This window comes from Coregonus clupeaformis, chromosome 12 (genome assembly GCF_020615455.1).
Source record: "Coregonus clupeaformis isolate EN_2021a chromosome 12, ASM2061545v1, whole genome shotgun sequence".
NCBI lineage: Eukaryota > Metazoa > Chordata > Actinopteri > Salmoniformes > Salmonidae > Coregonus > Coregonus clupeaformis.
In genome coordinates, this window is record NC_059203.1 from 21,629,873 (window position 1) to 21,700,973 (window position 71,101).

The following is a 71,101-nucleotide window of genomic DNA, read 5'->3' on the forward strand; positions in this document are numbered from 1 at the left end:
CTCTCTCTCTCTCTCTCTCTCTCTCTCTCTCTCTCTCTCTCTCTCTCTCTCTCTCTCTCTGTCTTGGTCTCTCTCTTGGTCTCTCTCTGTCTCTTGCTCTCTCTCTGTCTCTCTCTCTCTCTCTCTCTCTCTCTCTCTCTCTCTCTCTCTCTCTCTCTCTCTCTCTCTGTCTCCATCTCTCTCTGTCTCTATATCTCTCTCTCTGTCTTGGTCTCTCTCTGTCTATTGCTCTCTCTCTCTTTGTCTCTCTCTCTCTGTCTCTCTCTCTCTCTGTCTCTCTCTCTCTGTCTTGGTCTCTCTCTGTCTCTTGCTCTCTCTCTGTCTCTCTCTCTCTGTCTTGGTCTCTCTCTGTCTCTCTCTCTCTCTCTCTCTCTCTCTCTCTCTCTCTCTCTCTCTCTCTCTCTCTCTCTCTCTCTCTCTCTCTCTCTCTCTCTCTCGCTCTCTCTGTCTCTATATCTCTGTCTCTCTCTCTATGTCTCTCTCTGTCTCTATCTCTCTCTCTGTCTCCATCTCTCTCTGTCTCTATCTCTCTCTCTCTCTCTCTCTCTCTCTCTCTCTCTCTCTCTCTCTCTCTCTCTCTCTCTCGCTCTCTCTGTCTCTATATCTCTGTCTCTCTCTCTATGTCTCTATCTGTCTCTGTATCTCTCTCTCTGTCTCCATCTCTCTCTGTCTCTATATCTCTCTCTCTGTCTCCGTCTCTCTCTGTCCCTATATCTCTCTCTCTCTGTCTTGGTCTCTATCTCTCTCTCTGTCTCTCTCTCTCTCTCTCTCTCTCTCTCTCTCTCTCTCTCTCTCTGTCTTGGTCTCTCTCTGTCTCTTGCTCTCTCTCTCTCTGTCTCTCTCTCTATCACACACACAGCTACGGACAGTAAGGAGTCCTTTGCGGGCCGAGAGCTGCCCCCTATCCGGGATGCAAGGGCCCCCTCTAGACAGTCGACAGGTCGGAGTGACAAATTGTGAGTGTGTGTGTGTGTGTATGTATGTGGTGTGGAGTTGTGTGTGTGTGTGTGTGTGTGTGAGTGTGTGTGTGTAAGTGATGACCATGTTATATGCGATAATTTTGGCTATAGTGCTGAATTCCTGTCTTTTCAGGAACCCTGTGGCAGAACTGAAGACCGACAGCTCTGAATATGAGGTTAGTTTCAACTTTAGAAGATCAGAATAACGCTGGAGGATAACTGCGTTCTGGCAAATTTCAGCCATCGATAAGCTGACACCAGAATTGAATAAATGAGACGGTTTGAATAAAAAGTGAATACAGCCTGAATATGACTAAAAATGTCATGAGCTGGTTTTCTGGACACAGATTAAGCCCCGGCCTAAAAAGCAAGCTCAATGGAGAGTTAAAATCAGATTTCAAATACTATTTAAAATATCTAAATTACTTTCACATACATTCAAAGTAAGTATTCAGATATCTTTTATTTGATAAAAGCAGTTGAATATTTTACTGTATTTGGAAATACACTTGGAAAGTATTTGGAAACACTAATACACTGACTCAAATACACTCTCATGCATTTAACCCAGGTGTTTGAAAATAGAATTTGAAATAAGTATTTGAAAATACTCTCAAATATAATTTGATAGACTATTTGGTTTTTAACAAATAACCATTCAAATACTCAAATAAAAGTACTTGTTTTGGGCTGTGTATTTGAAAATACTAAAATACACAGAAAAAAGTATGTTAAATCCCAGAAACTCGACATGTATTTGAACCCAGGTCTGCTTAAAATACCTTTACTCCACATAAAAGGTTCTTAAATGGTTCTTCCTCAGCTGTTAATGTTCCTTGGAGAACTCTTGCCCGATAAAGAACCTTTGAGTTAAATGTCAGTTTCTTGGTGTGGCATCTACGGTTCTTCAGAATTCTTGAAATGTATGGAAGCCTGCAGAACTGTCCCTTTCATAGCACACAGCAAATTGGCCACTGTTAACTACTGTTGCTTTTTCAGTGTAACATTTCTAGTGTTGATTCAGGAGTTTAATTAATACTGTAAAGAGTTAAATTGACTCTCCGTGGTGTTAAAGAACCCCAGTGTTGGTGTTAATAACCAGAGTTGGACCAAAACCACGCCCATCATTATCATATTTTCGAGCATGCTCTATTGCAGGTTGATTTTTAGAATTGTTTGTTTCAATATCAGTTTTTGCATGTACATTGATTTATTATTTAATCTTATGCTACTCAAATATAAATAACAGATTTTTCTAAACTAGTCCAATCTGTTACTTGGATTTATTGCACCCATTACTGAAATAATGTTTCTAGTTTAAATCCTTTAGGTAGTCTAACAGTCCTCTCATATTTACTTAGTATCTCACTTGGTGAAGGCCACAAGAATGAAAATGAATTAATGCAACAACCGTGTCTCTGTCACTAGCAAACACAGTCATAGATGGGACTCGTAACTCAAAAATTCACTTGAAAGGCACCATGGGAAATATGCAAATAAGTCTCAAGACCCTACAGCAGGACTATTCAATTCTGCTCCTGGAGGGCTAAAACATTTCTGTTTTTTGTTTCTACCTAGAGTTTTGTATGGTTCTTCAAATAACCATCTAATTTAAGGTTCTTCAGAGAACCTAAAATGGTTTACATTTACATTTACATTTTAGTCATTTAGCAGACGCTCTTATCCAGAGCGACTTACAGGAGCAATTAGGGTTAAGTGCCTTGCTCAAGGGCACATTTACGTCATTTAGCAGACGCTCTTATCCAGAGCGACTCACCAATTGGTGAGGTATTCCTTAAAGAGGTGGGGTTTCAAATGTCTCCGGAAGGTGGTGAGTGACTCCGCTGTCCTGGCGTCGTGAGGGAGCTTGTTCCACCATTGGGGTGCCAGAGCAGCGAACAGTTTTGACTGGGCTGAGCGGGAACTATGCTTCCGCAGAGGAAGGGGAGCCAGCAGGCCAGAGGTGGATGAACGCAATGCCCTCGTTTGGGTGTAGGGACTGATCAGAGCCCGAAGGTACAGAGGTGCCGTTCCCCTCACTGCTCCATAGGCAAGCACCATGGTCTTGTAGCGGATGCGAGCTTCAACTGGAAGCCAGTGGAGTGTGCGGAGGAGGGGGGTGACGTGAGAGAACTTGGGAAGGTTGAACACCAGACGGGCTGCGGCATTCTGGATGAGTTGTAGGTGTTTAATGGCACAGGCAGGGAGGCCAGCCAACAGCGAGTTGCAGTAGTCCAGACGGGAGATGACAAGTGCCTGGATTAGGACCTGTGCAGCTTCCTGTGTAAGGCAGGGTCGTACTCTCCGAATGTTGTAGAGCATGAACCTGCAGGAGCGGGTCACCGCCTTGATGTTGGCGGAGAACGACAGGGTGTTGTCCAGGGTCACGCCTAGGCTCTTCGCACTCTGGGAGGAGGACACAGCGGAGTTGTCAACCGTGATGGCGAGATCATGGAACGGGCAGTCCTTCCCCGGGAGGAAGAGCAGCTCCGTCTTGCCAGGGTTCAGCTTGAGGTGGTGATCCGTCATCCATACTGATATGTCTGCCAGACATGCAGAGATGCGATTCGCCACCTGGTTATCAGAAGGGGGAAAGGAGAAGATTAGTTGTGTATCGTCAGCGTAGCAATGATAGGAGAGGCCATGTGAGGATATGACAGAGCCAAGTGACTTGGTGTATAGGGAGAAAAGGAGAGGGCCTAGAACTGAGCCCTGGGGGACACCAGTGGTGAGAGCACGTGGTGCGGAGACAGCTTCTCTCCACGCCACTTGGTAGGAGCGACCGGTCAGGTAGGACGCAATCCAGGAGTGAGCCGCGCCGGAGATGCCCAGCTCGGAGAGGGTGGAGAGGAGGATCTGATGGTTCACAGTATCAAAGGCAGCAGACAGGTCTAGAAGGACAAGAGCAGAGGAGAGAGAGTTAGCTTTAGCAGTGCGGAGAGCCTCCGTGACACAGAGAAGAGCAGTCTCAGTTGAATGACCAGTCTTGAAACCTGACTGGTTTGGATCAAGAAGGTCATTCTGAGAGAGATAGCAAGAGAGTTGGCTAAAGACGGCACGCTCAATAGTTTTGGAAAGAAAAGAAAGAAGGGATACTGGTCTGTAGTTGTTGACATCAGTGGGATCGAGTGTTGGTTTTTGAGAAGGGGAGCAACTCTCGCTCTCTTGAAGACGGAAGGGACATGGCCAGCGGTCAAGGATGAGTTGATCAGCGAGGTGAGGTAGGGGAGAAGGTCACCGGAGATGGTCTGGAGAAGAGAGGAGGGGATGGGGTCAAGCGGGCAGGTTGTTGGGCGGCCTGCAGTCACAAGTCGCAGGATTTTATCTGGAGAGAGAGGGGAGAAAGAAGTCAAAGCATAGGGTAGGGCAGTGTGAGTAGGACCAGCAGTGTCATTAGACTTAACAAAAGAGGATCGAATGTCGTCAACCTTCTTTTCAAAGTGGTTGACGAAGTCATCCACATAGAGAGGGGGAGGATTCAGCAGGGAGGAAAATGTGGCAAAAGAGCTTCCTAGGGTTAGAGGCAGATGCTTGGAATTTAGAGTGGTAGAAAGTGGCCTTAGCAGCAGAAACAGATGAAGAAAATGTAGAGAGGAGGGAGTGAAAAGATGCCAGGTCGGCAGGGAGTTTAGTTTTCTTCCATTTCCGCTCCGCTGCCCGGAGCTCTGTTCTGTGAGCTCGCAATGAGTCATCAAGCCACGGAGCTGGAGGGGGAGGACCGAGCCGGCCGGGAGGATAGGGGGACACAGAGAGTCAAAGGATGCAGAAAGGGAGGAGAGGAGGGGTTGAGGAGGCAGAATCAGGAGATTGGAGGGAGAAGGATTGAGCAGAGGGAAAAGATGATAGGATGGAAGAGGAGAGAGTAGTGGGGAGAGAGAGCGAAGGTTGCGGCGGCGCATTACCATCTGTGTAGGGGCAGAGTGAGTAGTGTGGGAGGAGAGCGAGAGAGAAAAGGAAACAAAGTAGTGGTCAGAGACATGGAGGGGAGTTGCAGTGAGATTAGTAGAAGAGCAGCATCTAGTAAAGATGAGGTCAAGCGTATTGCCTGCCTTGTGAGTAGGGGGACAGTGAGAGGGTGAGGTCAAAAGAGGAGAGGAGTGGAAAGAAGGAGGCAGAGAGAAATGAGTCAAATGTGGACATAGGGAGGTTGAAATCCCCCAAAACTGTGAGGGGTGAGCCATCCTCAGGAAAGGAACTTATCAAGGCGTCAAGCTCATTGATGAACTCTCCAAGGGAACCTGGAGGGCGATAGATGACAAGGATATTAAGCTTAAATGGGCTAGTGACTGTGACAGCATGGAATTCAAATGAGGAGATAGACAGATGGGTTAGGGGAAAAATTGAGAATGTCCACTTGGGAGAGATGAGGATTCCTGTGCCACCACCTCTGACCAGATGCTCTCGGGGTATGCGAGAACACATGGTCAGACGAGGAGAGAGCAGTAGGAGTAGCAATGTTTTCAGTGGTAATCCATGTTTCCGTCAGCGCCAGGAAGTCGAGGGACTGGAGATTAGCATAGGCTGGGATGAAGTCAGCTTTGTTGGCAGCAGAACGGCAGTTCCAGAGGCTGCCTGAGACCTGGAACTCCAGGGTGGGGTGCGTGCAGGGACCACCAGGTTAGAGAGGCAGCAGCCACGCGGTGTGGGGCGTTTGTGTAGCCTGTGCAGAGAGGGAGAGAACAGGGATAGGCAGAGGCATAGTTGACAGGCTGTAGCAAATGGCTACAATAATGCAGAGGAGATCGGAATGAAATGAACTAAACATCTGGGAGAGTAGAGAGCAGGGCCTCCCTCACCAAAAACTTCTACCTCAGAAACTATAATTGTTTCACTGGTTCTCCCAACTGTTTTCTTTCACTACCAGTGATTCTGATTAGGTAACCATTGGTGTCTTCAAATTGGGCCATGAGGCCACATGCACGCAACACACACACACACACACACACACACACACACAGTGCAACAAGGTTTTATTGCATCCCTCTGTCTTGCCAAGTCAGTCAGCTCAGTGATGTCATTGTGTCAGTGTGCCTATACAGGATTACTGCCACAGCTGTTGTACCTTACTGAGATCCAAAAATACACACACACACACTCACACACACAAACACACACCCTCTCAACTAGACATAGGCTACAGTAAAAACAAAGGACTGATAACCGAATGCACGCATCTCACACCGACAGAGAGTGAAGATAGACAGTAATACTCACATTCCTGCTCAAGGACGTAGACTCACTCACCATCAATGATTACATCAACAACACAACAGCACCATCCCAGCAGTGTGAGAACTAAAAATGGCATCTGAGGAACCTTATTTGGTTCCAACTTTAACCTTTTATTTTTAAGAGCATGACTAGGATTAATCTGGGAAAACCACCCCAAATCTGATAATGCTGAACGCAAACCCCACTACTCCATCTAGGCCACCTAGCTTCCTGTTAAAGGATATCTTTCCCTTCAATGTTCTATAAACTTTACCCTTAGTTTTCCACTTACCCTGAAAGAAGTCTGTCATCTGTGTGTGGTGTTTGTCGCCCCTTGCAGGAGGACCCGGAGCTGTACTTCAGGGACCCCTGGCAGCTGCTGGAGCTGCTGACAGAGCTGGAGGAGCAGAACCTCTCTCTGATCCAGAACTCCAGGGAGACCGAAGAGGCCCAGGAGGAGTTCCGACAGGTCATGGACTACAACCGCAAGAAGATGTAAGAAAGGCTTGCAGGGGTTAGAGGTCAGAGGTAGATAGAGAGGGAAGAGAGGGCCAAGATGAAAGTGAATGTAGAGACTACCATAAAGTTATTGTAGATAGGCTAGAACTCAATGGTATAGCAGAGTTGATCTCTACATAATCTGGATGCTCGTACAGTCGGACTTCACTTATAAAAAGGAGGACGAGAAATTATGTTGACTGACATTGACAAGAGCAAGGTTTTATGTCAACACTCTACCCTCTATAGTTCCTTCTCTCTCTTTCCTCACCTGCATTCGTTTCTATGTGTGTGCACGCCATCCCCCACTCCATCCCTCCCCCTCTCTGAAGGGAGGTGGAGACCAACCAGCTGACCCAGCAGATAGACATCATGACCCACACCATCCAGAGGGAGAAGGAACGGGCTGCCGAGCTGGAGCTAAGGGCCCGCCTCTTCAACTTTGGGAAGTACAAGTCGGACGACCAGGTAGGAAAAAAAGAAAGTTGCTGATCTAAGGTCATTTTAGATTACGTCCATCCACAATGGTTGATATTAGGATTTTGGGAAAGTAAGCAGATAATAGATCTGTGACTACGGACAACTTTTACCCAAAGTGGGAAATGGGACAGGTCACTGGAGGAGTTATGCAGAGAATCAGAGGACATGCTAATACCAGTTGTGAGCCAGTCATTGGCCTTAGATCACATAGATATTTCGCTCTCTTGTTCTCCTCCAATCTCCCTCTCCTCCTCTCTCTCTCCTTCTCTCTCCCCCTATCTCTCCTCCTCTACTCTGTAGGAGGGTATGTTTGACTCCCTGGGCGCTAAGGTAGAGGAGGTGTACCGGGGCTGCATGGGTGACAGCGAGGCCAACCTGAGCACGCTGCAGATGCTGAAGGCCATCGAGAGCCGCCTGGACGAGCTGCTGGAGAACGTGGAGATCGTCCCCAAGGAGCGGCTGGTGCTGGCCGAGAGGGCCAAGGAAAAGGAGAGGAGGTTCAGGTACGCGAGAGCTGGAACACAGCCTCGTAGGACCGTCATATAGGCTAGTCACTTTGGCCCTATTCCATTTAAATCTCTATGTCCACGGCTTTAAGCTTTAGGCTCTGCCTAGTGGCCTTTGGTTAGTTAATTAACGTAGTTAGTTGATGCATAGAGGAAGAAACTCAGGTCTGTGCTGCCGTCATAGGCAGCAATTGGACATGGGCCCTGTTACATTTCATGTTCCATGTGGTAGCTGGGTACCAGAGCAGATTCTTTTATTTTTTGTTTGAAACATATCGAGCCGTTTAGATTAAACTAATCTACCCTTCTCCTATTTTCCTCCCCATAATCCTTTCCTCCTTCCCTTCCCCAGGATGCGTGATGAGAAGATGCGTCAGGACAAGCAGAACCAGGAGAGGCTGAAGAGGGCCCTGGAGAGAGCCCAGGCTGACGTCAAGAAAACAGTCAGTCACACAACCTGCCTCAACACTACACCATTACAATCCTATAGGCCAAAGTTAAGTTTTCTGCCCGAAAATCTATGTGTAACATTAAGTTTCCATTAGATGCCTATAGGCTAAATGAGATTATATTGCATAACTAAGCCATTGGTTTAGTTACCAGGGGGGCTGTTCTAGTACAATACAATTGTATACATGTCAAGAGTTAATTTCGTATAATTGTACTAAAGAAACCATAACATTGTGTTCTCTTTATTTGCCGATGCTAACATAAGGCCTTTTTCTCTAGACTGTCAAGAAACTGATGGCTAGATCACAGCGCCTTGCCCGCAAGCTGAAGACCAGCCAGGTGTATGACATCTCAGACAAGGAGAAAGAGGAGCAGCTCTACTTCTACACCTAAGGGCCGAGTCACAACACGGCCTCATACGCCACAACTGACCGGAACTCATTTAATCTCTGTTTTGGCCTATTGTGGGCTGTGACTGAGTCACTGTAAATACTGACTTTATACATTTTGGGGTATGACGGGTATAAGTATGGCTTTTACAACGACACTATTGGGCGCTGGTGATGTCACATGATGGGATAGGACCTACTTCTTTTGCACTGGCTGGAGGTTTATTTTGAGTCGGTGGTGGAGCACATTTTACATTTTTGTCATTTAGCAGACGCTCTTATCCAGAGCGATTTACAGTTAGTGAGTGCATACATGTTTGTTTTTTCATAGCACGTGGACTTTGTTTTGGTGAAGAGCTTTATGAGGCAGGTGGAGAGTGCTCTCCCCACATATTTAATAGAATTAGATTTTACCATACCAGACTACATTTTATTCATTTATTGTGCTTCTTATTTACCTTATATGTGAATAGCAGTTGTATGGCCTGACTGCTTGGATGGACTGACTACTCTAGCCTCTTTGGGGAATTCAATGGGAACCTAAAATCTTTATAATCCAGGAGAGCCAGATAGAAATCTGCATTAGTCCATAACACAAAAATATGCTTATTGTACAAAATAAAATGTTGAATTGTGCTTCAATCCTTTATTTAAATTCCTGTCAATTGGATTGAGCCATTTTGTAAAACAAGGCTAATCAATAACTAGATTGAAGTCGTCACATATAGATAAGCATTACAGATATTATAAACAAGTGGACCGGCAACGTTTTAAACATGGAACGCACACGTGTCTCATTCCTACATAGCTCATAAGACACAGCTGTAGAAAAATACATCTGACCCCACCCACCACCAAAAAGTAAAAACTACATAAAAGTCTAACAAACAGAAAGCGTATGCTAAATGGATGCGAGTACAGTACGTCATGTCTGTAAGGCATTGTAGACAGAAGCTCTGACAACAGCACACTGTGTATGAGTATTCAGAACGTGGCACCGTAGCTGAGACCGACAAGACGTCACAGTTTGACTAGAAGCACGAGGGACCTAATGGATGTGCAAAACGACAGTCTCTCTTTAAAAGACATGATTGTGGTACAAACAGGATTTCAGAAATACAGGAAAAAGTGAGTGGAAAAAATTCCACAAATTTAAACTTTCATTTCATTTATCATTCAATTCTTCCCAAGGTGCATTTGGTTCTGGGTTCCACTTCATCCACATCCCAGATGTACATAACTTTCTCATCTCTCTCCTCCTCACTCCAGGTCCTGCAGGTTGATGGTGCTTCCTGTGAACTGGGAGTTGTCCGAGCCGTTGTCGTCCTCCGTCATAGCAGGAGGTTCCTGAGGAAAGGCAGACAGAAATTACTAATTTATTTCTCATTTCTACAATTACAGTACAGGCAAACACACCTCAATCGCTGACATTCAAATACAGACCTAAGTAAAAGTTTTGCCTAAATCCCTTCCATCTTTAGTTGTAAAACATCTCCATTTCAGGATTGCAGTGGTTTTCACTCAAACTGGCAGCTCACTACCTATCTGACTACATATTTTTTTTTTTTTACATTTTAGTCATTTTAGCAGACGCTTTTATCCAGAGCGACTTACAGGTAGTGAGTGCATACATTTTCATACTGGCCCACCGTGGGAATCGAACCCACAACCCTGTATTTCCTCTGTAGCTCAGCTGGTAGAGCACGGCGCTTGTAACGCCAAGGTAGTGGGTTCGATCCCCGGGACCACCCATACACAAAAAAAATGTATGCACGCATGACTGTAAGTCGCTTTGGATAAAAGCGTCTGCTAAATGGCATATTATTATTATATTATTATATTATAAACGCCATGCTCTACCAACTGAGCTACACAGGACTGTTTGGACAGTTTGTTTTGTCCAGTTAAAAAGAGACTCTTCACCACTTTAAACCTCATATTCATCATTTCCAGCACCATACCAGTGTCTAGATTTTCTACATTCTGTACAAGAAACGGTCCTAAGAAATGACTTTATGATCTCATGGGGAGTACTCACCTGTAGGATGTTGACTGGCAGGTCCACGGTCAGCTGGGAGTGGGAGCTGGAAGGCTGGGAGCTCAGCTGGAAGGCTAGGTCCCCTTCGCTGGCCGGGTCATCCTGACACAGACAAATACTTTATATGAATCCATTCATCACATTCAAAAGGATAGAAAGGTCAGATGCGTGGATACAAAAGCACCTTCTCCATATAGCCAGGTGGCCCCTGCCAGCGGACACACTCTTATTTAGGCCTGTAATACATGCCTTCACCTTGGCATTCTGCTCTGTGCATTATAGAAAGAAATGTTGAAAGAGTTTTTTTTAACAGCATTCTAAGTGTTTCTGTTAGAGAACCTTCTCACCTGCAGGAGCTGAATCTGAACATACTGGGCCCCTGTGACAGGGTCACGGATAGTCAGCCCCCCATTGGCTGCTGCAGAACCTTCACCAAAACGGGCACTTGTGGGAACCGTTGGCGCCGAAGTGCTGCTGGCCTTCCCGCCTTTACTCTTCCTCTGGCCCAATCCTGAGCTTGCTGTGAAGACAATGACAACAAAACAGCTTTTGAATGCACCACCAGCTGGTTCAATCAGTTTCCACATGCACTGCTCCAAAACAAATGCTAGCAGACAGATGACGGAGTTGAGTGTTATAATGTACCTGAGCAGACCCATGACGGAGTTGAGTGTTATAATGTACCTGAGCAGACAGATGACGGAGTTGAGTGTTATAATGTACCTGAGCAGACCCATGACGGAGTTGAGTGTTATAATGTACCTGAGCAGACAGATGACGGAGTTGAGTGTTATAATGTACCTGAGCAGACCCATGACGGAGTTGAGTGTTATAATGTACCTGAGCAGACCCATGACGGAGTTGAGTGTTATAATGTACCTGAGCAGACGGAGGGTCCTCTCCGTTTCCTCTTCTTGGCCAGCTGGATGGCTCTGTAGTCGGTCCGCGCTGAACCACTACTCTCCTACAAGACAGAAAGGGAAAAATGGGACGCATAAAATAACTGCCGTGACTCCAAACGAGGACACATAACAATAACATCTCATCTCAACGGATGTCAGACCTTAAATGGATTGATGTCAAATGGGTTTGTGGTAGGGAGATCTGACTCGAGATCTGTGGTTATAAAGAGCAACTTCAAATAAGAGTATACTAGTGAGTCTGCACATTCCAAAAACAGATCGATAGAGATTAAATATGATACTGTTCTATTTAATCCACTCATCAGTGCTTTGAAGGGGAACTTGTAATCAGAGCGTCAGTTAGCGAGCCACTCACCAGAGCGTTAGTTAGCGAGCCACTCACCAGAGCGTTAGTTAGCGAGTCACTCACCAGAGCGTTAGTTAGCGAGCCACTCACCAGAGCGTTAGTTAGCGAGCCACTCACCAGAGCGTTAGTTAGCGAGCCACTCACCAGAGCGTTAGTTAGCGAGCCACTCACCAGAGCGTTAGTTAGTGAGCCACTCACCAGAGCGTTAGTTAGCGAGCCACTCACCAGAGCGTTAGTTAGCGAGCCACTCACCAGAGCGTTAGTTAGTGAGCCACTCACCAGAGCGTTAGTTAGCGAGCCACTCACCACAGCGTCAGTTAGCGAGTCACTCACCACAGCGTCAGTTAGCGAGCCACTCACCAGAGCGTCAGTTAGCGAGCCACTCACCAGAGCGTCAGTTAGCGAGTCACTCACCAGAGCATTAGTTAGCGAGCCACTCACCAGAGCATTAGTTAGCGAGCCACTCACCAGAGCATTAGTTAGCGAGCCACTCACCAGAGCATTAGTTAGCGAGCCACTCACCAGATCATTAGTTAGCGAGCCACTCACCAGAGCGTTAGTTAGCGAGCCACTCACCAGATCATTAGTTAGCGAGCCACTCACCAGATCATTAGTTAGCGAGCCACTCACCAGAGCATTAGTTAGCGAGCCACTCACCAGAGCATTAGTTAGCGAGCCACTCACCAGATCATTAGTTAGCGAGCCACTCACCAGAGCGTTAGTTAGCGAGCCACTCACCAGAGCATTAGTTAGCGAGCCACTCACCAGATCATTAGTTAGCGAGCCACTCACCAGAGCGTTAGTTAGCGAGCCACTCACCAGAGCGTTAGTTAGCGAGCCACTCACCAGAGTGTTAGTTAGCGAGCCACTCACCAGAGTGTTAGTTAGCGAGCCACTCACCAGGAAGGAGTAGGGTAAGACGGCTGAGCTGTGGCTGAGCTCGGACTCCTTCTGCAGGCTGAACGAGCTGCCACCGTCATGGCCCGGGAACACACACTGGGTCAGCACCTTGCCCCCCTCCTGCTGCCCCAGCACCTCCACACAGCCCAGCAGAGGCCTGCCGACACCCCTGCTCCCTCCAGCCTCAGCCACCTTAGAGTGGGACGAGAGGAGCTCGGGCCCGGGGGGGACAGCCAGGTTTGAGGGGGAGGGCTCGGTGGACAGGGCGCTGGAGGAGCTGAGGGTGTGGTGGTCCGCGGAGGAGCTAGCAGCCTGCATGGTGAGGACTGTGAGTGAGCCTAGGGCCTCGGGGGTGACCTTCTGCACGTTGTCCAGGTTGAGGGTACCCCGAGGAGGGAGGGCTCCCCCGACCATGTCTTCCCCGGCCGCCAGGATGAGCGGGTCCAAGGAAGCTTTGGCCACGGTGGCGCCATGCCCGGACGTGCACAGGGCTGAGCCAACCGAGGCCGGGTTGATGGTGAGGATTCCTGAGCTGACCAGTGACAGGTCCATGGCGAAGGCGCCTGCAGGCCCTGTGGCGCCTACAGGCACCCCGACCCCGTGGATGGTGGGCGAGGGACCCCCGGGCACAGCAGAGAACAGAGAGCTGAGGTCCAGGTGGGCCAGCTGGTCGCCCCCGGTGACCCCTGGGACGGTTCCCGTGGTGGTGGCGGCGCTGACAAGCTCGCTGCTGGGGGTCAGGGTGGGAGTGGCCTCCAGCTGGCTCAGCACGTCTGATTGGAGGAGACAGACACAAAGTCATTACACAGGCAGTGGGGGTGTTTGAGCATGTCTTTCTTGAGGAACAGCGTGCGTGTGTGTTCCTTACCGGGGTTGAGGTGGTGGTGTTTGAGCATGTGGCTCTTCAGGCTACTGCAGGAAGAGAAGTGCTTGCTGCAGTTGGCCACGGGGCAACGCGTCCTCAGGCTGCCAGCGTCCTGCTTGTGTTTCTTCGAGTGGATATACAGACTGCTCCGCGCTGAGAACTTGGCACTGCAGCCTACAACACAGTAAATAGGGCAAATGCATGTTTCAATTAACCCTACATCTAGAAAATGACCAGACATATTAAAAAAGTGACAGTGGCACAAATGAGTGACACCTACCATCTACGTGGCACTCAAAGGGCTTGGTGCCCAGGTGGGTGATGCTGTGGCCCTTGAGGTGCTCTGCCCGGGTGAAGGACTTGCCACAGCCCTCCTCTGGGCAGGTGAAGCGCCTGTCATCGTCGTGCTTCCTGAAAACACAGTCGGGGGGGGGGCCAATGTGGTTCAAGGTTCAATTTATTTTTAATACATATACAAATAGAATACAATTCTTACTCCCATGCCTCCGGGGTTTCAGATATGGGCTTGATGGCATTCCAGAAAGGGACACATGAAACTTGTTGTGTTTTGTAATTGCGAGATACTTTGAATAAAAGAGTCTGATAAATGACCATTTTACTACACTGAACAAAAATATGAACACAACATGTAAAGTGTTGGTCCCATGTTTCATGAGCTGAAATAAAAAGATCTCCGAAATTTTCCATACGCACAAAAAGGTTATTTCTCAAACATTTTGTTAACAAATTTGTTAACATCCCTGTTAGTGAGCATTTCTCCTTTACCAAGATAATCCATCCACCTGACAGGTGTGGCATATCAAGAAACTGATTAAACAGCATGATCATTACACAGGTGCACCTTGTGCTGGGGACAATAAAAGGCCACTTTAAAATGTACAGTTTTGTCACAACACCATGCCACAGAAGTCTCAAGTTTTGATGGCAAGCTGACTGCAGTAATGTCCACCAGAGCTGTTGTCAGAGAATTTTATATTAATTTCTCTACCATAAGCCGCCTCCACCGTAGTTTTAGAGAATTTGGCAGTAAGTCCAACCGGCCTCACAACCGCAGACCACTTGTAACCATGTCAGCCCAGGACATCCACATCCGGCTTCTTTATCTGTGGGATCGTCTGGGGGGCTGAGGGGTATTTCGGTCTGTGATAAAGCCCTTTTGTGGGGAAAAACTAATTCTGATTGGCTGGGCCTGGCTGCCCAGTGGGTGGGTCTATGCCCTCCCAGGCCCACCCATGGCTGTACCCATGGCTGCACCCCTGCCCAGTCATGTGAAATCCATACATTAGGGCCTAATGAATTTATTTCAATTGATTGATTTCCTTATCTGAACTGTAACTCAGTAAAATCTATGAAATTGTTGCATGTTGCGTTTATATTTTTGTTCCCTCTCTCTCTCTATAAACTCAGCAAAAAAATAAATGTCCTCTCACTGTCAACTGCATTTATTTTCAGCAAACTTAACGTGTGTAAATATTTGTATGAACATAAGATTCAACAACAGACAAACTGAACAAGTTCCACAGACATGTGACTAACAGAAATTGAATAATGTGTCCCTGAACAAAAGTAACAGTCAGTATCTGGTGTGGCCACCAGCTGCATTAAGTACTGCAGTGCATCTCCTCCTCATGGACTGCACCATATTTGCCAGTTCTTGCTGTGAGATGTTACCCCACTCTTCCACCAAGGAACCTGCAAGTTCCCAGACATTTCTGGGGGGAATGGGCCTAGCCCTCACCCTCCGATCCAACAGATCCCAGACGTGCTCAATGGGATTGAGATCCAGGCTCTTCGCTGGCCATGGCAGAACACTGACATTCCTATCTTGCAGGAAATCATGCACAGAACGAGCAGTATGGCTGGTAGCATTGTCATGCTGGAGGGTCATGTCAGGATGAGCCTGCAGGAAGGGTACCACATGAGAAAGGAGGATGTCTTCCTTGTAACGCACAGCGTTGAGATTGCCTGCAATGACAACAAGCTCAGTCTGATGATGCTGTGACACACCGCCCCAGACCATGACGGACCCTCCACCTCCAAATCGATCCCGCTCCAGAGTACAGGCCTCGGTGTAACGCTTATTCCTTCAACGATAAACGTGAATCCGACCATGACCCCTGGTGAGACAAAACCGTGACTTGTCAGTGAAGAGCACTTTTTGCCAGTCCTGTCTAGTCCAGCGACGGTGGGTTTGTGCCCATAGGCGATGTTGTTGCCGGTGATGTCTGGTGAGGACCTGCCTTACAACAGGCCTACAAGCCCTCAGTCCAGCCTCTCTCAGCCTATTGCAGACAGTCTGAGCACTGATGGAGGGATTGTGCGGTTCTGGTGTAACTCGGCAGTTGTTGCCATCCTGTACCTGTCCCACAGGTGTGATGTTTGGATGTACCGGTCCTGTACAGGTGTTGTTACACGTGGTCTGCCACTGCGAGGACGATCAGCTGTCCGTCCTGTCTCCCTGTAGCGCCGTCTTAGGCGTCTCACAGTACGGACATTACAATTTATTGCCCTGGCCACATCTGCGGTCCTCATGCCTCCTTGCAGCATGCCTAAGGCACATTCACGCAGATGAGCAGGGACCCTGGGGATCTTTCTTTTGGTGTTTTTCAGAGTCAGTAGAAAGGCCTCTTTAGTGTCTTAAGTTTTCATAACTGTGACCTTAATTGCCTACCGTCTGTAAGCTGTTAGTGTCTTAACGACCATTCCACAGGTGCATGTCCATTAATTGTTTATGGTTCATTGAACAAGCATGGGAAACTGTGTATAAACCCTTTACAATGAAGTTCTGTGAAGTTATTTGGATTTTTAATATATATATATATATATATATATATATATATATATATATATATATACACATTTTGTCATTTAGCAGACGCTCTTATCCAGAGAAAAGTTTGGGGTCACTTTTTGTTTTCCATGAAAACATACATGAAATGAGTTTGAATAGGAAATATAGCAAAATGAATAGGAAATGTAGTCATTGACAAAGTCACAAATAATGATTTTTAATTGAAATAATAATTGTGTCCTTCAAACTTTGCTTTCATCAAAGAATCCTGCAATTACAGCCTTGCAGACCTTTGGCATTCTAGTTGTCAATTTGTTGATGTAATCGGAAAAGATTTCACCCCATGCTTCCTGAAGCACCTGCCACAAATTGGATTGGCTTGATGGACACTTCTTACGTACCATACGGTGAAGCAGCTCCCACAACAGCTCAAATAGTTTGAGATCTGGTGACTGTGTTGAGATCCGGTGACTGTGCTGGCCACTCCATTATAGACAGAATACCAGCAGACTGCTTCTTCCCTAATTATTTCTTGCAGTTTGGAGCTGTGCTTTGGGTCATTGTCCTGTTGTAGAAGAAATTGGCTCCAATCAAGTGCCGTCCACAGGGTATGGCATGGCGTTGCAAAATGGAGTGATAGCCTTCCTTCTTCAAGATCCCTTTTACCCTGTACAAATCTCCCACTTTACCACCACCAAAGCACCCCCAGACCATCACATTGCCGCCACCATGCTTGACAGATGGCATCAAGCACTCCTCCAGCATCTTTTCATTTGGTCTGCGTCTCACAAATGTTCTTCTTTGTGATCCGAACACCTCAAATTTTGATTCGTCTGTCCATAACTTTTTTTATTTCCAATCTTCCTCTGTCCAGTGTGCGTTCTTTTGCCAATCTTCATCTTTTCTTTATATTGGCCAGTCTGAGATATGGCTTTTTCTTTGCAACTCTGCCTAGAAGGTCAGCATCCCAGAGTCGCCTCTTTACTGTTGACGTTGAGACTGGTGTTTTGCGGGTACTATTTAATGAAGCTGCCAGTTGAGGACCTGTGAGGCGTCTATCTCTCAAACTAGACACTAATGTATTTGTCCTCTTGCTCAGTTGTGCACCGGGGCCTCCCACTCCTCTTTCTATTCTGGATAGAGCCAGTTTGCGCTGTTCTGTGAAGGGAGTAGTACACAGCGTTGTACGAGATCTTCCGTTTCTTGGCAATTTCTCACATGGAATAGCCTTCATTTCTCAGAACAAGACTAGACTGACGAGTTTCAGAAGAAAGTGCTTTGTTTCTGGCCATTTTGAGCCTGTAATCGAACACACAATTGCTGATGCTCCAGATACTCAACTAGTCTCAAAAGGCCAGTTTTATTGCTTCTTTAAAATCAGCACAACAGTTTTCAGCTGTGCTAACATAATTGCAAAAGGGTTTTCTAATGATCAATAAGCCTTTTAAAATGATAAACTTGGATTAGCAAACACAACGCGCCATTGGAACAGAGGACTGATGGTTGCTGATAATGGGCCTATGTACACCTATGTAGATATTTCATAAAAAATCAGCTGTTTCCCTAAGCTATAATAGCCATTTACAACATGAACAAGGTATACAATGTATTTCTGATCAATTTGATGTTATTTTAATGGACAAAAAATTTGCTTTTCTTTCGAAAAAAAAGACATTTCTAAGTGACCCCAAACTTTTGAACGGTAGCATATACAGTTGAAGTCGGAAGTTTACATACACTTAGGTTGGAGTCATTAAAACTCGTTCTTCAACCACTCCACAAATTTCTTGTTAACAAACTATAGTTTTGGCAAGTCGGTTAGGACATCTACTTTGTGCATGACAAGTAATTTTTCCAACAATTGTTTACAGACAGATTATTTCACTTATAATTCACTGTATCACAATTCCAGTGGGTCAGAAGTTTACATACACTAGGTTGACTGTACCTTTAAACAGCTTGGAAAATTCCAGAAAATGATGTCTGGCATTAGAAGCTTCTGATAGGCTAATTGACATTATCTGAGTCAATTGGAGGTGTACCTGTGGATGTATTTCAAGGTCTACCTTCAAACTCAGTGCCTCTTTACTTGACATCATGGGAAAATCTAAAGAAATCAGCCAAGACCTTAGAAAATAAATTGTAGACCTCCACAAGTCTGGTTCATCCTTAGGAGCAATTTCCAAACGCCTGAAGGTACCACGTTCATCTGTACAAACAATAGTATGCAAGTATAAACACCATGGGACCACGCAGCCTTCATACCGCTCAGGAAGGAGACGCGTTCTGTCTCCTAGAGATGAACGTACTTTGGTGCGAAAAGTGCAAAATCAATCACAGAACAACAGCAAAGGACCTTGTGAAGATGCTGGAGGGAACAGGTACAAAAGTATCTATATCCACAGCAAAACGAGTCCTATATCGACATAACCTGAAAGGCCGCTCAGCAAGGAAGAAGCCGCTGCTACAAAACCGCCATAAAAAAGCCAGACTACGGGGACAAAGATCGTACTTTTAGGAGAAATGTCCTCTGGTCTGATGAAACAAAAATAGAACTGTTTGGCCATAATGACCATTGTTATGTTTGGAGGAAAAAGGGAGTGCTTGCAAGACGAAGAACACCATCCCAACCGTGAAGCACGGGGGTAGCAGTATCATGCTGTGGGGGTGCTTTGCTGCAGGAGGGACTAGTGCACTTCACAAAATAGATGGCGGCAGGTAGCTTAGTGGGTAAGAGCGTTGTGCCAGTACCCGAAAGGTCGCTGGTTCTAATCCCCGAGCCGACTAGGTGACAAATCTGTCGATGTGCCCTTAAGGCACTTAACCCTAATTGCCCCTGTAAGTCGCTCTGGATAACAGCGTCTGCTAAATGACTAAAATGTAAATGTAATGCATCACGAGGAAGGAAATTTATGTGGATTTATTGAAGCAACATCTCAAGACATCAGTCAGGAAGTTAAAGCTTTGTCGCAAATGGGTCTTCCAAATGGACAATGACCCCAAGCATACTTCCAAAGTTGTGGCAAAATGGCCTAAGGACAACAAAGTCAAGGTATTGGAGTGGCCATCACAAAGCCCTGACTTCAATCCTATAGAAAATGTGTGGGCAGAAATGAAAAAGCGTGTGCGAGCAAGGAGGCCTACAAACCTGACTCAGTTACACTGAGGAGGAATGGGCCAAAATTCACCCAACTTATTGTGGGAAGCTTGTGGAAGGCTACCCGAAATGCTTGACCTAAGTTAAACAATTTAAAAGGCAATGCTACCAAATACTAATTGAGTGTATGTAAACTTCTGACCGACTGGGAATGTGATGAAATAAATAAAAGCTGAAATAAATCACTCTACTATTATTCTGACATTTCATATTCTTAAAATAAAGTGTTGATACTAACTGACCTAAAACAGGGAATTTTAACTAGGATTAAATGTCAGGAATTGTGAAAAACTGAGTTTAAATTTATTTGGCTAAGGTGTATGTAAACTTACTACTTCAACTGTGTGTGTGTGTGTGTGTATATATATATATATACACACACACTGCTCAAAAAAATAAAGGGAACACTTAAACAACACAATGTAACTCCAAGTCAATCACACTTCTGTGAAATCAAACTGTCCACTTAGGAAGCAACACTGATTGACAATAAATGTCACATGCTGTTGTGCAAATGGAATAGACAACAGGTGGAAATTATAGGCAATTAGCAAGACACCCCCAATGAAGGACTGGTTTTGCAGGTGGTGACCACAGACCACTTCTCAGTTCCTATGCTTCCTGGCTGATGGTTTGGTCACTTTTGAATGCTGGCGGTGCTTTCACTCTAGTGGTAGCATGAGACGGAGTCTACAACCCACACAAGTGGCTCAGGTAGTGCAGCTCATCCAGGATGGCACATCAATGCGAGCTGTGGCAAGAAGGTTTGCTGTGTCTGTCAGCGTAGTGTCCAGAGCATGGAGGCGCTACCAGGAGACAGGCCAGTACATCAGGAGACGTGGAGGAGGCCGTAGGAGGGCAACAACCCAGCAGCAGGACCGCTACCTCCGCCTTTGTGCAAGGAGGAGCAGGAGGAGCACTGCCAGAGCCCTGCAAAATGACCTCCAGCAGGCCACAAATGTGCATGTGTCTGCTCAAACGGTCAGAAACAGACTCCATGAGGGTGGTATGAGGGCCCGACGTTCACAGGTGTGGGTTGTGATTACAGCCCAACACCGTGCAGGACGTTTGGCATTTGCCAGAGAACACCAAGATTGGCAAATTCGCCACTGGCGCCCTGTGCTCTTCACAGATGAAAGCAGGTTCACACTGAGCACATGTGACAGACGTGACAGAGTCTGGAGACGCCGTGGAGAACGTTCTGCTGCCTGCAACATCCTCCAGCATGACCGGTTTGGCGGTGGGTCAGTCATGGTGTGGGGTGGCCGCACAGCCCTCCATGTGCTCGCCAGAGGTAGTCTGACTGCCATTAGGTACCGAGATGAGATCCTCAGACCCCTTGTGAGACCATATGCTGGTGCGGATGGCCCTGGGTTCCTCCTAATGCAAGATAATGCTAGATCTCATGTGGCTGGAGTGTGTCAGTAGTTCCTGCAAGAGGAAGGCATTGATGCTTTGGACTGGCCCGCCCGTTCCCCAGACCTGAATCCAATTGAGCACATCTGGGACATCATGTCTCGCTCCATCCACCAACGCCACGTTGCACCACAGACTGTCCAGGAGTTGGCGGATGCTTTAGTCCAGGTCTGGGAGGAGATCCCTCAGGAGACCATCCGCCACCTCATCAGGAGCATGCCCAGGCCTTGTAGGGAGGTCATACAGGCACGTGGAGGCCACACACACTACTGAGCCTCATTTTGACTTGTTTTAAGGACATTACATCAAAGTTGGATCAGCCTGTAGTGTGGTTTTCCACTTTAATTTTGAGGGTGACTCCAAATCCAGCCCTCCATGGGTTGATAAATTTGATTTCCATTGATAATTTTTTTGTGATTTTGTTGTCAGCACATTCAACTATGTAAAGAAAAAAGTATTTAATAAGATTATTTCATTCATTCAGATCTAGGATGTGTTACTTTAGTGTTCCCTTAATTTATTTGAGCAGTGTATATATATATATATATTTTTTTTTTATATATATATTTTTTTATTATCAATTAGACAAGAGTCTGACTCTAAATGATAAATCCAATACTTTCACACAGGATTAATAATTGGGAGGACAGTTGGGAGAGGCCCTAAACTAAAAACACAGGACCTACACTGTCACAATACACAATGCCTAAACAGAGGGATGGACAGTTGAGTGAGGGACAGCGTCAAGGTACCTTTTGTGCCTCAGTAACTTGGACATACTGGTGAAAGACCAGCCACAGGCCTCTGAGTCGCAGACGAACGGCCTCTCGCCTGAAACCGAAAGGGAGACTTAGGCTAGGACTGAGAAACTACTACTGGTGAAAGAAACAAACAACCATAACATGGATTTTTGTCTCTTTTGATAATATCTATATCATATATTTCACTGTCAATGTTGACAGTTCTGTTAGTCACATTGGATCAACAAGAATCTGTGGTTGTTTTCATTTAGATTGTGTAAAGTGTTTAGCCAACTAACATAAAAAAACACAGGGACTACCATATATATATCTATTGATGTAGTATGGAACATTTTCAGGTGGATGCAACACATGCCGCAAGTTCCCTCCTGACAATGTAAATGGCCCGGAGACCTCTTGAAAAGTTATATAAACATATATCCATCCTTATGACGTACCCGTGTGGCTGCGCATGTGGATCTTGATGCGGCAGGCCTTGTCGTAGCGCTTGTCGCAGCCCGGGTAGGTGCAGATGAACAGGCCCGTCTCGCGGAAGTGTGTGCGGTTGTGGGAGAACAGGGCACTGTAGGTGATGAAGCTCTTCTCACAGCCTGAGGTAAGAGACACACATAGGAAAAAAAGCGACTACTAAATCTTTGTGACAATGAAAGGCAAATGACAATAAGTATGAATAGTGAATACACACATGCATATAAAAAGTTCATTCTGTACATCTATTTATTCCGAAAGAATTGAGCATGGAAACGTGGTCAATGACCTATTCTTTTCTACATTGTAGAATAGTGAAGACATCAAAACTATGAAATAACACATATGGAATCATGTAGTAACCAAAAGTGTTAAACAAATCAAAATATATTTGAGATTCTTCAAAGTAGCCACCCTTTGCCTTGATGACAGCTTAGTACACTCTTGGCATTCTCTCAACCAGCTTCATGAGGAATGCTTTTCCAACAGTCTTGAAGGAGTTCCCACATATGCTTAGCACTTGTTGGCTGCTTTTCCTTCACTCTGCGGTCCAACTCATCCCAAACCATCTCAATTGGGTTGAGGTCAGGTGATTGTGGAGGCCAGGTCATCTGATGCAGCACTCCATCACTCTCCTTCTTGGTAAAATAGCCCTTACACAGCCTGAAGGTGTGTTTTGGGTCATTGTCCTGTTGAAAAACAAATGATAGTCCCACTAAGCGCAAACCAGATGGGATGGCGTATCACTGCAGAATGCTGTGGTAGCCATGCTGGTTAAGTGTGCCTTGAATTCTAAATAAATCACTAACAGTGTCACCAGCAAAGCATCCCCACACCGTCACACCTCCTCCTCCATGCTTCACGGTGGGAACCACACATGCGGAGATCATCCGTTCACCTACTCTGCGTCTCACAAAGACACGGTTGTTGGAACCAAAAATCTCAAATTTGGACTCATCAGACCAAAGGACAGATTTCCACCGGTCTAATGTCCATTGCTCGTGTTTCTTGGCCCAAGCAAGTCTCTTCTTCTTATTGGTGTCCTTTAGTAGTGGTTTCTTTGCAGCAATTCGACCATGAAGGCCTGATTAACACAGTCTCCTCTGAACAGTTGACGTTGAAATGTGTCCGTTACTTGAACACTGTGAAGCATTTATTTGGGCTGCAATCTAAGGTGCAGTTAACTCTAATTAACTTATCCTATGCAGCAGAGGTAAATCTGGGGTTTCCTTTCCTGTGGTGGTCCTCATGAGAGCCAGTTTCCTCATAGCGCTTGATGGTTTTTGCAACTGCACTTGAAGAAACTTCCAAAGTTCTAGAAATGTTCCAGATTGACTGACCTTCATGTCTTAAAGTAATGATGGACTGTCGTTTCTCTTTGCTTATTTGAGCTGTTCTTGCCATAATATGGACTTGGTCTTTTACCAAATAGGGCTATCTTCTGTATACCATCCCTACCTTGTCACAACACAACTGATTGGCTCAAACGCATTAAGAAGGATCTCTGCATGTGTAGTTCCCACCATAAAGCATGGAGGAGGTGATGTTATGGTGTGGGGGTGCTTTGCTGGTGACACTGTCTGTGATTTATTTATAATTCAAGGCACACTTAACCAGCATGGCTACCACAGCATTCTGCAGTGATACGCCATCCCATCTGGTTTTTCAACAGGACAATGACCCAACACACCTCCAGGCTGTGTAAGGGCTATTTTACCAAGAAGGAGAGTGATGGAGTGCTGCATCAGATGACCTGGCCTCCACAATCCCCCGACCTCAACCCAATTAAGCTGGTTTGGGATGAGTCGGACGGCAGAGTGAAGGAAAAGCAGCCAACAAGTGCTCAGCATATGTGGGAACTCCTTCAAGACTGTTGGAAAAGCATTCCAGGTGAAGCTGTTTGAGAGAATGCCAAGAGTGTGCAAAGCTGTCATCAAAGCAAAGGGTGGCTATTTGAAGAATCTCAAATAAAATATATTTTTATTTGTTTAACACTTTTTTGGTTACTACATGATTCCATATGTGTTATTTCATAGTTTTGATGTCTTCACTATTATTCCACAATGTAGAAAATTGTAAAAATAAAGAAAAACACTTGAATGAGTTGGTGTGTCCAAACTTTTGACTGGTACTGTATGTATGTATACACACATATACATACTTTATTTATATTTTTTGATTATTCCACTTAGTACAGCCCCAAAATATTTTGTAAGTCAGTAGTCAATTTTTCAAGATAATGGACTTTCAACTGGAAAATCAGGAAAGAAACGAGGTCAGGTCAGAGCTCTAGAAAGCTGCCAGAGTTTCTGACTTGGAATTCTGAGTTGGATGACAGTTCAAAACTATTTTTTCAGAGTTCCCATTTGTCTTGAACACACTGAAGTCAACAATTTCAGAGTTCCCAGTTTTTTTTAACGCAGCAATAGCGTCACTTGCCACATCACCTTGATAATGCAAAATGAATCATCATGATGATGTGGCAAGTGACACTCTTGGTGCTTTCAAGTCAACTGCTAACTCTGAAAAAAACAAGGTCAAATCATGATGTCAGTGTTCAGTTCAGAAAGGCGGAGCTCTAGAAAGATGCCCGACTTCCCAACATTCCCAGCTCGTCTCCCCTATATCTAGAAAACTTGACCGCTGACATGCAAAACATTTTAGGACTGTATCAACAGTGAGTGGACTAATGAAACAAACACCAAAATAGTTTGAGTGGTATTTTCCATTAACACAAATAAACTAGTCAAATTCAACCACACTAAAAATACATTTGCCTCACCTGGAAACTCGCATTTGTGCGGCCTCTCTGGCTCAAAATGGGCCCGCTGGTGATTGGTCAGCCGGGTGGCGCTGCGGAAGCGCTCGCTGCAGATCTCGCACACAAAGGTGTTCTCCTGGTCATGCTGCTTCACATGCGCCTTCAGGTTGTAGACCGTGGTGAAACAGCGGCCGCATCCCTCCCACTCGCACTTGTGAGGCCGCACCTTGTCGTGGGACTGCAGGTGTCGTTTGAGCTTGTAAGAGGTGGTGAAGGCCCAGCCACAGCCCTCAAAAGGGCACTTAAAGGGCCTCTGGTCCTCGGTGTGGTTAAGAAGGTGCATCTTGAGCTTTTGGCGCGTTTCGAAGGTGCTGGGGCAGCCTGGCTGGGGGCAGCGGTATGTCGTGATCAAGGCACCTTTCTTGGAGAGTCCCGAAGCGCCGATGACACTGACAGGCTGGAAGTCGCCGTTGTCGTCACAGTCGACAGAAGAACCCTCTGGGCGCTGGGAAACCAAGTCACCTTCGCTTATGGCACACAGAGTCCCGCTCTCCTGCTTGATGACTGGGCACATGTCCAGGGAGGCACCCAACTCTGACAGTGAACAGTTGTCAGCTAGAGCCAGTTCGGAGTCGCTCACAGACAAACCCAGCCTAGACTGTTCGTGGTGACCTGCCCGAATAACCGCCACGTTGCTTATTTTCCCAATGGATTTGGTCCCGCTGTCATAGTTGAGAAGCACTATGTCCTCGTGGTCTTTCATTCCAAGGTGTTCCTTCAAGCCAACCATTCCGTCGTCTTTGTGGGTGTAACCCTCTGGAGGTGCAGCTAGAGTCAGTATCCCGTTTTCTATGGTAACTATGATGCTTTGGTTGTTTATCATGATGGTTCCAGAGAAGGTCTCGTTGGCAGACGCACTGTTGGGGGTCCCATCTGCATTGGCAGACACGGATAGGCTCCTACCAGCGTCGGAAATGAAGTCCATAGCGTCGCTCATTTCCACCATATCAGTGTTTTCTGAAATCAAGGCACTGCTATCTTGAGCTTCGGTCTGAGATGATATTTGGTTAGGCGCGTCACTGTCAATGTTTTCAACGCAAACTTGGTGGCCACATATGTTCTCGCCATATTCGTTTGTCAAAGCAGTGTTTTCATTCTCCGTTTCATAACACACAGACTGTTTCTCATTAGTTACAGTTGCCTCACTATTTGAACTGGAATTTAACAAACTACACAAATGAACAGTTCTTTTCAAGGCCTCTGCTGCTAAATTGTTCAAATTGTCATCAGATTCAATAAGAGCATTGGTGCTTTGAACCTCCATCGAATTACATGTTTTGATCTTGGAATGTTCAAGCTTCATCTTACCGCGTATCGTATCCCCATCTTTAGATGGATTTCCCAGTCTGTCCTTATCTGCGTCATTACCATCCTCTTGGACAATGTTGAAAACCACATAATATTCCTCGGTGTTTTTATTAGCGTTAGCGGTGCTGTTGCTCCCACAGGCCGCCGTGCCCTCGCTCGCCAATGACTGCAACAGGAAGGCGCCGTCTTCATGTTGCTGCCGTAAAACCGGAGGTTGCAGCTGCTGTTGCTGATATTGTTCCTCTTCCCCCGCAAAGAAAGGCAACGCCATTTGCAATATGTTATCCCCACTTTCAATATCGTATTTGTAACCAGTCCTAAAAATATCGTGTGGAGGTAGTTTTGCGTTCAGTTCCCTCGCTTTCAAAGTATTCTTGTCACGGAGTCCCACATTCGCTGTTTGGGTTTGAAGTGGGCTATTGTTTTTACCGTTCTGCTTGCAGACAGGCAGGCCAACGCTGCCATTTTCTGCCAGTAGGCGAAATGGAGATGTCCTTGGCCTATTGTGGTTGTTGTTGTCACTTTGCAGTTCGTACGATTCCAAATCCTCCTGTGCTTCGTTCTCGTTCGAAATGGAGAGAGAACATGCCCCTGTCGTTGTCCTAATCGGAGACGAACCTGTTCTACGTGGGGCGCCATGTTGATAGTGAATATTTTGGGCATGAGAAAGCCCCTGGATTTCCATCTTGGTATCCCTGTAGCAGCAGTGCATGAAAGGCCCGCCCTTCACACAAATGTGGAAGGAGATCCGGAAAGCCACTCCACAGTTTATCGTGAACCGTGGCCGAATTTCCCAAGAGGAGTAAACTGTGGAATAGAAGTCAAACCATTGGAATGGAACTATTTGTATCTTACCAAGTTCAAAACCATATTCAAAAGCCATAATATGCCCTAATATATACTCGTTACATTCATGTTATTATCATTGTCATGAGTTTTTTCTGAAAGCAAAAGTAGTTTCTGCATTTTTAAATGTTTTTATTAATTACCAGTGATTGCGTTATTGAGGACCACTAGGTGCCACTATAAGCTCATTTCTGGCCAAACGATTCTACAGAAAGTTTAAACAATATTCAAAAATGTCAAAGGAGAACAAGACAATCTTAAAAATTAAACAAACATTTAGTGGTCTACTATGTTTGAATGGTAACTTCTATATTACTCAGCCCTACACATTCATTACTTTGAGGTCAACTGTGAATGCAACTCTTGATAGTCTAACTTTCATATATATATATATATATATATATATATATATATATATATATATATATATATATATATATATATATATATATATATATATATATATATATATATAGTGTACAAAACATTAGGAACACCTGCTCTTTCCATGACATAGACTGACCAGGTGAATCCAGGTGAAAGTGATGATCCCTTATTGATGCTACCTGTTCAGTGTAGTTGAAGGAGAGGAGACAGGTTAAATAAGGATTTGTAAGCCTTGAGACATGGATAGTGTATGTGTGCCATTCAGAGGGAAGAAAGAAGACGAGTAGGCGGCCAGTACATTGCAATAAACTTTAGTGAACTATTAACAGAATATATACCAAACAAAAATATAAACGCAGAACTTTATTCAGCACCAACACACAGTCAATGACCTAAAGTGGGCTGCTAGAGGATAGTTCTCGTCCTTGCGTCTAATAGAGCTTTTGTGTTCTGTGATCCGTGTTCTCAGTGCGCGTGTGGTCTTCCCGATGTATAATTTGGAGCACGGGCACTGGATAGCGTAGACTCAGGCTCTTCAGGTTGATGGGCTATTGGTTTTTGGATGGGGAAATTGTTTCCGTTTTTGTGATTGTGCGCAACAGGAACAGCTTGGCCGATAGGGAGTGGGAGGCCATCGATAGTGTTTTGTGTAGAGAGTGCACCAGTTTGTCTCTGACATTGGTGTTCCTTCTGAGAGCCACAAGGGGTTTATCAGTAAAATGGTCATGTAGTTGCAGGACGCGTCAATGTCTGTGTAGAACTCTACGTATTTTGTTGGCAATGGGGAAGTATTGGATACTGCAAACCAATCGGTCAGGCTGTTGCTTTTTTCGTGGTTGTAGCAGTATGTCTATGTGAATACAGTGGTCTCTTGTATGCTGTTTTATGACCTTTTGACTGTAGCCATTCAGAGGGTGAATGGGCAATGCAACGCTGCTGGGTTTTTCACACTCAACTGTTTTCTATGTGTATCAAGAATGGTCCACCACCCAAAGCACATCCAGCCAACTTGACACAACTGTGGGAAGCATTGGAGTCAACATGGGCCAGCATCCCTGTGGAACGGTTTTGACACCTTGTAGAGTCCATGCCCCGACGAATTGAGGCTGTTCTGAGGGCAAAAGGGGGTGCAACTCAATATTAAGAAGGTGTTCCTAATGTTTTGTACACTCAGTCTATGGTCAGTTTGCACACTAATATACAAAAACATTTTAAGTGCTTGAAAGTGTTGGTCAACAAACGATCAGTAATGCCATTAATATATAATGCCCTTAAATGTGTTAATATAACTAGAAATAGTGTATTTTAGTCCATATTAAAGTTTCAGTATTACTAATTCACAATGAGGCAGAGAGCTTTCTCTAAGATTCACAGATTCCCATGTAGGCCAATTCAGCATAGACATAATTGCTACGGACAACAGTACAGGCAGACTTCCACCATGCAGAATAATAATGAATATGATGATTTGTTTTGGGGGAGTGAGATGCACTGTCCAGGTCACTGACCTTTCTTAAAGCATGCATTATTTTGTTAATTCCAAGAACAAACATCATCTGCCAACTTTTATACCACGATTAGTCTTAATAATATATCTTTATTTGATTTCTAAGCAAAATATTTATAAAACAAAATGGACAAACTTACAAATAGGTTGTGACCAACACAAATGGACATGGAATGACATATATATACATTTATAGAATCATTATAGAAAGAAAATCTGGAGGAAGACTGATCACATAATATTCTGTACATGAACTCCGATATATTTACATTAGGTATACTTATAAGCAAAAGCTACACAGAACACAAAGCCAGACAGTCATGCTTTATGCAAAAATGTTCAACAGGTGATGTGAATTGAGGTTTACTTTTTGACTTTATAACACTGTTACACGCATGCACTAAAAACGTTGTCTGTTAGAAATCCATCTACTATTCAAATGTTCTATTATATTTTGGGGTTATTAAATTGGCAGTTCCTGTATACTATACAGTGTACAACAAAGAACATTGACAAAATTCAATAGACAATCCAGTCTCGTACAAAACCAACCAAGCACAGAACACTCGCCAAATAGGAACATTTTAGTCAATTTCAAATGTGAAGAACAGTTATTTTTGACGACCACAAACATCAGCAGTGTGTCGACTAATCAGCTTAGCATGCAAAATAATGCAATTATGACTTGCATTGAATCATATAAAAATAGAATCCTCCCTACACACACTTATGGGATTATGACAGAAATAAGGCCACATATCCATTTCTCTTTGTAAGTCCTAAGACAACCCTTCATACTACTGTCCATCTTATTCTATAGCCAGTGTTTGACTTGGACTGAAATAGGTTCCGGTACTCATTTTGGGTGCCTGTACTGTTTACAATTAGAGGCAGGAGCTCCACAATACTTTTGAGCTAATGTTTTATAAGAGTAACAGGAGCTCAAGCAGTAGAACATTTTATGTGCCGGTACTCAGCTCCGGTGAGCTGCTGTCTAAGTCCAGCACTGGTATTAGCTCTAGTTGACCTGCTGTCACAATGCCCCAAATGCTTTATCATTTCCCAAAAGTTTGGTCTGAAAAGATTCCCCAATGGTTTATCTTTTCCCAGGGTATCTAAGGGCCATCACCCAATCTTTCCAATACATGGTGTAGGTCCAAGCACTCTCCTTAAGTGCTGTGTGAAAATGGAACGATGACATTTGGCACCGACAACTATTGTTATGCAATTTACTTACAGAGAAATACTTTTTTTGCAAGAGAAGCCATGTCCGTTTTTGGCACGGTCAAAAATGTTATGGTGATCTTTTTAGTAGTAGTAAACTACCACTATGTATGAGAGAGTGAATGAATGAAGAGAGAGATGGGAAGAAAGGTGTGTGTGTGCAGTGTATGAGAGAGAGAGAGAGAGAGAGAGCGAGAGAAAGAAAGAAAGAGAGAGAAAGAGAGAGAGTGAGAGAGAGAGAGAAAGAGTGTGAGAGAGAGAGAGCGAGAGAGAGAAAGAAAGATTTAGAGAGAGAGAGCGAGAGAAAGAGAGAGAGAGAAAGAAAGAGAAAGAGCGAGAAAGAGAGAGAGAGAAAGAGAGAGAAATCAAACAAATCACAATAGAGGCTTGAATGTGAAAAAAAAGCTTTGTGTTTGAATGATCCCTTCTAGCCAGGCATTTCTCAAAGAACAAAGGCATAATAAAAAGACTAGTACAAAAAAAGAATGCATTACATGCATTGTAAATAAACTTGTGTAGAGCCTATGAGCCCAGCCAAAACATCAATGAACATATAGACCCATATCTCAGAAACCAGAGCTGTGGTGGAAAGAAACCATGCATACATTTGCAATGTAAAGCAGCCCATTTCAACTCCCTCAAAACAGGTTGTGGCGAGGGACCGCACTTTTGAGAACAACCTATGCTGAGGCACACTCTCTTACTCTCCTCTTTCTAGCAAAAATGGATGGTCATGGTGACCCTGAAGTGTTGATGCGTTCTTTACTACATCTAAGCACTTTTGTTCAGCGAGCGCATGCCGAAACTTTCTCATTCTAAACAGGAGCACGCTCCACAGAGTTTGAAAGACGGAGCAGGTTTTGCCACCATTGACTGACCACTTCATAAATGATTCATTTTTTAATCGCTGGGCAAAAGCTAGAAAAATATACAATTTGGAAGGAGGAAATCAAGGACAAGTTTTAAAAATAGCTGACTCGGTACTGTACTAATATCATAATAATAATTTGGTGGGTGATTATATTTGTCCTATTTTATGCATGTTTATTATACGCATATGTGAATTGGAAATGTGCTTTTTGCATATCCCAACTCCCCCTGAGACACCCTCGGAGAGTGGGGTCATGGCAAGGTATATTCAGACCAATGTTTGGGCCAGAAATAACCTGTGCAGTGACGTCAAGCTATGCTCCATCTCAAGCCAATTTCGATTTTACGACCCTTCATTTTGAAGATGAAGGCTTTTCTCTCAACAGGAGTACGCAATTGCCAGCTAGCAGGCCCTTATGACAAAAGTTATTTCAATATTTACACATTCTGTATCTGAATTTATTTTCTGATCTGAAATATAGCGCTTTTCACAGGCCATCCTATTAAACATATACATTTCAACACTTGGAATATATCAGGAATATATAGAACATATTTTTGAAGAGGTAACATTCAACTACCTATATACATATAGTGTGGACTGGCATAGCACAATATATTCACTATTCAATCAACCCCTGGGCAAGACGAACCAGTCCTTGCACAACGAATGATGAGAAGATATATGAACACAAGGACTCCAGTGGCCGAGGCTGAGACTACAACCATCTATACGCCATATTGTTTCTGTCTCCCTCGTTTTGAGAAACTCAACCAAAAGCCTCCAGAAATGCCCTGAGTAGACACCAAACATGAAGATACTTTGTGTCTTTCACTTGTTTTGGATATTAACCGACTTTCTGCAATGTTTATAGTGTCATTATACACATGGAAAATATACATTAGCCAGAGAGTGGTCAAAGTAGAGTAGTGCCATTGCAACCCAAGTGGCCAGTTTGTTGCTGTTTCTGTTTCGGACCACAACAAGACGCAAGGATGAAACACTCATTGCATGCAGAACTAGTGAGGCATAGGAAAAAAGGTGAACATCGATCTCTCTTTATATCCGCCGAAAAGTCCACAAACTCTTGCTTTTTCTGACTTTTAACTGCGACCGATCCCTGACCCCTTCATTAAGAAAGAAGCTAAGGGGTCGGTAAGGGGTTGGTGACTGCAGAGGAAGTTCCAACAGTTCTCAGCTCCAAAGGTCACGCTGCATTTGACCCCTGTTGAGCTGTTGAGTCGTTCCATCACAGCAGGGCGCTGTGTCCGCCAGGCAGGACATCGCTATGGCAGGGAGATAAAAGAAGAATCAGGAAAACAGCTGACTTCAACATGGAAGGAGGGGTAGTGAAAAAGCTTTCAGTGCTGTTGCAGTCTACCCCTCTGACTAGGACAGCAACTGCCTGTGTGTGTGTGTGTGTGTGTGTTCATGTGCCCTTCAGGTATTCGCTGCAACTGAAAATAGTCCAAACCATGGCCCTATGGCCCTAGATCTAAGACCCCCCGACCTCTGACCCCACCCCACCCAAACCCCGCTCTCAGATGCACAGGTTGTTGAGTCCTATAGGGGCAGTAGTGGTGGTGGAGGTGCTGGAGGTGGTAGTGGTGGTGGAGGAGGCGGGCAGGGCAGGCTGGGGCTCGATGTCCCTCGTTTTCATGAAACCCAGCAGCTGCTCAGGGATCTCTGCCAACACGTCCTTGGCCAGCCGTGCCATGCTCAGCACCTGGTTGCCCTGGCGGTCAATGTAGTCCCGGAACGGCACAAACTGGACTATGTCTCGCTCAGCAATGCGCCCCTTAGAGGACACTCTGACCTCGTCACCGTCCAGTTCCTCCATTGCTACGGAACAGAAACAGAGACAGAGGTAGAGACATGGGGCACAGGCAGAGTCAGAGAGAGAGCCAGAGAGTCAGAGACAGAGAGAGTCAGAAACAGAGAGCGAGAGAGTGTCAGAGAGAGTCAGAGACAAAGAGAGTCAGAGTCAGACACAGCGAGAGAGAGAGACAGACAGAGTCAGAGACGGAGAGAATCAGAGAGAAAGACAGACAGAGTCAGAGAGAGGCAGAGGCAGAGAGAGATAGTCAGAGTCAGAGAGAGAGAGAGTCAGAGACAGAGTCAGAAACAGAGAGAGTCAGAGTCAGAAACAGAGCGAGAGAGACAGAGTCAGAGAGAAAGACAAAGACAGACAGAGACAGAGAGAGGCAGAGGCCGAGAGAGTCAGAGACAGAGAGTCAGAGAGTCAGAGAGAGAGTCAGAAAGCGAAAGTGAGAGCGAGAGAGTCAGTCAGAGAGAGTCGGAGACAGAGAGAGAGAGAGTCAGAGACAGAGGCAGAGGTAGAGAAATGGGACAGCAGTAGGAACAGAGATGGAGTCAGAGTTAGAGACAGAGTCAGACAGAGATAACGGCACATAGATCCATTGTTAGACAGAATGTTATATGTGCTATTAATGTGTGCTGGATTTGTGGTAAATATGGTACCCTATGCCACTTTGTTTGCCAAAAACTCAACTAATCAAATAATATTGGGGTAAGGACATAATCCTCTACATAACCCACGCAAAAACATATAAAAAAAATAATCCTCAAACTTCCACCGAACATTATTAGGACTGATTTTAAAGTCCCCTGCAGTCTTTTTATTACATTAAAAAAAAAATCATCACTGCATGTCTAATAAATCACTGTGTGTGTTTATTTAATGAAAATAACTCCAAAATATATTTTTTTATAATTTATTTCCCTGAGCCTCCTTTGGCCCTTGAAATTCTCAGTCTGACCATATGGGCGTTAAGAAACAAATTTGAAGATATTTACATACACAGCCCTGATTGGCTGATAGGATGGTCTAGAGCCCACCCCCTTACCCAGATGAACGGTCATTGGTTTATTACAATCAGATCAGATTGTGACGTCATGATCTGGGCCAAAAACTCAATCTCTAACACAAAAAGGGCATTATCATAATATTCCCAATTTCAGAGTGTTATGGAAATATTTTTTTTCTTTTTCTCAACAGGACAATCACGTTTTTAACTGCACTACCCCTTTAATAATCTACGGCATCCATATTAGAAAGTGTGAGAACGTAGAACTTCCTAATATGGATGCCGTAAAATTCTAATAGACTACACCCCTATAACTCAACTCTGGACTTCAAAGTCAGTTCCACTGCATTTTTTCATTGTTCCCCTCTAATAAGGGACTGATTTAGACCTGGGACACCAGGTCTGTGCAATTAATTATCAGGTAGAACAGAAAGCCAGCAGGCTCCGGACCTTGTAGGGTAAGAGTTTAATAACCCTGGACTACACCATTGATACTAATATCTGTTTTGGTGTTGAGGAGCTGTGGGTCCATCTGGTCTGGTCTGGTGTAGTGGAGTGAAGAGGAACTGGGAAGCAGATGCCTGGCCATGCATGTGGGACTATACAGTAGGGTTCACACTGAGGTCTTGAGCACGCCTCAGCCACGGGCAGCATCCCATGGACCACTGATGGACAACTGATCTGCAAAGCACTGGATAAGTGAAGGCAAAGGGCTGGTGACCTGCTTTCACCCATCAGTGGTCATGAAGGAAAGGGAGCCAGTTATACCTATTGGGACGAGATCATGCGGCATGTTTGGAGAGGACTGACTGGGGATATTATAGATGGCACTACAGAGCTGACAGATGGCTGTAGGCAGGGTATAGCAGTGCAGAAGAAGAGAGAGGGGGTGACGGGACAGCAGGAGAACAGGGAAGGGGGCCAGGTGTCTTGGGTAAACCCAGGCATTTGGGGGGCATCCCCTGACTCACAGGGACTTATACAGAGCCACCTGCTCCCTTGAGTGTCACACACATGCATGCATACACACACATACACACACACACAAACACACGCATGCATGCACGCACACACACACCTTCTGTTTCCCATGAATTTCCCACCCATGCATGTGTGTGTGTGTATGTGTGTGTGTGTGTGTGTGTGTGTGTATATGTGTGTGTGTGTGTGTGTGTGTGTATGTGTGCATGTGTGTGTGTGTGTGTGTGTGTACACATACAGGCACAGGGGTGCTTAGTACACACTGATGATGCACACTCGTTCACCCCACACACATATACACACAAACACCCCCTGACACATGAAGGCATCCAAACAGATGCCCACATGTAAACTTCATGGGAACATGTGGGATATTTGGCGAGAGGAATGGCATGATGGAAAGATTTGCAGAGAGAGAGAATATGAGAGGAGAGGATGGGAATAGCAGAAGAGAGTGTCACACCCTGATCTGTTTCACCGGTCTTGTGCTTGTCTCCACCCCCCTCCAGGTGTCGCCCATTTTCCCCATTATCCCCTGTGCATATATACCTGTGTTTTCTGTTTGTCTGTTGCCAGTTCGTCTTGTCTCGTCAAGCCTACCAGCGGTTTTCCCGTACTCCTGTTTTTGCTCTAGTCCCTGTTTTCTAGTTTTCCCAGTTTTGACCATTCTACCTGCCCTGACCCTGAGCCTGCCTGCCGTTCTGTACCTTGTGACACTGCCCTGGATTACTGACCTCTGCCTGACCCTGGCCTGTTGCTTGCCTGCCCCTGTTGTTGTAATAAACTTTTGTTACTTCAAACTGTCTGCATCCCGGTCTTATCCTGAGGTCTGATAGAGAGAGGAGAGAAGATTGGAATAGCAGAAGAGAGAGGAGAGAAGATGCTGCTTAAAGGTCCAATGGAGCCGTTTTTATCTCAATATCAAATAATGTCTGTGAAACAATTAAGTACCTTACTGTAATTATTTTTATTTAAAATAGTAAAAAAGAAATGAAAATAGCTTCTTAGCAAAGATACTTTTCTCAAGCAAGAATTTAGCTAGGACTGTTTGGGAATTTTCTGAGCGTGGAGGGGAAAACTGAAAACGATCTGCTATTGGCAGCTGGGTTTGGAACTCTCTTTCTTATTGGTCAATTAACTAATTTACCGCCTGGTGATGTCACCAGTCAGGCCAAAACTCCATCTCACCAAAACAGGCTGAAATTTCAGGCAGTCATTTCAAACAGCTCTTACACTAAAAGGGCATTATCATCATTTTCACAATTTCACAGTATTATTCCAACCTCATAGTGTGGAGATATATATAAAAAACGGGGAAATCATGTTTTTGACTGCACTGGGCCTTTAAGGGTCGCACTCAAATGTGTGTGTGTGTGTGTGTGTGTGTGTGTGTGAGAGAGACAATCTGTTTGCACAGGCTCCCTGTGGAGAGAGAGACTGAGCTAAAGGAGGATACGACAGCATAGATGAATCAAATAACCCTCTTCCTATAGACCATTTAAAGTTAAAGTTATGCCGATTCCCCAACCACCACACACTCTGAAGCAAGCAGTCAACCCATCACACAACAATACTCTAGCGGTTTAATTTATATGCTTTTAAATACACATTCCCTCTTTATCTCTCTTAATAGATTTATCTCTTTATCTCTCTTCTATTATCTCTTATCTCTCTCTTTCTTTCTCTCTCTCTCCCTTCTCCGTCTCTCTCTACACACACACACACACACACACACACACACACACACACACACACACACACACACACATCCTCCGGCAGCCACCCCTGACCCCTCGCACAGCCCTGTGTAGTGTGTAATAGGTCCCACAGAGACCCCCCTTGTCGTTAAGCATGAATAATTTCCCCTCTCCGTTTCCCTTCCCCAACTACCGACAGTATTTAAAAATATTATCAAATCACTTAGCCAATTATCTTTTGGAATAGGCATAATAAGTGTGGTCCATAATTATGTATTTTATTTAATTGTCTGCATCACTTCCAATCCTCCATATATTTTTTGCAAATAGATATACACACATATACAGTGGGGGAAAAAAGTATTTAGTCAGCCACCAATTGTGCAAGTTCTCCCACTTAAAAAGATGAGAGAGGCCTGTAATTTTCATCATAGGTACACGTCAACTATGACAGACAAATTGAGATTTTTTTTCTCCAGAAAATCACATTGTAGGATTTCTAATGAATTTATTTGCAAATTATGGTGGAAAATAAGTATTTGGTCACCTACAAACAAGCAAGATTTCTGGCTCTCACAGACCTGTAACTTCTTCTTTAAGAGGCTCCTCTGTCCTCCACTCGTTACCTGTATTAATGGCACCTGTTTGAACTTGTTATCAGTATAAAAGACACCTGTCCACAACCTCAAACAGTCACACTCCAAACTCCACTATGGCCAAGACCAAAGAGCTGTCAAAGGACACCAGAAACAAAATTGTAGACCTGCACCAGGCTGGGAAGACTGAATCTGCAATAGGTAAGCAGCTTGGTTTGAAGAAATCAACTGTGGGAGCAATTATTAGGAAATGGAAGACATACAAGACCACTGATAATCTCCCTCGATCTGGGGCTCCACGCAAGATCTCACCCCGTGGGGTCAAAATGATCACAAGAACGGTGAGCAAAAATCCCAGAACCACACGGGGTGACCTAGTGAATGACCTGCAGAGAGCTGGGACCAAAGTAACAAAGCCTACCATCAGTAACACACTACGCCGCCAGGGACTCAAATCCTGCAGTGCCAGACGTGTCCCCCTGCTTAAGCCAGTACATGTCCAGGCCCGTCTGAAGTTTGCTAGAGTGCATTTGGATGATCCAGAAGAGGATTGGGAGAATGTCATATGGTCAGATGAAACCAAAATATAACTTTTTGGTAAAAACTCAACTCGTCGTGTTTGGAGGACAAAGAATGCTGAGTTGCATCCAAAGAACACCATACCTACTGTGAAGCATGGGGGTGGAAACATCATGCTTTGGGGCTGTTTTTCTGCAAAGGGACCAGGACGACTGATCCGTGTAAAGGAAAGAATGAATGGGGCCATGTATTGTGAGATTTTGAGTGAAAACCTCCTTCCATCAGCAAGGGCATTGAAGATGAAACGTGGCTGGGTCTTTCAGCATGACAATGATCCCAAACACACCGCCCGGGCAACGAAGGAGTGGCTTCGTAAGAAGCATTTCAAGGTCCTGGAGTGGCCTAGCCAGTCTCCAGATCTCAACCCCATAGAAAATCTTTGGAGGGAGTTGAAAGTCCGTGTTGCCCAGCGACAGCCCCAAAACATCACTGCTCTAGAGGAGATCTGCATGGAGGAATGGGCCAAAATACCAGCAACAGTGTGTGAAAACCTTGTGAAGACTTACAGAAAACGTTTGACCTGTGTCATTGCCAACAAAGGGTATATAACAAAGTATTGAGAAACTTTTGTTATTGACCAAATACTTATTTTCCACCATAATTTGCAAATAAATTGATAAAAAATCCTACAATGTGATTTTCTCCTTTTGTCTGTCATAGTTGACGTGTACCTATGATGAAAATTACAGGCCTCTCTCATCTTTTTAAGTGGGAGAACTTGCACAATTGGTGGCTGACTAAATACTTTTCCCCCCCACTGTACATACACATATAAATACATTCATATACACATACACTACCTGTCAAAAGTCTTAGAACACCTAGTCATTCAAGGGTTTTTCTTCATTTTTCTTCATTCTTCATTCTACATTGTAGAATAATAGTGAAGACATCAAAACTATGAAATAACACATATGGAATCATGTAGTTACCAATATATTTCATATTTGAGATTCTTAAAAGTAGCCACCCTTTGCCTTGATGACAGCTTTGCACACTCTTGGCATTCTCTCAACCAGCTTCACCTGGAATGCTTTTCCAATAGTCTTGAAGGAGTTCCTACATATGCTGAGCACTTGTTGGCTGCTTTTCCTTCACTCTGCAGTCCGACTCATCCCAAACCATCTCAATTTGGTTGAGGTCGGGGGATTGTGGAGGCCAGGTCATCTGATGCAGCTCTCCATCACTCTCCTTCTTGGAAAAATAGCCCTTGTCCATTGCTTGTGTTTCTTGGCCCAAGCAATTCTCTTCTTATTATTGGTGTCCTTTAGTAGTGGTTTCTTTGCAGCAATTCAACCATAATATAATAATATGCCATTTAGCAGACGCTTTTATCCAAAGCGACTTACAGTCATGCGTGCATACATTTTTTTTTTTTTTGTGTATGGGTGGTCCCGGGGTTCGAACCCACTACCTTGGCGTTACAAGCGCCGTGCTCAACCATGAAGGCCTGATTCTGTCACGGTTCAGACAGACGACAAGAGGACCACAATTGCGTCACACCAGAAAGTTTATTAAAACTTAAGGGACAAGGGAAGTAGGGAGTGAGTGAAGGCTCCAGGGGTTATCCCGTCCAATGTGCTGGGTCTGTGCCCCCCCCCAGTGGCAGCGATCGTCCGATGACGCCGGTGGTTGGTGGTCCAGAAGTCCTGGGGGGAGGAAACACAGACACAACGGGCGGATGAAACAAGGCAGAAGTACAGTTCAAGGGAAATCCAAATACGTTGTAGCAAGGCAGAAGGCTGGTCAGAGTTACCGGGGTCGAAGAGTAGTCAGGAGTCGTAATGGCAGAAAGCAGGTCTGGTTTTCCTGGGGCAGAAGAGTATCCAAGAAACAGGCAGGTCCGGGGTCACAAAACGAGGGTGAGCCAGAAGCGCGAGCACACAGGTTCCGGGTGTGAGCTTTGCAGACGATCTGACAAAGGAGAGCTTAAGGTGGTAACCCGGTGGAGTGAGAGGGCTCATGACAGAACCCCCCCCCCCAAGGGACGGCCCCAGAAGTCCCAAGAGCAACACCACGCCGGGCGGGAGGAGGGGAGCCGGAGGAGGGCTAGAACTCCTCCGAACGGTCCGAGCGAACGCCCTCATCCTCGGAGGAAGCCGGAGGGCCGTGGTCGGGAGATGGGACAGGTCCCGAGACAGGATCAGGCACAGGACAGGAAGCCGAGCGGGCAGGACGGTTAGGGATCCCTCTGGGGCGGCCCCTACGGATTGCAGGTTGATCAGGATGCCGTTGGTGGAAGGCGGTGATGAGAGTCCTATCCACAATCCGACTAGCTGGCACCCAGGTCCTTTCCTCAGGTCCATAGCCCTCCCAGTCAATGAGGTACTGGAGACCCCTACCCCTCCGTCTGGACCGAAGCAGGCGCGGACGGTGTAAACCAGACCACCATCGACGAGCTGTGGAGGAGGAGGACAAGGCGCAGCAGGGACCAGCGGACTCTCATGAATGGGCTTAATCTTAGACACATGGAAAGTGGGGTGCACCCTCATGGAATTAGGCAGTTGGAGCCGGACAGCAGTTGGGCTAATCACTCTTATGATAGGGAATGGGCCAATGAACCGAGGTGCCAACTTCTGCGACTCCACCCTGAGTGGCAGGTTCCTTGACGACAACCACACCCTTTGACCAACATGGTAGGTGGGAGCAGGGATTCTCCGACGGTTGGCCCCGGTAGTGTAGCTGGCAACGGATCTGAGAAGTGTGGCTCGGGCCTGTGACCAGGTGCGGCGACATCGACGGGCAAACGCAAGTGCAGATGGGCAAGTAACCTCCCCTTCCTGACTGGCAAATAGAGGAGGCTGGTATCCATAAACACATTGGAAAGGGGACATACCGATGGCAGAGCAGGTCAGAGAATTGTGTGCGTACTCCACCCATGTCAATTGCTGCGACCAGGAGTGGGGGTTGCGTGAGGTCATGCATCGCAGTGCCTTCTCGAGCTCCTGATTTGCCCGCTCTGACTGCCCATTGGATTGGGGATGGAATCCGGAAGTCAGACTGACTGTGGCTCCCAGCAGGTGACAGAACTCCTTCCAAAAAGCGGAGGAGAATTGTGGACCACGGTCAGAAACTACATCCTTTGGCAGTCCGTGGATCCGGAAGACGTGTTCCAGGACCACCTGGGCGGTCTCCTTGGCGGTTGGGAGCTTGGGGAGGGGAATGAAGTGTGCCATCTTGCTGAATCGGTCAACTATGGTGAGAATGACGGTCTTGCCCCTTGAAGGGGGCAGCCCCGTGACAAAGTCAAGGGCGATGTGAGACCAGGGACGTCTGGGCACAGGCAGGGGCTGCAGCAATCCGGCTGGGGGCTGGCAGGACGACTTGTGTTGGTTGCAGATGGGGCAGGCTTGGACGAATTCCCGTACATCCTTTCTCAGAGCGGGCCACCAGAACCTCTGGGCGAGCAGGTTGTAAGTGCGGGTGGAGCCAGGGTGACAAGCTAGGCGGGAGTCATGTCCCCACTGAACGACCTGGGACCTTAGGTTTTCGGGGACAAAAAGGCGGTCAGCTGGGCAAGTGCTGGGACCGGGCTGGTTACGGAGAGCTTCCAGCACCTGTTCCTCAACAGCCCAGGTCAGAGCTGCTACGATGCAGGGACTTGGCAGAATCGACACAGGATCCTTGGAGGGGGTTGTCATCCTTCTGGAATAGACGGGAGAGGGCGTCTGGCTTGGTGTTGCGTGATCCAGGCCGGTATGACAGAGTGAAATTAAACCTGGTGAAGAACAGGGCCCAGCGGGACTGCCTGGAGTTCAACCGTTTGGCCGTGCGGATGTACTCCAAGTTCTTATGATCGGTCCAAACGAGAAATGGAATGGTGGACCCCTCCAGCCAGTGACGCCACTCCTCCAAGGCTAGCTTCACAGCCAGCAGCTCTCGGTTCCCTATGTCGTAATTGCACTCAGAGGGGGACAACCGACGTGAGAAAAAGGCACAGGGATGGAGCTTCCTATCCTCCGCAGCCCACTGAGAAATCACAGCACCAACTCCCACATCCGAGGCGTCCACCTCCACAATGAATTGCCGGTCCACGTCAGGCATCTGGAGGATGGGAGCCGGAGGTGAACCTTACCTTGAGGGTACTGAAGGCCTTGTCGGCTGCTGGGGTCCAGGTGAAGGGGTTGCTTGGTGCTGGTTAGAGCAGTGAGAGGGGGCAGCAACGGTACTGTAGTTCCGGATAAACTTTCTATAGAAGTTAGCAAACCCCAGAAACTGTTGCAGCTTCTTTCTGTTCTCCGGAACTGGCCATGAAGTGACTGCTGATACTTTGGCAGGATCCATTTGGATACTTCCCTCTGCCACTATGTACCCCAGGAAGGCCACTGTCTTGACGTGAAACTCACATTTCTCTGCCTTGGCGTAGAGGGAATTCTCCAGAAGACGATGAAGGACTTGCTGGACATGGCGGGTGTGTTCAGACAGGTTTCTGGAGTAGATTAAGATGTCATCCAGGTAAACGAAGACAAACTTGTTTAACATGTCCCGCAGTACATCATTCACTAGAGCCTGGAACACAGCAGGAGCATTGGTGAGGCCAAAAGGCATAACCAGATACTCGTAGTGGCCTGTTGGTGTATTGAATGCGGTCTTCCATTCATCTCCCTCCCGGATCCGCACAAGGTGGTAAGCGTTTCTGAGATCCAACTTGGTAAAAACAGTGGCTCCCTGGAGCAACTCAAAAGCAGAGGTGAGCAGAGGGAGAGGGTAACGGTTTTTCACTGTGATGTCGTTGAGTCCCCTGTAGTCGATGCAGGGGCGAAGAGATCCGTCCCTCTTCCCCACAAAGAAGAAGCCAGCACCAGCCGGGAGATGAAGATGAACGGATCAATCCTGTGGACAGAGAGTCATTGATGTAGTCCTCCATGGACCTTCTTTCAGGAGCAGACAACGAATAAAGACGACCCCTTGGAGGGGCTGTTCCAGGGAGGAGGTCGATGGCACAGTCGTACGGTCGGTGAGGGGGCAGAGATGTGGCTCTTGCTTTGTTAAACACTTCTCTGAGACCATGGTAGCATTCTGGGACATGGGAGAGGTCAGTAGGGAGTTAGTAGGTACTGGCCGAGGGGGTAGTGCGGCAGCAAGCAGGCAGGTTCGGTGGCAGTCCTCTCCCCACTCCCTGATCACCCCGGTCACCCAGTCGAGCTGAGGGTTGTGCCGGCGGAGCCATGGGTAACCCAGGATGAGGGGTTGGCCTGGAGAGGGGAGCAGGTGAAACTGGATAGTTTCTTGATGGTTTCCGGACAGACCCATCAAGACCGGGGCCGTGACATGAGTGACCGATCCGAGTAAGTGTCCGTCCAGTGCCCGGGCAGGAATAGGAGGTGTCAAACGGAGGTTCTCCAGTCCCAGTTGGCGTGCCAGCTTGATGTCCATTATGTTGGCTTCGGCGCCCGAATCCACCAGAGCAGCCAGGGTGTGAGTTGAGTCAGAGAGGCGGAGGTGAACTTGCAGCAAGGGTTTGCGGTCGGAGGACTGGGTGGTCATTGAGCTCAACCGGACTCCCCCTATGCCCGGTGAGCTTCGGCTTTTAATAGGGCAGGTTACCACACGATGTCCATCACCTCCACAATAGAGGCAGAGGTTTGAGGTGAAGCGGCGCTGGCGCTCTGCAGGAGTGAGAGAGGCTCGCCCAATCTCCATAGGCTCAGACTGATCAAGCTGACTTGGGTGAGTGGCAGTAGCTGACAGGAGCCCAGTCGGATCTCTCCGAATGCCGGTAGTTGGTGGACCTTGGCGCCCCCTCTCACGACGACGGGTCTGTATCCTTCTGTCGATCCGGACAGTCAGTGCGATGGCTTCATCAAGAGTGGAAGGCAGTTCATGGGAGACCAACTCGTCCTTGATATAGTCAGCCAAGCTATGGAAGAACGCGTCCACCAACGATGGTGTGTTCCAAGAACTACGTCTTGCCAGGGTTCGGAAGTCGATGGAATGGTCTGCGACTGTACGTCTGCCTTGTCGAATACTGAACAGTTCACGAGACGCCTCTGCGGTGGGTGAATCCAGGTCAAACACCTTCAGCATCTCCTCAGCAAACAGGTCGAAGGTTGCACATGCGGGGGGTTTGACGTTCGAACTCTGCTGTTCCCCAGAGTCGAGCTCGGCCCGTCAGGTGAGTGATGGCATACCCGACCCTAGCCCCCTCCGTGGCGAAGGTCCTTGGCTGCAAGGAGAACTGAAGTCGGCAGCTAGTCAGGAATGGCCGGACCTGGGTAGAATCGCCGTTGAACCGCTCGGGGTTACCAATCTTGGGTTCGGGGCAGCGGCTGCAATGACCGGGGCAGGTAACTCGGAGGCAGGGCTGGTGGGCAGACTGGCTGGGGTAAGGTTGGTGAGGAGTTGGATGATCCTGGCGAGTTGTTGTTGCTGCTGCTGGGACTGCTGCTGGTGCTGCTGGAACTGCTGATGCTGTTGGTGGCCGACCTGAAGCAGAGAGGTGATGTCGCCGCTCATGCGGCCTAGCTCTCTCTCAGTGTGTTCCAGGCGTAGCATGGCGGTGGGTTGCTCAGGTTCTTCGGTTTCCATGTCGGGGGAAGTGTGCGCTGAGTCCATGATGGTCAGATCGTACTGTCACGGTTCAGACAGACGACAAGAGGACCACAATTGCGTCACACCAGAAAGTTTATTAAAACTTAAGGGACAAGGGAAGTAGGGAGTGAGTGAAGGCTCCAGGGGTTATCCCGTCCAATGTGCTGGGTCTGTGCCCCCCCCCAGTGGCAGCGATGCGTCCGATGACGCCGGTGGTTGGTGGTCCAGAAGTCCTGGGGGGGGAGGAAACACAGACACAACGGGGCGGATGAAACAAGGCAGAAGTACAGTTCAAGGGAAATCCAAATACGTTGTAGCAAGGCAGAAGGCTGGTCAGAGTTACCGGGGTCGAAGAGTAGTCAGGAGTCGTAATGGCAGAAAGCAGGTCTGGTTTTCCTGGGGCAGAAGAGTATCCAAGAAACAGGCAGGTCCGGGGTCACAAAACGAGGGTGAGCCAGAAGCGCGAGCACACAGGTTCCGGGTGTGAGCTTTGCAGACGATCTGACAAAGGAGAGCTTAAGGTGGTAACCCGGTGGAGTGAGAGGGCTCATGACAGATTCACACAGTCTCCTCTGAACAGTTGATGTTGAGATGTGTTTGTTACTTGAACTCTGTGAAGCATTTATTTGGGCTGCAATTTATGAGGCTGGTAACTCTAATGAACTTATCCTCTGCAGCAGAGGTAACTCTGGGTCTTCCATTCCTGTGGCGGTCCTCATGAGAGCCAGTTTCATCATAGCGCTTGATGGTGTTTGCGACTGCACTTGAAGAAACTTTCAAAGTTCTTGAAATGTTCTGTATTGACTGACCTTCATGTCTTAAAGTAATGATGGACTGTCGTTTCTCTTTGCTTATTTGAGATGTTCTTGCCATAATATGGACTTGGTCTTTTACCAAATAGGGCTATCTTCTGTATACCCCCCATACCTTGTCACAACACAACTGACTGGCTCAAACGCATTAAGAAGGAAAGAAATTCCACAAATTAACTTTTGAGAAGGCACACCTGTTAATTGAAAGGCATTCCAGGTGACTACCTCATGAAGCTGGTTGAGAGAATGCCAAGAGTGTGCAAAGCTGTCATCAAGGCAAAGGGTGGCTATTTGAAGAATCTCAAATATAAAATATATTTTGATTTGTTTAACACTTTTTTGGTTACTACATGATTCCATATGTGTTATTTCATAGTTTTGATGTCTTCACCATTGAAAAACCCTTGAATGAGTAGGTGTTCTAAAACCTTTTATCGGTAGTGTACATACATACATATAAATACAAATACATACACTACCGTTCAAAAGTTTGGGGTCACTTTTCCATGAAAACATACATGAAATTAGTTTGAATAGGAAATATAGCAAAATCCATAGGAAATGTAGTCATTGACAAGGTTATAATGATTTAATTAATTGAAATAATAATTGTGTCCTTCAAACTTTGCTTTCGTCAAAGAATCCTCCATTTGCAGCAATTACAGCCTTGCAGACCTTTGGCATTCTAGTTGTCAATTTGTTGAGGTAATCTGAAGAGATTTCACCCCATGCTTCCTGAAGCACCTCCCACAAGTTGGACTGGCTTGATGGGCACTTCTTACGTATGATACGGTCAAGCTGCTCCCACAATAGCTCAATAGGGTTGAGATTCGGTGACTGTGCTGGCCACTCCATTATAGACAGAATACCAGCAGACTGCTTCTTCCCTAATTATTTATTGCATAGTTTGGAGCTGTGCTTTGGGTCATTGTCCTGTTGTAGGAGGAAATTGTCTCCAATCAAGCACCATCCACAGGGTATGGCATGGCGTTGCAAAATGGAGTGATAGCCTTCCTTCTTCAAGATCCCTTTTACCCTGTACAAATCTCCCACTTTACCACCACTTTACCACCCCCAGACCATCACATTGCCTCCACCATGCTTGACAGATGGCATCAAGCACTCCTCCAGCATCTTTTCATTTGGTCTGCGTCTCAGAAATGTTCTTCTTTGTGATCCGAATACCTCAAACTTCGATTTTGTCTGTCCATAACACTTTTTTCCAATCTTCCTCTGTCCAGTGTCTGTGTTCTTTTGCCCATCTTAATCTTTTATTTTTATTGGCCAGTCTGAGATATCGCTTTTTCTTTGCAACTCTGCCTAGAAGGTCAACATCCCGGAGTCGCCTCTTCACTGTTGACGTTGAGACTGGTGTTTTGCGGGTACTATTTAATGAAGCTGCCAGTTGAGGACCTGTGAGGCGTCTGTTTCTTGCTCAGTTGTGCACCGGGGCCTTCCACTCCTCTTTCTATTCTGGTTAGAGCCAGTTTGCACTGTTCTGTGAAGGGAGTAGTACACAGCATTGTACGAGATCTTCAACTTCTCGCATGGAATAGCCTTCATTTCTCAGAACAAGTATAGACTGACGAGTTTTAGAAGAAAGTTATTTGTTTCTGGCCATTTTGAGCCTGTAATCAAACCCACAATTGCTGATGCTCCAGAAACTCAACTAGTCTCAAGAAGGCCAGTTGTATTGCTTCTTTAATCAGCACTACAGTTTTCAGCTGTGCTAACATAATTGCAAAAGGGTTTTCTAATGATCAATTAGCCTTTTAAAATGATAAACTTGGATTAGCAAACACAATGTGCCATTGGAACACAGGACTGATGGTTGCTGATAATGGGCCTCTGTACGCCTATGTAGATATTCCATTAAAAATCAGCAGTTTCCAGCTACAATAGCCATTTACAACATTAACAATGTCTACACTGTATTTCTGATCAATTTGATGTACAAACACCTTGGGTGTGTAGGCTTTTGTTCCACCCCTACTATAAGACTCAAGCTGCTCGTCAGGATCAAATCAGTTGTGTTAGAAGAGTAGGACAGGGCCAGAGCAAAAGCCTAGCTCTCCAGGAGGAGGAATGGGCATCCTCGCTGTAGCTCTCCAGGAGGACGAATGGGCATCCTTGCTTTAGCTCTCCAGGAGGAGGAATGGGCATCCTCGCTGTAGCTCTGCAGGAGGAGGGTTGGGCATCCTCGCTGTAGCTCTGCAGGAGGAGGGTTGGGCATCCTCGCTGTAGCTCTCCAGGAGGAGGAATGGGCATCCTTGCTTTAGCTCTCCAGGAGGAGGAATGGGCATCCTCGCTGTAGCTCTGCAGGAGGAGGGTTGGGCATCCTCGCTGTAGCTCTGCAGGAGGAGGGTTGGGCATCCTCGCTGTAGCTCTCCAGGAGGAGGGATGGGCATCCTCGCTGTAGCTCTGCAGGAGGAGGGTTGGGCATCCTCGCTGTAGCTCTGCAGGAGGAGGGATGGGCATCCTCGCTGTAGCTTTAAGGCAGGGGGAGATACATTTGGAAGAGATGGAGAGCGGGGAGGGGATTCACCAGTTCCTAAAACCTTTGGGAAGGAGATTGCAGTAAGTGTTGTTTTGTCACCTACCCTGCTGATCTTTAGTGCACTTCACAGGCAGTGGAACCTCTGATCAGAAGCTGTGTGCTTTGAACTTTAAAAGGCTTTAATGTTTTTTTTGGCAGTGTAGCTAGCTAACCACTTTGGGCGTGCGCACACACACATGCACGCATGCCGGATGTTCATGAGCACACGCACACACTTACCCACACACACACACACACTTACCGTCAAACTCAGCAGGGCCTACTCCCACTATGATGATAGACATGGGCAGAGCGGCAGCCTGTGAGAAAGGGGATAACACAAAGGTGATGTGTGAGGTATACATGCGCCCACCCACACACCCACACATTAACCCACCCACCCACCCACCCACACTCACACACACCCACCAATACACATCCATCCACCCACCCACACACACACCCACCCACACCCACCCACCCACACTCACACACACACATCCACACACACACACACACACACACACACACACACACAGAAAATGACTTCATTATGACGTCCCATGCCACATTTTGGGACACACGCTTATGGACCACCGATGTCATCATCACGCCTAAATACGTACACACCACACATGGAAACACACACACAAGCATGATGAGCACTCACATTGACCACAGCCTCCTTGGTCTGCACCATGTCTGAGATGACTCCGTCTGTGATCATCAACAGCACAAAGTACTGGGATCCGTCCGTCACATCCTCAGCACACCTGCATAGAGCAACACACCACTGGTTGAAACTCAGCGTGTGTGTATATGTGTATGTGTGTGTGTGTGTGTGTGTGTGTGTGTGTAGTGGGAGACTTTCTTCTGTCTTCTGGTTTTCTGTAGTAATATAGCATTACACAACTATTTGAATACCGTTACACTAAACTGTGCTCCATTGTCAGACATTATGTTGTCTAGCTCTCACAGTCTCACGTCAGAATTAGACGTTCATCCATGTTTCTCAAACGTCAGATTTCGAAGTTGTTCCAAACGTCCAATTTCGAAGTGTTTAAGGTTAAGTTTAGGCATTAACTCCGAATTCTTAAGGTAAGGGCATTAACTCTGAATTCTTCAGGTAAGGGCATTAACTCTGAATTCTTCAGGTAAAACAAAAATATCAAAAATAACTTTCAAACATGCAACCTTTGGAATCAGAGGCAGATGCTTATGCTCATCCAGAACGCCCTAGCAACAAACAAAAAAACTACTTGAAGGTAACAATGATCACTGTTGCCCCTAGTGGCCGGTTTCTACGTCATCTCCCAACGTCCTCTGACGTCGAATACTGACTTGTATTACGGGTGACTTGCCTGGCCTAGACTGTTGACATAAAAGTGTTGTGTTGTCTAGACAGTTGATATAGAAATGTTGTGTTGTCGAGAATGTTCACATACTGTAAAACTTCAAATAAACTAAGAATCTCAAATAGCCGCCTGTCCCTTTTAAAAGCTGGGCATCAGCGCACATTTCAGCAAGTAAACTTTTGTTTCTAATAAACGGCGGGTCTAAATAAATTGTAAAGATTGCGCAAAAGAAGAAAAAGAAGAGCAACATCATGGATGAGACAGCAGTCTGGTTTGACATGGTCCAACAATGAATACTGAAGTCTATCTGCTGTGATATCGCTGCAACTACCGGGATACAAGGCACAATAGAGTATCACAGTATGATTCGTAATACCCATTTGTTATTATTTCCCTGTTTGATCGCTAGGTGTTATGGGTATTATGACATCGCCACTGTGGGGCTCTATGAGTGGGAGAATGGTGCTGAAGTGCAAAATCAGTGGGTGTATGATCGCAAGCCTACTGTATTCTTTACAAGTCTGATCTGTGATGGATGTGTTATTTTAATGTTTATACTGGTCATACTGGTCACAATAAACAGTGTGGTCGTCTTTTCAACAATTGATTAAGCAAAAGCTGTGTGCATTAAGGAAACAGACGCCTGGCTCAGATAGAATGCTGTCTCTAATAAGCAACGGTTATGTTCAGTAATTGAAGCAAATAAGGGCCCGGGCTTTTATTTGACGTTTTACGGTAAAAGTGTTGCATTGTCGAGACTGTTGTTATAGAAGTGTTGCATTGTCCAGACTGTTGTTATAGAAGTGTTGCGTTGTCCAGAATGTTGTTATAGAAGTGTTGGGTTGTCAAGACTTGTTATTGAAGTGTTGTGTTGTCAAGACTGTTGTTATAGAAGTGTTGCGTTGTCCAGACTGTTCACATAAACGTGTCAGTTGTTGCTGAGTGTTTTTGTGTAGGTGTTTGTCTGGCAGGTAATGGTAAGACTCAGCGGGGCGGACGAAGACCTGCTGGCTGCCTGTCTGATTGGACGAAGACTCGCTGACTCACTGTCGGATTGGCTCACTCTCACCGTCTGGCCAGAGGGGCAGAGGAAAAGAGTGCAGGGTAAATGGAGTTGAGTACTATCACATCCTCTCTATCTCTCTGTGTCTACTTCTCTCTCACTGGTGTATGAAAGTCTCTCTCTCTCTCTCCCTCTCCAGGAACCAGTGGATGGGAGAGGTGGGTGGTGTTCGAGAACCAAAATAATTCCCCGGAGCCCTTGTTTTGAGGTGGAATGTGGTAGTAGGTACTATAATGTGGTAGATATACTATAATGTGGTAGTTATTACTATAATGTGGTAGTTATTACTATAATGTGGTAGTTATACTATAATGTGGTAGTTATACTATAATGTGGTAGTTATACTAAGATGTTGTAGTTATTACTATAATGTGGTCGTTATACTATAATGTGGTAGTTATACTATAATGTGGTAGTTATTACTATAATGTGGTAGTTATTACTATAATGTGGTAGTTATTACTATAATGTGGTAGTTATTACTATAATGTGGTAGTTATACTATAATGTGGTAGTTATACTATAATGTGGTAGTTATTACTATAATGTGGTAGTTATACTATAATGTGGTAGTTATTACTATAATGTGGTAGTTATTACTATAATGTGGTAGTTATTACTATAATGTGGTAGTTATTACTATAATGTGGTAGTTATACTATAATGTGGTAGTTATTACTATAATGTGGAAGTTATACTATAATGTGGTAGTTATTACTATAATGTGGTAGTTATTACTATAATGTGGTAGTTATTACTATAATGTGGTAGTTATACTATAATGTGGTAGTTATTACTATAATGTTGTAGTTAGTACTATAATGTGGTAGTTATTACTATAATGTGGTAGTTATACTATAATGTGGTAGTTATACTATAATGTGGTAGTTATTACTATAATGTGGTAGTTATACTATAATGTGGTAGTTATTACTATAATGTGGTAGTTATACTATAATGTGGTAGTTATACTATAATGTGGTAGTTATTACTATAATGTGGTAGTTATTACTATAATGTGGTAGTTATACTATAATGTGGTAGTTATTACTATAATGTGGTAGTTATTACTATAATGTGTTAGTTATACTATAATGTGGCAGTTATTACTATAATGTGGTAGTTATACTATAATGTGGTAGTTATTACTATAATGTGGTAGTTATTACTATAATGTGGTAGTTATACTGTAATGTGGTAGTTAGTACTATAATGTGGTAGTTATTACTATAATGTGGTAGTTATTACTATAATGTGGTAGTTATACTATAATGTGGTAGTTATTACTATAATGTGGTAGTTATACTATAATGTGGTAGTTATTACTATAATGTGGTAGTTATTACTATAATGTGGTAGTTATACTATAATGTGGTAGTTATTACTATAATGTGGTAGTTATACTATAATGTGGTAGTTATACTATAATGTGGTAGTTATTACTATAATGTGGTAGTTATTACTATAATGTGGTAGTTATTACTATAATGTGTTAGTTATACTATAATGTGGTAGATATACTATAATGTGGTAGTTATACTATAATGTGGTAGTTATACTATAATGTGGTAGTTATTACTATAATGTGGTAGTTATACTATAATGTGGTAGTTATACTATAATGTGGTAGTTATTACTATAATGTGGTAGTTATACTATAATGTGGTAGATATACTATAATGTGGTAGTTATACTATAATGTGGTAGTTATACTATAATGTGGTAGTTATACTATAATGTGGTAGTTATTACTATAATGTGGTAGTTATACTATAATGTGGTAGTTATACTATAATGTGGTAGTTATGCTATAATGTGGTAGTTATACTATAATGTGGTAGTTATTACTATGGTCTCTGGTGCTGTGCTGGGTTATAGGAGGTGAAGGAGCCTAGAGAGTGGATTGATTCACCCCCACACATCACATATTGACAAATCCACATGACTGGAGGGCCTTAGCTTTACCGCCCACCTTCCTCCTCCTCCTCCTCCTCCTCCTCCTCCTCCTCCTCCTCATCATCATCATCATCATCACCATCTTTGTCCCACAAGCACCCACAGCCACACGAGCCGACCGGCTCAGAGCCGGAACAAGGGAAGAGAAGGAGGAGAGGAGGATGACGAAGCATAACAAATGGAATGTAGGGAAAATCTGAGAAAGATTGAGAGAGAGGGAGGTGGAGAGGAGGGAGGGAGAGAGGAGAGAGGTGGAGAGGAGGGAGAGAGGAGGGAGGGAGAGAGGAGGGAGGTGGAGAGGAGGGAGAGAGAAGGGAGGTGGAGAGGAGGGAGGTGGAGAGGAGGGAGAGAGGAGGGAGGGAGAGAGGAGGGAGGGAGAGAGGAGGGAGGTGGAGAGGAGGGAGGGAGAGAGGAGGGAGGTGGAGAGGAGGGAGGTGGAGAGGAGGGAGAGAGGAGGGAGGTGGAGAGGAGGGAGGTGGAGAGGAGGGAGAGTGAGAGGAGGGAGAGAGGAGGGAGGTGGAGAGGAGGGAGAGAGAGAGGAAGGAGGTGGAGAGGAGGGAGAGAGGAGGGAGGTGGAGAGGAGGGAGAGAGAGAGGAGGGAGGTGGAGAGGAGGGAGAGAGGAGGGAGGTGGAGAGAAGGTGGAGAGGAGGGAGGGAGAGAGGAGGGAGGTGGAGAGGAGGGAGAGAGGAGGGAGGTGGAGAGAAGGTGGAGAGGAGGGAGGTGGAGAGGAGGGAGAGAGGAGGGAGGTGGGAGAGGAGGGAGGGAGAGTGGAGGGAGAGAGGAGGGAGGTGGAGAGGAGGGAGGTGGAGAGGAGGGGAGAGAGGAGGGAGGTGGAGAGGAGGGAGAGAGGAGGGAGGGAGGTGGAGAGGAGGGAGAGAGGAGGGAGGTGGAGAGGAGAGGAGGGAGAGAGGAGGGAGGTGGAGAGGAGAGGAGGGAGAGAGGAGGGAGCGAGGTGGAGAGGAGGGAGAGAGGAGGGAGGGAGGTGGAGAGGAGGGAGAGAGGAGGGAGGTGGAGAGGAGGGAGAGAGGAGGGAGGTGGAGAGGAGGGAGAGAGGAGGGAGGGAGGTGGAGAGGAGGGAGAGAGGAGGGAGGTGGAGAGGAGGGAGAGAGGAGGGAGGTGGAGAGGAGAGGAGGGAGAGAGGAGGGAGCGAGGTGGAGAGGAGGGAGAGAGGAGGGAGGGAGGTGGAGAGGAGGGAGAGAGGAGGGAGGTGGAGAGGAGGGAGAGAGGAGGGAGGGAGGTGGAGAGGAGGGAGAGAGGAGGGGAAAGAGATAATATTATTCCTCTCATTCTCTCGTGGTGGTGCTAATCATCAGCTACATCATCATCATCGTCATGGTAATATAGCACCTCATTGAATGAGAGCTCATTAAGTCCTTGAGGCAACAGTCGAGCCACAGCATCCCACTCTATTTAGTTATGCAACCGAGCTGCCGCATTCGCTGGAAAGGATATTGCCATACTTACATATTATGAGACAGCTAAAAATAAAGAGAAGGTACATTTCATGAAATACATTTAAAAAAGTTTTGCCTCATAAAATATTTGATTTAGTTTGGGTGTAGTCTTACTTCCTAGCTGGGATACTACCAATAACAGAAGATTTTCTATTATTCATATTCGATGCTCTACTATTTTCTATGGAAAGCATGCCTGGACACAATATAACACCTCTATGGACCGCCTTAGAATAAGAGATGGAATACCATGAAAACACATTCAGACAAAAGTAAATCTACTTTTCCTTTCTAGTGCTACAACAACTAAACCATATAATGATTTATATTTCTATGAACTACAAGGCCCACTCTAGTACTACAGTGTCCTATACATTCAGACAACATTCAGCAACACAACTCCTGACAAGCTGTAATGGTCCCAAGGCCCATTCCAGCTTATTAAGAATGCATGAGCACACCGAGAGAAGGGGAGAGCAGCTAAGCTAGGCTGTGTGTCAGAGAGAGATTGAGGGAGAGAGAGAGAGAGAGAGAGAGATACATAGAGACAGAGACAGAGAGAGACAGAGAGCGAGAGAGAGAGAGAGAGAGAGAGAGAGAGGAGAGAGAGAGAGAGCGAGAGCTTAGGGGAGAACTTGTCAAATTAACTCTCGGGGCCTAGGGCAACCTAAGGATGGAGAACTGCAGGGGAGAGGAGTGTGTGTGGTTGTGTGTGTGTGTGTATGTTTTGTGGGGGAGGGTGAGGGAGTTTGTGTGTTTGCATAATGTATATACAAAGGTATGTGGACACTGCTTCAAATTAGTGGATTTGGCTATTTCAGCCACACCCATTGCTGACAGGTGTACAAAATCGAGCACACAGCCATGCAATCTCCATAGACAACATTGCTGAAGAGCTCAGTTATTTATTTTTATTTTTTCACCTTTATTTAACCAGGTAAGCCAGTTGAGAACAGGTTCTCATTTACAACTGCGACCTGGCCAAGATAAAGCAAAGTAGTGCAATAAAAACAACACAGAGTTACATATGGGGTAAAAAACATAAAGTCAGAAATACAACAGAAAATATATATACAGTGTGTGCAAATGTAGCAAGTTATGGAGGTAAGGCAATAAATAGGCTATAGTGCAGAATAATTACAATAGTATTAACACTGGAATGCTAGATGTGCAAGAGATTATGTGCAAATAGAGATACTGGGGTGCAAAAGAGCAAAATAAATAACAATATAGGGATGAGGTAGTTGGGTGGGCTAATTTCAGATGGGCTGTGTACAGGTGCAGTGATCGGTAAGGTGCTCTGACAACTGATGCTTAAAGTTATTGAGGGAGATAAGAGTCTCCAGCTTCAGAGATTTTTGCAATTCGTTCCAGTCATTGGCAGCAGAGAACTGGAAGGAATGGCGGCCAAAGGAGGTGTTGGCTTTGGGAATGACCAGTGAGATATACCTGCTGGAGCGCAGACTACGGGTGGGTGCTGCTATGGTGACCAATGAGCTAAGATAAGGCGGGGATTTGCCTAGCAGTGATTTATAGATGGCCTGGAGCCAGTGGGTTTGACGACGAACATGTAGTGAGGACCAGCCAACAAGAGGGTACAGGTCACAGTGGTGGGTAGTGTATGGGGCTTTGGAGACAAAACGGATGGCACTGTGATAGACTACATCCAATTTGCTGAGTAGAGTGTTGGAGGCTATTTTGTAAATTACATCGCCGAAGTCAAGGATCGGTAGGATAGTCAGTTTTACGAGGGCATGTTTGGCAGCATGAGTGAAGGAGGCTTTATTGCGAAATAGGAAGCCGATTCTAGATTTAACTTTGGATTGGAGATTCTTTATGTGAGTCTGGAAGTTGAGTTTACAGTCTAACCAGACACCTAGGTATTTGTAGTTGTCCACATACTCTAGGTCAGACCCGTCGAGAGTGGTGATTCTAGTCGGGTGGGCGGGTGCCAGCAGCGTTCGATTGAAAAGCATGCATTTAGTTTTACTAGTGTTTAAGAGCAGTTGGAGGCTACTGAAGGATTGTTGTATGGCATTGAAGCTCGTTTGGAGGTTTGTTAACACAGTGTCCAATGAAGGGCCAGATGTATACAAAATGGTGTCGTCTGCGTAGAGGTGGATCTGAGAGTCACCAGCAGCAAGAGCGACATCATTGATATACACAGAGAAAAGTGTCGGCCCAAGAATTGAACCCTGTGGCACCCCCATAGAGACTGCCATAGGTCCAGACAACAGGCCCTCCGATTTGACACACTGAACTCTATCTGAGAAGTAGTTGGTGAACCAGGCGAGGCAGTCATTTGAGAAACCAAGGCTATTTAGTCTGCCAATAAGAATGCGGTGGTTGACAGAGTCGAAAGCCTTGGCCAGGTCGATGAAGACGGCTGCACAGTACTGTCTATTATCAATCGCGGTTATAATATCGTTGTGACTTTCAACGTGACACCATCATAGGATGCCACCTTTCTAACAAGTCAGTTCATCAAATGTGTGTCCTACTAAAGCTGCCCCAGTCAACTGTAAGTGCTCTTATTGTGAAGTGGAAACTTCTAGGAGCAACAACAACTCAGCCGGTAGGCCACACAAGCTCACAGAATGGCACTGCCAAGTGCTGAAGCGAGTAGCGCGTAAAAGTAGTCTGTCCTCGAATTCCAAACTGCCTCTGGAAGCAACATCAGCACACGAACTGTTCGTCGGGAGCTTCATGAAATGGGTTTCCATGGCCGAGCAGCCGCACACAAGCCTAAGATCACCATGCGCAATGCCAAGCGTTGGCTGGAGTGGTGTAAAGCTCGCCGCCATTGGACTTTGGAAACGCGTTCTCTGGAGTGATGAATCACGCTTCACCATCTGGCAGTCCGATGGACGAATCTGGGTTTTGCAGATGCCAGGAGAACGCTACCTGCCCGAATGCATAGTGCCAACTGTTAAGTTTGGTGGAGGAGGAATAATGGTCTGGGGCTGTTTTTCATGGTTCGGGCTAGGCCCATTAGTTCCAGTGAAGGGAAATCTTAACGCTACAGCATACAATGACATTCTAGACAATTCTGTGCTTCCAACTTCGTGGCAACAGTTTGTGGAAGGTCCTTTCCTGTTTCAGCATGACAATGCCCCCCTGCACAAAGCGAGGTCCATACAGAAAGTTTGTCGAGATCGCTGTGGAAGAACTTGACTGGCCTGCACAGAGCCCTGACCTCAACCCCATCGAAGACCTTTGGTATGAATTGGAATGCCGACTGCGAGACAGGCCTAATCGCCCATCATCAGTGCCAGACCTCACTAATGCTCTTGTGGCTGAATGGAAGCAAGTTCCAACATCTAGTGGAAAGCCTTCTCAGAAGAGTGGAAGCTGTTATAGCAGCAAAGGGGGGACCAACTCCATATTAATGCCCATGATTTTGGAATTAGATGTTCGACGAGCAGGTGTCCACATACTTTTGGTCATGTAGTGTATTTGCGTGTATGTGACTCTCGTATTGTGTCAAGCAAGTCAAAGCACGTATATACAGTGGGGAAAAAAAGTATTTAGTCAGCCACCAATTGTGCAAGTTCTCCCACTTAAAAAGATGAGAGAGGCCTGTAATTTTCATCATAGGTACACGTCAACTATGACAGACAAAATGAGAAAAAAATATCCATGGGGTTGAGATCTGGAGACTGTCTAGGCCACTCCAGGACCATGAAATGCTTCTTACGAAGCCACTCCTTCGTTGCCCGGGCGGTGTGTTTGGGATCATTGTCATGCTGAAAGACCCAGCCACGTTTCATCTTCAATGCCCTTGCTGATGGAAGGAGGTTTTCACTCAAAATCTCACGATACATGGCCCCATTCATTCTTTCCTTTACACGGATCAGTCGTCCTGGTCCCTTTGCAGAAAAACAGCCCCAAAGCATGATGTTTCCACCCCCATGCTTCACAGTAGGTATGGTGTTCTTTGGATGCAACTCAGCATTCTTTGTCCTTCAAACACGACGAGTTGAGTTTTTACCAAAAAGTTATATTTTGGTTTCATCTGACCATATGACATTCTCCCAATCCTCTTTTGGATCATCCAAATGCACTCTAGCAAACTTCAGACGGGCCTGGACATGTACTGGCATAAGCAGGGGGACACGTCTGGCACTGCAGGATTTGAGTCCCTGGCGGCGTAGTGTGTTACTGATGGTAGGCTTTGTTACTTTGGTCCCAGCTCTCTGCAGGTCATTCACTAGGTCCCCCCATGTGGTTCTGGGATTTTTGCTCACCGTTCTTGTGATCATTTTGACCCCACGGGGTGAGATCTTGCGTGGAGCCCCAGATCGAGGGAGATTATCAGTGGTCTTGTATGTCTTCCATTTCCTAATAATTGCTCCCACAGTTGATTTCTTCAAACCAAGCTGCTTACCTATTGCAGATTCAGTCTTCCCAGCCTGGTGCAGGTCTACAATTTTGTTTCTGGTGTCCTTTGACAGCTCTTTGGTCTTGGCCATAGTGGAGTTTGGAGTGTGACTGTTTGAGGTTGTGGACAGGTGTCTTTTATACTGATAACAAGTTCAAACAGGTGCCATTAATACAGGTAACGAGTGGAGGACAGAGGAGCCTCTTAAAGAAGAAGTTACAGGTCTGTGAGAGCCAGAAATCTTGCTTGTTTGTAGGTGACCAAATACTTATTTTCCACCATAATTTGCAAATAAATTCATAAAAAATCCTACAATGTGATTTTCTGGAAATGTTTTCTCTCAATTTGTCTGTCATAGTTGACGTGTACCTATGATGAAAATTACAGGCCTCTCTCATCTTTTTAAGTGGGAGAACTTGCACTATTGGTGGCTGACTAAATATTTTTTTCCCCCACTGTACAGCTAACTGTCAAAATAAGGAAACACTTGAGTAAATGAGGGTTAAAAAGTATATTGAAAGCGGGTGCTTTCTCACAGGTGTGGTTCCTGAGTTAATTAAGAAATGAACATCCCAACATGCTTACGGTCATGTATAAAAATGCCCAGTTGTCCATTATTTTGGTTACCATGGTTAGAAGAAGAGATCTCAGTGACTTTGAAAGAGGGGTCTCAAAGGAGCATAGGGGGTTTAAAGTGTGTGTGTGTATGTGTGTGTGTGTGCGTGTGTGTGTGTGTGTGTGTGTGTGTGTGTGTGACTGTACTGCCTGTGTGTATGTGTGTGTCTGTACTCTTTCTGTATGTGTTTGTGTGTGTGTATATGTGTGTGTGTGTGTGTTCATCTCCTGTCATTCTCTCACCGTGCCACCTGGTTGATGACAGGAGCGAAGTTGGTGGGTCCGTAGAGCTGAACGGTGCGGAGACTCTGGAAGTACGCCTCCAACACTCCCTCGATCCCCACACAGTTAGGGTTCTCACTGTTGGAGTTCTGTAGAAGAAGAAGTCTTTATGAAGTCAACGTCCGTTGTGACGATGTATGATGACTTATGCTTCTGACAATGCACGTTCATTAAACAATGATGTTATATATGAAGTATGCGAGTATCAGTGTTTTCTTTTTGCCTCATGTCAGTAGGCATAACACAGGACTGAAAGGTAATGGGAGAATTGAAGTTGCTGAATATTTTCTTTAGACAATGTGAAAAAGAGAAATGCCCTCGTCTGGTAAATCAGACACAAGAACAAAAATAATCCAGCAAACAATATGTCTGTTCCCAAAAATGAATTTATTGTCACATAATACAAACACGTTAAATAGCCAACAGTCATTCAGCCAACGTAAAAGACTGAGTCTGCTTTAAGCCCTGTCCGGCCAGGAGAAAAGAGTGTTCTTCAGGCCTTTATTAAAGTCCATCTGTGAAAAACGAGTGAACTGCCGTCTGATCTTCCTCATTCTCTTTGAAGAGAAACCTAATTAAAAGGAAGAAATTAACACGTTAAAAGAAGAGACAGATGGCAGATGTGCAACACACTTTTTTGGTGTCCGCAACTGTAGCTGGTAAAACAGGTTGTATAACTAGCCACAAATGCACACTGACACATTGTTGTGACATGACTATCATTGACCTTATGGGACAGACTTCATGGGACAGAAAGTATAGTAGAAAGTTATGATTCTACATTTTACAGACGGCCAGCTCAAACGTACTTTATTTGCACAATGAGAATTGGGTGAGACATGACTTGTATCACACATCTGTATCAACCATTACTGCAGCAACCATTGCTTGTACAGGCTTCATAACATTGTCATAGCACTTCATAACCCTCTCAACCAGACATACCGCAACATACACAAGTGCTGAACTAAAATGTTAGCGTAGAACGCTACGTTATAAGCCTGTCATCAAGATCAAAGGGCATAGTACTTTGAAAACATTGCTACCTATAGAGGGCAATTTAAATGGAGAATAAGTACTTTATTGTCCATTTTCCTTACAGTCCACTGTGTTGTTTTGCTTCGACCTTTGTATAATTTCCTTCACGTGAAGGAGACTTCTTTAAGGCGAATTCCTCCAGCTTTGGGATTTTTGTTGTTGCTGAAAATAAAACTCATTTTGTTTTTTTACTCTTCTTTGTTCAAGAATTCCTCCTCTTTTTGTTTTACGTCTGTCCAGGGAGATAGTAGACGTCTAGAATCTGAGGAGATTTTTTTTTTTTTTGTGCTTTTAGTGTTTACTGTTTGTTGTTCTTTCCTCATCAGTTCATGATGCTAAGCTAAGTGCTACGTCCTCCAAAGTCTATTCCGGTCTCCGCATCTGTCTGGTCCCTCGTTTGGTTCGCACTTTTCCGCAACAAACAGATGGATTTATTTTCTTTCTCTTCGAGCCATTTTCTGACTCACAAGGTTTTTTCATCTACCCTTGTTCAAACACTGTTTTGTGTTGACATATTTAGAGGTTTTCGTGTTCTTCATGACTTTACTACCCCATGTTAAGGTAATGTGTTCACGGTGTCATTCATGTGGGCTGTAGGGGTGGATAGAGTCATTGTCAGACTTCACAGAAAATCCCAGAAACTAAGGAAACTCAGCACTGAATCAAGGCAATACTGACCTTTTGCCTTCTGACGATGTATGTTCCTTATGCAATGATGTTATGTAGTATAGAAGTATGAGTGCCTCATGTCAGTAGGCATAACACAGATAGGTATTGGGAGAATTTCAGTTTACAAAATCAAGTATTTCACAGTTAACTGTATTTTCATTGCTAAGAAAATAATAGATTTGGCTTGGAGCTTCAGTCAGCCTTGGATACAAATTGATATAGGGGATGTACAGAAGATGGTCTTCACTACTCAGAAATAGGCTATTTCAACGCACTGCAAGGTCTTGCATCTGAGCCCGACAGATGGATACATACAGTGCATTCGGAAAGTATTCAGACCCCTTGACTTTTTCCACATTTTGTTACGTTACAGCCTTGTTCTAAAATTGATTAAATTGTTTATTTTCCTCATCAATCTACACAACAGGTCGCAGTTGTAAATGAGAACTTGTTCTCAACTGGCTTACCTGGTTAAATAAAGGTGAAAATTCTCCCATTCTTCTTTGCAGATCCTCTCAAGCTCTGTCAGGTTGGATGGGGAGCGTCACTGCACAGCTATTTTCAGGTCTCTCCAGAGATGTTCGATCAGGCTCAATTCCGGGCTCTGGCTGGGCCACTCAAGGACATTCAGAGACTTATCCCGAAGCCACTCCTGCGTTGTCTTGGCTGTGTGCTTAGGGTCGCTGTCCTGTTGGAAGGTGAACCTTCGCCCCAGTCTGAGGTCCTGAGCGCTCTGGAGCAGGTTTTCATCAAGGTTCTCTCTGTACTTTCCTCCATTAATCTTTGCCTCAATCCTGACTAGTCTCCCAGTCCCTGCCGCTGAAAAACATCCCCACAGCATGATGCTGCGACCACCATGCTTCACCAGGTGCCAGGTTTCCTCCAGACGCTTGGCATTCAGACCAAAGAGTTCAATCTTGGTTTCATCAGACCAGAGAATCTTGTTTCTCATGGTCTGTGAGTCCTTTAGGTGCCTTTTGGCAAACTCCAAACGGGCTGTCATGTGCCTTTGACTGAGGAGTGGATTCCATCTGGGCACTCTTCCATAAAGGCCTGATTGGTGGAGTGCTGCAGAGATGGTTGTCCTTCTGGAAGGTTCTCCCATCTCCACAGAGGAACTCTGGAGCTCTGTCAGAGTGACCATCGGGTTCTTGGTCAGTTTGGTCGGGCAGCCAGCTCTAGGAAGAGTCTTGGTGGTTCCAAACTTCTTCCATTTAAGAATGGAGGCCACTGTGTTCTTGGGGATCTTCAATGCTGCAAAAAAATTTTGGTACCCTTCCCCAGATCTGTGCCTCAACACAATCCTGTCTCAGATCTCTATGGACAATTCCTTCGACCTCATGGCTTGGTTTTTGCTCTGACATGCACTGTCAACTGTGGGACCTTATATAGACATGTGTGTGCCTTTCCAAATCATGTCCAATCAATTGAATTTACCACAGGTGGAAACATCTCAAAGATGATCAATGGAAACAGGATGCACCTGAGCTCAATTTCGAGTCTCTTAGTAAAGGGTCTGAATACTTATGTAAATAAGGTATCTGTTTTTTTAATTTTTATATACATTTGTAAACATCTAAAAACCTGTTTTCGCTTTGTCATTATGGGGTATTGTGTGTAGATTGATGAGGAAAAACATTTATTTAATTCATTTTAGAATAAGGCTGTAACACAACAAAATGTGGATAAAGGGAAGGGGTCTGAATACTTTCCGAATGCACTGTAGACAGGTGTGTGCCTTTCCAAAACATGTCCAATCAATTTAATTTACCACAGGTGGACTCCAATCAAGTTGTAGAAACATCTCAAGGATGATCAATGGAAACAGGATGCACCTGAGCTCAATTTCGAGTCTCATAGCAAAGGGTCTGAATACTTATGTAAATAAGGTATTTCAGTTTTTTTTTTTTTTTATACATTTGCAAAAATGTCTAAAAACCTGTATGGGGTATTGTGTGTATATTGATGACATTTTTATTTATTTAATCCAATTTAGAATAAGGCTGTAACGTAACAAAATGTGGAAAAAGTCAAGGGGTCTGAATACTTACCGATATGCTGTACATTATTTTAGTTTCTGACTCTTGTTTGATATGAACTCTTATCCATAAATGGAAGTGTATGAATAAAGAAAGCAATGTGGATGGCAACTTCACATCAGTAAAAACACATTACAGAAGGGACGTTGTTGTAAAAAAGTATTTATATACTTCCAAGGACTGAGGACCCTTCTGTGGATCAGTAAAACTGCAGGAAGAACTACCAGCACCTCTTTGCAATAAATGAAACGGTGCCTGAGCATTCCCCACACTAAGTCCATCGTGAACACAATAAAACACTGGTAGAGAATTGTATCATTCTCACTCCCTCTCTCTCCCTCCCCCTTTCTCTCACCAGTGGGAAGGCATGGGAGATCTTGCCGTCCGGTGGCAGCTTGGCTCCAAAGCCATAGGCGGGGAACATCTTGTCACTGTCGTAGTCCTGGATGATCTCCCCCACAGCCTTCAGGGCCATGGCGTAGGCATTCATCTGGTAGGGACTCATGTAGTGCAGAGAGGTGGGCTGGGATGGGTTACCTGGAACACAGCAACAGAGCATACATGTTTTATTTTTTAGACAGGGAAGTCATATTGAAACCCAGAATTTTCAAATGAGTCCTACACAACATAAGAAATACAAAACCCACCTATCAAATACAAGAAAGGCATGGGCCAAATAGGGTCCGTTCCACACTACCATACTACTTGTCTTATAAAGGCGTTTTTAATACATTGATCTAGCTAAGTGGTATGCTAGGGTGAATGCTGACCTAAATCCACATGATTGTGGTTCAAATCCATCTACTTTCCCATACTAGGAGCGTCAGCATTGCAGTATCTGATGTTCATTTGATAGGAAAATATTGTCAACAACATTTGGCCCTGCTTTAGACCAGGAGTCTTCAACCTTTTCTTGCCCTGGGACCCAATCATATGTTAGCCAACTTTTTTTAGGGGGCGCATGTCTTGTCTTATCAGTTGAATGGCAAGGAGAAGTAATCAACATTTTAAAATTAATACATTTGGTAGATAGTTTTTCATTATTTTGACCTCCCCACATTATAATTGGAAGAGGAAGTGTAACTCTAACATAGCCTATTAGCTAGAAAAGTAACTCCAAACACATTTTCGCTAATAGCAGCTGGTTAGACAAAGGTTAGCCATGTGTTGGCAAAAATATATGTCCAAGACAAGAAAGCTTACCAGCAGCCAGCGGCACTGGTACTCATGGGTGCTATGTCAGATACTCCAATGAGTGTAGTTATTTCTCAATATTAGGAGTTGATAAAAAATAAGAATAATCATTAGAAAGAAGATATACTCCTCTTTTATTTTGTAGATATGTAATTCAAAATTGGTTTATTCTGTTGTTATTCATAAATATATCATGCATTATACCATGTTAAATAACCCTGCTTTAGACAACAGGTTAGCATAATATTATTTTACAAGGACTTTTGGTAAACGTTGGTCCTTCAGTAGCCTAAAAGAGACGCTAATAAACAACAAACGGTCTCAGTAATTTGGCTACACTTACCATTAGACGCTGTGAAATCGATGGCCACTGTGAAGTTGAGTTGCGTCCTGGCGAGACAATGATGAATTACGATGAATAACTAAAATTTTACCAGACAAAAACATAATGAAGTCTAGAAAGGATATTGTCTGTTAAAACAACGCAAAACAATTTCAGACATGCATGCTAGGCTGAGTAAGCTGTCAACGGCTAATCAACGTTATTAAGAGTGGCCTCTAACGTTAATGGAACGTTATAAAGAGTGGCCGCTAACGTTAATGGAACGTTATTAAGAGTGGTCTCTAATGTTAATGGAACGTTATTAAGAGTGGCCTCTAACATTAATGGAACGTTATTAAGAGTGGACTCTAACGTTAATGGAACGTTATTAAGAGTGGCCGCTAACGTTAATAGAACGTTATTAAGAGTGGCCTCTAACGTTAATGGAACGTTATTAAGAGTGGCCGCTAACGTTAATGGAACGTTATTAAGAGTAGCCTCTAACGTTAATGGAGTCTTATTAAGAGTGGCCTCTAACATTAATGGAACGTTATTAAGAGTGGCCGCTAACGTTAATGGAACGTTATTAAGAGTGGCCTCTAACATTAATGGAATGTTATTAAGAGTGGACTCTAACGTTAATGGAACGTTATTAAGAGTGGCCGCTAACGTTAATAGAACGTTATTAAGAGTGGCCTCTAACATTAATGGAATGTTATTAAGAGTGGACTCTAACGTTAATGGAACGTTATTAAGAGTGGCCGCTAACGTTAATAGAATGTTATTAAGAGTGGCCTCTAACATTAATGGAACGTTATTAAGAGTGGCCGCTAACGTTAATGGAATGTTATTAAGAGTGGTCTCTAACGTTAATGGAACGTTACTAAGAGTGGCCTCTAACGTTAATGGAATGTTATAAAGAGTGGCCTCTAACGTTCATGGAACGTTATTAAGAGTGGCCGCTAACGTTAATGGAACGTTATTAAGTGTGGTCTCTAACGTTAATGGAACCTTATTAAGTATGGCCTCTAACGTTAATGGAACGTTATTAAGAGTGGCCTCTAACGTTAATGGAACGTTATTAAGAGTGCCTCTAACGTTAATGGAACGTTATTAAGAGTGGCCTTTAACGTTAATGGAACGTTATTAAGAGTGGCCTCTAACGTTAATTGAACGTTATAAAGAGTGGCCTCTAACGTTAATGGAACGTTATTAAGAGTGGCCTCTAACGTTAATGGAACGTTATTAAGAGTGGCCTCTAACGTTAATGGAACGTTATTAAGAGTGGTCTCTAACGTTAATGGAATGTTATTAAGAGTGCCTCTAACGTTAATGGAACATTATTAAGAGTTGGCTCACCCTCCCCGGATGAAGTCCACAAATGTGTATTCTGACTCCACTTTGAAGGACAGCAGTGTCACCTTCAGAGGATAGAGAGATGGGGTGAGGGGAGAGATGGAGATAGAGAAAGAGGGAGAGAGGGCAGAGAGAAACAGGGTGATAGAGGGGAGAGATGGAGAGAGAAAAAGAGGGAGAGAGGGCAAAGAGAAACAGGGTGATAGAGGGGAGAGATGGAGAGAGAGAAAGAGGGAGCGGGAAGAAACATAGATGGGCAAAGCAAAACGTTTACTGCATATGACATATCACAATGGCAATGAATCCTATCTATACAACAATGAATCCTATCTATACAACACAGACAGGTGGACATGGGAAAGCTCAACCGATACTTACTGTCCCTGAATTGACGTACTTCTTCTTCTTGCCTTTCTTTTTATGGTTTAGAACCTGGACAAAAACGGGTAGGAAAGGGAACGTGTACATTGATACAGATGTCTTAGAAAAGAGGACTGGTTTGATTTCACTCTATCGTTTAGAGTATGTAGGTGTGGTACGGAAAGAAATGGACCGAATCTAACATTTCATATTATAAGATGGGGAAGACGGATGGAAAATAACTATTTTCATAGCGGGGATATGTGAGTGTAGTCGTAAGAGTTGGAAATTGGGAAACTTTAATGGGAAAATCACAAAAATGCTTCACTGCTCATCTCATTATTAAAGATACAATTTGACAAACAGTTGTTGATGTATTTCAGTAAGAGCTGTAATAACAGAAGCTGAGGTTGTGTACTTAAAGCTGCAATATGTAACTTTTTGGGAGACCCGACCAAATTCACATAGAAATGTGAAAAGATCTGTCATTCTCATTGTAAGCAAGTCTAAGAAGCAGTAAAGCTGTTCTATGTGCGCTATTTCTATGCTTCCCATTCTTAAGTTTTGTTTTTGCGTCTTTTACTTTCGGTTTTATACACCTGCTTCAAACAGCTGAAAAAACTATATTGTTGGTGATGGAAAATATATTTCACAGCGGTTTAGATGGTACAATGATTCTCTAAACTATACTTGCTTGTTTTGTCACATAAACTGAAATTAGACAAACTACTTGAATTTTTAGCAACCAGGAAATGGCGACCGATTTCTGCATAGTGCACCTTTAAACAGTAGAGTCAGTTGAAAATGTCCTACATAGAGAGACATGACATAATATAAACCTTTTTATAAAGGCTTACAAATATAAATATAATTTATTTATTTTTTTAGTTGAAAAGGCTTTCAACGTCTTGTGCTCACTGGGATACATGCTTAGTGTTGCAGGCTTTAAGTGTTACCATTCTTTTTTTACCTCATAGACGTTGAACTGGCTCTGGCCTCTTGAGAATTCTCTGTAGCTGGTGGTGAACTCGCCAATGAAGTCATGACTGTGGGAATAGTTGCGAGAGTAACACCTGCAGCATCTGAAAGAGTACCATACTGAAGGAAACACCAACCCCGGCCCCTCTTCTTCATCTAAATATCATCACCTAAAGCCAAATAGGACATGCCTGCTTTCAATCGTTGTGTGATATTTAGAGAGGAAGCCTTGTGGGAACATCAGTAGCCACCATCAGTGAAGAAGGAATGGAAAGAGGACAGAGAGATGGAGAGAGGGAGAGATGGAGGGAGGAAGGAGGTCAACACTCATATTTCCTTTCATAAAGAAGGGGACAGAGAGATGGAGGGAGAGGGAGAGAGGAAGGGAGAGATGGAGGGAGGGAGAGATGGAGGGAGGGAGAGATGGAGGGAGGTCAACACTCACATTTCCCCCATAAAGAAGGAATAGAGAGATGGAGGAAGGGAGAGATGGAGGGAGGGAGAGATGGAGGGAGAGAGAGAGAGATGGACGGAGGTCAACACTCACATTTCCCCCATAAAGAAGGAATAGAGAGATGGCGGGAGGGAGAGATGGAGGGAGGGAGAGATGGAGGGAGGTCAACACTCACATTACCCCCATAAAGAAGGAATAGAGAGGTGGCGGGAGGGAGAGATGGAGGGAGGTCAACACTCACATTTCCCCCATAAAGAAGGAATAGAGAGATGAAAGGAGGGAGAGAGGAAGGGAGAGATGGAGGGAGGAGGTCAACACTCACATCGTGAACACTCTCCATTCTGATATCACATCTGATAATATCTTTAAAGTTCCAGTCAGTGATTTATGTTTGTGTGTGCCAACCCTAACCTTAACCCGAACCCTTATGAGGGACAGTCCCCCTCATTGAGATTCCCCTCCAGAGAAAGAATGAGGGATGACATTTGAGGTAGATTTGGAGCGTCTGAGGCTCTCTGGAGATGGTAAATGAAATTAATGAAGGAAGAAACGAGGGGGAGTGGAAGAGAGAATAGAGAGAGAAAGAGAGAGAGCGAGAGAGAGAGAGAAAATTACCTTCCATTTCGGTCCCAATCATACACATCCACCTTGACCGTCCTGGATAGAGGGAAGAAGAGAGAGAAAGATGAGAATCACAGAGGTGTGTGTGTGTGTGTGTGTGTGTGTGTGTGTGTGTGTGTGTGTGTGTGTGTCTGTGTGTTCCAAGTCTGTGAAATATGAGGCATACAGTAGTTCACCCACCACCTATGGAGAAATGTTCAAACATAATCTCAAATGGTCACACAGATTATATTCTCAAATGGTCAAACAGATGCATTTTCACTCTCCTTGAAAAATCTGTGGTGATGAAGTATAGAAATAGCTTAAAGGATTTACCCAGTCAAAATTATTATGTACAGTCGTGGTCAAAAGTTTTGAGAATTACACAAATATTAATTTTCACAAAGTCTGGTGCCTCAGTTTTTATGATGTCAATTTGCATATACTCCAGAATGTTATGAAGAGTGATCAGATGAATTGCAATTAATTGCAATGTCCCTCTTTGCCATGAAAATGAAATTAATCCCAAAAAAAACATTTCCACTGCATTTCAGCCCTGCCACAAAAGGACCAGCTGACATCATGTCAGTGATTCTCTCGTTAACACAGGTGAGAGTGTTGACGAGGACAAGGCTGGAGATCACTCTGTCATGCTGATTGAGTTAGAATAACAGACTGGAAGCTTTAAAAGGAGGGTGGTGCTTGAAATCATTGCTCTTCCTCTGTTAACCATGGTTACCTGCAAGGAAACACGTGCCGTCATCATTGCTTTGCACAAAAAGGGATTCACAGGCAAGGATATTGCTGCTATTAAGATTACACCTAAATCAACCATTTATCGGATCATCAAGAACTTCAAGGAGAGAGGTTCAATTGTTGTGAAGAAGACTTCAGGGCACCCAAGAAAGTCCAGAAAGCACCAGGACCGACTCCTAAAGTTGATTCAGCTGCGGGATCGGGGCACCACCAGTGCAGAGCTTGCTCAGGAATGGCAGCAGGCAGGTGTGAGTGCATCTGCACGCACAGTGAGGCGAAGACTTTTGGAGGATGGCCTGGTGTCAAGAAGGGCAGCGAGGAAGCCACTTTTCTACAGGAAAAACATCAGGGACAGACTGATATTCTGCAAAAGGTACAAGGATTGGACTGCTGAGGATTGGGGTAAAGTCATTTTCTCTGATGAATCCCCTTTCCGATTGTTTGGGGCATCCAGAAAAAAGCTTGTCCGGAGAAGACAAGGTGAGCGCTACCATCAGTCCTGTGTCATGCCAACAGTAAAGCATCCTGAGACCATTTATGTGTGGGGTTGTCCCCTGTAGCTCAGTTGGTAGAGCATGGCGCTTGCAACGCCAGGGTTGTGGGTTCGTTTCCCACGAAGGGCCAGTATGAAAATGTATGCACTCACTAACTGTAAGTCGCTCTGGATAAGAGCGTCTACTAAAATGTAAAAAATGGGTTGCTTCTCAGCCAAGGGAGTGGGCTCACTCACAATTTTGCCTAAGAACACAGCCATGAATAAAGTACAGATCAGGTTTGGGTTATAAAAAAATATCAGAAACTTTGAACATCCCACGGAGCACCATTAAATCCATTATTAAAAAATGGAAATAATATGGCACCACATCAAACCTGCCAAGAGAGGGCCGCCCATCTAAACTCACGGACCAGACAAGGAGGGCATTAATCAGAGAGGCAACAAAGAAACCAAAGATAACCCTGAAGGAGCTGCAAAGCTCCACAGCGGAGATTGGAGTATCTGTCCATAGGACCACTTTAAGCCGTACACTCCACAGAGCTGGGCTTTACGGAAGAGTGGCCAGAAAAAAAGCCATTGCTTAAAGAAAAAAATAAGCAAACACGTTTGGTGTTCGCCAAAAGGCATGTGGGAGACTCCCCAAACTTATGGAAGAAGATACTCTGGTCAGATGAGACTAAAATTGAGCTTTTTGGCCTTCAAGGAAAACGCTATGTCTGGTGCAAACCCAACACCTCTCATCACCCTGAGAACACCATCCCCTCAGTGAAGCATGGTGGTGGCAGCATCATGCTGTGGGGATGTTTTTCATCGGCAGGGTCTGGGAAACTGGTCAGAATTGAAGGAATTATGGATGGCGCTAAATACAGGGAAATTCTTGAGGGAAACCTGTTTCAGTCTTCCAGAGATTTGAGACTGGGACGGAGGTTCACCTTCCAGCAGGACAATGACCCTAAGCATACTGCTAAAGCAAAACTCGAGTGGTTTAAGGGGAAACATTTAAATGTCTTGGAATGGCCTAGTCAAAGCCCAGACCACAATCCAATTGAGAATCTGTGGTATGACTTAAAGATTGCTGTACACCAGCGGAACCCATCCAACTTGAAGGAGCTGGTGCAGTTTTGCCTTGAAGAATGGGCAAAAATCCCAGTGGCTAGATGTGCCAAGCTTATTGAGACATACCCCAAGAGACTTGCAGCTGTAATTGCTGCGAAAGGTGGCTCTACAAAGTATTGACTTTGGGGGGGTGAATAGTTATGCACGCACAATTTTTCTGTTTTTTTGTCTTATCTCTTGTTCGTTTCACAATAAAAAGATTTTGCATCTTCAAAGTGGTAGGCATGTTGTGTAAATCAAATGATACAAACCCCCCAAAAATATATTTTAATTCCAGGTTGTAAGGCAACAAAATGGGAAAAATGCCAAGGGGGGTAAATACTTTCTCAAGCCACTGTAAATAGGATACAATATACTGTTCATTTAATTAATTAACAATATAATACAATTAATTCGCATGAATCATAATTCACAAGGATAAAAAGCTGTACCCACTAACAATAAATTCCAAAGTAATAGTTTGTGTGTGTGTGTGTGTGTGTGTGTGTGCGTGCGTGCGTGCGTGCGTGCGTTTGAGAACCAGAGATAAACGAAACATCGTGGAACCTCCATGTTGGTCCCAATAACACCAGCGCTGGCCTCTGAGACAATATGGCCGACTGCTGGCATTATTCTGACCACCACAGAGCATTATGGGTACTGTAGTAAATCATGCTACAGCAGCATTCCATAGTCCTTTAGATTGAGGGCGGACAGTGACAAAAGCACAAAGACTTAGTCCCAAAGCCTTTCCAATGGCTCAGCTAGCAAGGTGCTGGCAACATCAGAGTTTGATTCTGGCATGGACCATACTGGAGAATATACTGCTGTAGCCTATACTCATTTTTACATTGCTTGTTTTTTGTGTTCTTTAAAAGCGCTTTGAGATTCTTTCTGTAATGGAAAGCACAATGAAATAAATAAATAAATATAA

The 71,101-nt window shown here is 45.0% G+C and overlaps 3 protein-coding genes across 4 annotated transcripts in view; 1 reads left to right on the forward strand and 2 right to left on the reverse strand.

Moving 5' to 3' along the window:
* Positions 1 to 814: 814 nt before the first annotated feature.
* On the forward strand, positions 815 to 9,354 carry LOC123492039 (cilia- and flagella-associated protein 100-like). The gene is made up of 7 exons (XM_045223732.1): positions 815 to 956; positions 1,093 to 1,135; positions 6,511 to 6,665; positions 7,001 to 7,136; positions 7,449 to 7,651; positions 8,007 to 8,097; positions 8,384 to 9,354. The coding sequence occupies exons 3-7, from the start codon at positions 6,643 to 6,645 to the stop codon at positions 8,495 to 8,497; spliced, it is 567 nt and encodes a 188-aa protein (XP_045079667.1). The 5' UTR covers positions 815 to 956; positions 1,093 to 1,135; positions 6,511 to 6,642; the 3' UTR covers positions 8,498 to 9,354.
* Positions 9,115 to 27,025, reverse strand: LOC121578010 (zinc finger protein ZXDC). Of its 2 annotated transcripts, XM_045223730.1 has the most exons (10): positions 24,962 to 27,025; positions 22,149 to 22,301; positions 21,703 to 21,781; positions 13,846 to 13,976; positions 13,569 to 13,739; positions 12,701 to 13,473; positions 11,411 to 11,495; positions 10,879 to 11,051; positions 10,532 to 10,633; positions 9,115 to 9,840 (listed from the first exon to the last, which is right to left on the reverse strand). In XM_045223730.1, the coding sequence occupies exons 1-10, from the start codon at positions 27,018 to 27,020 to the stop codon at positions 9,754 to 9,756; spliced, it is 3,813 nt and encodes a 1,270-aa protein (XP_045079665.1). In that variant the 5' UTR covers positions 27,021 to 27,025; the 3' UTR covers positions 9,115 to 9,753. The 2 variants fall into 2 exon arrangements, with proteins under 2 accessions (XP_045079665.1, XP_045079666.1); XM_045223731.1 differs by lacking the exons at positions 9,115 to 9,840; positions 10,532 to 10,633; positions 10,879 to 11,051 and adding an exon at positions 11,291 to 11,371.
* A 3,543-nt stretch (positions 27,026 to 30,568) lies between these two features.
* LOC121578009 (copine-9-like) overlaps positions 30,569 to 71,101 on the reverse strand; it is a 185,751-nt gene continuing 145,218 nt past the window's right edge. Inside the window, exons 11-20 of the mRNA XM_041892046.1 lie at positions 67,836 to 67,877; positions 66,759 to 66,834; positions 65,807 to 65,860; positions 65,432 to 65,493; positions 64,094 to 64,140; positions 62,912 to 63,093; positions 58,772 to 58,899; positions 48,374 to 48,476; positions 47,966 to 48,023; positions 30,569 to 32,985 (exon numbers count right to left, since the gene is read on the reverse strand). Coding sequence (XP_041747980.1) covers positions 32,684 to 32,985; positions 47,966 to 48,023; positions 48,374 to 48,476; positions 58,772 to 58,899; positions 62,912 to 63,093; positions 64,094 to 64,140; positions 65,432 to 65,493; positions 65,807 to 65,860; positions 66,759 to 66,834; positions 67,836 to 67,877 — 1,054 coding nt within the window. The 3' untranslated portion in view covers positions 30,569 to 32,683. The remainder of the gene's footprint in view (positions 32,986 to 47,965; positions 48,024 to 48,373; positions 48,477 to 58,771; positions 58,900 to 62,911; positions 63,094 to 64,093; positions 64,141 to 65,431; positions 65,494 to 65,806; positions 65,861 to 66,758; positions 66,835 to 67,835; positions 67,878 to 71,101) is intronic.

Excerpts from the sequence above, each read along its gene's own strand:
- LOC123492039 (XM_045223732.1), top strand. The coding sequence starts at position 6,643 with ATGGACTACAACCGCAAGAAGAT. Across the intron at positions 6,666-7,000 it reads GACTACAACCGCAAGAAGAT|GGAGGTGGAGACCAACCAGC; the intron begins GTAAGAAAGGCT and ends CCCTCTCTGAAG. Across the intron at positions 8,098-8,383 it reads AGGCTGACGTCAAGAAAACA|ACTGTCAAGAAACTGATGGC; the intron begins GTCAGTCACACA and ends CTTTTTCTCTAG.
- LOC121578010 (XM_045223730.1), bottom strand. The coding sequence starts at position 27,020 with ATGCACTGCTGCTACAGGGATACCAAGATGGAAATCCAGGGGCTTTCT. Across the intron at positions 21,782-22,148 it reads CCACATGCGCAGCCACACGG|GCGAGAGGCCGTTCGTCTGC; the intron begins GTACGTCATAAG and ends TTTCGGTTTCAG. Across the intron at positions 11,496-12,700 it reads TCTTACCCTACTCCTTCCTG|GAGAGTAGTGGTTCAGCGCG; the intron begins GTGAGTGGCTCG and ends TCTGTCTTGTAG.